The sequence below is a fragment of the Seriola lalandi genome, unplaced genomic scaffold (genome assembly GCF_002814215.2).
Source record: "Seriola lalandi dorsalis isolate HSWRI2012SDOR001 ecotype SW California unplaced genomic scaffold, Sedor1 jcf7180002054284, whole genome shotgun sequence".
Lineage (NCBI taxonomy): Eukaryota > Metazoa > Chordata > Actinopteri > Carangiformes > Carangidae > Seriola > Seriola lalandi.
In genome coordinates, this window is record NW_019524837.1 from 142,844 (window position 1) to 214,932 (window position 72,089).

Sequence of the window (72,089 nt, forward strand, 5' to 3'; positions counted from 1 at the left end):
GGAGACAATAAGGGAGCAATGAGTTTCCTACATAGTTGAATGATTTAACTGAAACGCAATCAACAAAGGCAGCAGGAAACAGAGTAATGTATTCCTCATTACAGGTTTACAATTACCAGCAGCACACTCATCAGTCCTCCCAGTCAACCCCCCCACCCCCACCCCATCCAAAAAAAAACGTTAATTCAGTTAGTAATGATATCCGACTTTTTAAACCTCAATCTCAACCTCAGTAGTATATATTATAGATCACTTACTGTAAAATCAAAGGAAAGCTGTTTTACAACAAAGATCATATACACAATAAACAGGATCCAAAAACTAATATAAACTAATACAAATAGCATTTTAAAGGGTTTGTTTTGAGAGACTTGTTTTTCTTCTGTGTAATATCAGCTAAAAATGTTAAAAATGAATGTTCTTAAAGGAATTAAATTTAAAGTTCTGAAAATACACCATTTCAGAATAACGGACATGAGCTCAATAGGTTGTCCCAGAATAATCTTCTAAATGTCTTATTGAAGCAAAGAAAGCAGTAAGGATCTTGTAAGAAATTAAATTGAATTAATTAAGTAGTATTTAATTCATAGTTTGAAAGACTTTAACAATGTTATATCATAATTTATATGGTTTTATTTTCTTAAAAATTTCCAGAGGCTCATTTCAAGTTGTACAATTAAAAAAAAACTTGATATGCAGTATTATTGTAGGTTTTGATTCAGTTGTTTGATATTCAAGTTGCTCATATTCAATTTGTAATTTTCAGATCTAAAATTTAAGGAAAAAAAAATTAGGGTGCTCAAATTGGATTGGGTGAATTCAGACACCATGCTCAAGATAAACATTTTAAACTTCAGAACATTCAGACTATAATGGATAATCAATCAAGCTTGAACTAATCAATCAGACCTTTTTCAGGTCATCAGGTTGCATTATGACAGTCACATGATCCCTGAAGATGTTTAGAAAGGAGACTTGACACTTTAATACCTGAATGTTCAATATGCCCAATGTGTGAATTTGTCAACTTGGAAAAAAAGAGCAAAATTTCTTGGAAATTACAAGACTGCAAGAGGAAATGAAAAAATAGTAAAATATAAAAACATTTTTTAAAAAAAGGAAGAATGCTATAAATTCAATGTCATTTAAATTTCAACTGAAAAGTATTCAGTAGTGACTGAGTTTCACAATTAGTTATTCAGTTACTTGAATTATTATGGCTGTTCCTTGCTTCCATAATTCTTCCTCTTTAGTTTGCAGCATTTCATCCTTCAGTGCAAAGCCTCCACTCAGCCAATTACTGTCTAACTTTAAAGCTGTTAGGGCTTAAAAGTGATTCAGTTGGCATTTAAACTAAACTGCATGTATCACATTTACATCTTGGGGAGCTGTATATTTGAAACAAACATACACATGTGGACGAACGCGCATGTCCTGAACTCACCTCTGGACTCGATCTCTCGTATGCACATGTCCACCACCATGGGTCGCGCTGTATTATAAGCTTTCACCAGGGTCGTGAGGTCACAGCTGTAGACTTTACGGATGTGTCTCAGGTCTGGTTTGCAGTCGTTGGGTACCAGAGATTGGCACTGTTTGTGGACGTTCAGACCGCAGTCTACAAAGAGAGATGCAGCAGGTTTAGTTCATGAGTTTCTGCAGCATATAAAAAAAAAACAAAACAAAAAAAAAACGGTACACTGTAGAGTTAATTTTACTATAAAATTTGTCAAACAGCAAACAAAGTCAACTAAATGATTTCTCATGGTTCAGTCGTTTTATCTCTGAAGTGATGACTATTATGTAAATTCACATTCAACATCAGGTTAATTTCAGGCTGGTTGGATGGTTTTGTGTGTGTTTTGGCTTGCACTGGAGTGTTAATTCCCTTGATCAATATTTGTCACCTAAATGTCATGAGGCCACTGGAGAGCTCCTTTCTCTCTACCACACATGGCATTGGAGTCACCTTGAGCACCAAAGTCACCTCCAGAGCGCTATTTGTTTATCACAAACATGAAAAATATTAAATTAAAACAATAATGAACCAGAAGACAGGACGTTAATCTTATTTATTTATTTTTTTTGTTAAATCATTTCTTATTTAAATATACTTTAAATATTATTAGATAAATGTGAAGAAATCCCATTTTTGACATTTTTTCTTCACTACAACATATTTTCAGAGATTAAATTCATGTCTTTCGGTGTTTAAATAGCACATTAGTCATGGTGTCAGTGAAAGTATCCCACATCGTGTTTTGTCTTCAGACACAGTGGACGGGGCCTGAGGCACAGCTGTTTCAGGGCAGGATTCACCTTGTCGGGAAAAGAGGAGCCCGTGGAGAGCAGAATCACACAGAGAGAGAGAGAGAGAGAGAGACTGCAGCTCTGATGTAAGAGAGATGCATGGAGGGAATTAGAGGAACACTGAAAACGCTGTGGCCTGGAGGAGGGACGATCAGCGCCGCTGCTGCACTCTATTCTTTTCCATATCCAAGCTCACACACAATGGCTGTGGAAGCAGCAATTGAGGCGCTGCGGGCTACACTAGACCTAGTTTCCCAGACTAAAATGGGGCAGCTCTTCAAGCCCTTTAGTTCTTTTGAGCTGTCTCCAAGTTCTGAAAGGGTTTTTTTTTTGACAAATGCCATGTGCTTTTTGATTCCTACAACATAAAAAGTACTGTTTTGATTCCTCAGAAGATTTACTAGTTTTTAATAAAAAAAAAAAAATCTCTTTCTTAAAGCCAAGAATCTAAGCCTCTGCAGGACCTCAGACAATATTTTGATTAATATGGGTCCCTTGAGAAATTCACTCGGTCTGCATTTATATGCATTGATGCAGAAATGTAATTACCTTAAGAGATGATTCTCTTAAGGATATGAGACAGGCAGTATAATCGAGGAGGCCCTGTCATCAGACACAGGTCTGCTGAGCTCCTGGTGTCCACGTGAACACACTGATGGCCCTGGGTCCCAGGTGGGGTGGGTGAGGGTGAGGCATAGGCCCAAGGGACACCAGGAGACAGGGGATGCTGCTTTACTGCACCGTCAGCTCTGTCTGTGTTGCTATGGAGAAGAGGCTACAGCTCGGTTTTGGCTAAAGGGCTCTGAGAAGAGGTTTACTGGTGGCTGGCTGCTAATTTCTAATCAGCACATTATCACCGTGTCTAACCCACCGAGTTACCAGTTGAAACCAGTCTCTCTCTGACCGGATCGGAAAACAAAAAGCACCACTCGTACTTGTTAGATGTTTTGGTTTTTCTACCAAGTGTTTAAGTTAAATAGGGGTTGAGCTGCGTGACCTAGCTCTTTAGTTGAAGCTGCTGAATTTTAATGTGTGTGGAAACAGAGCTCCTTCCCCACGCTCCGAGCTCTGCTCCTCATTAAAGAGACATGCCAGCTTTGTTTTCCTTCATGGGCATGATGGGATGAGGCTGGGGGGCGTACTCTGATGAGGAAATGTGGCACAACAAGCACAAGCAGAGGCTGGCTTTCTGGCACTCGGCCAAAAACAGTTCACACATACAAAAAGAAAAAGGGGGTGGAAGAACATTTTTTGGTATGCAAATTTGAGCATCATGTGAGACTTCGCTGCCCTAGATTCTGCTAGCTAGTGTTCGAGTCTGAAGGAATGGTGATACATATGAGTCGATAAAGACTGGCTCCGATCATATGTGCCTTTATTTCAATTGCTACGAGCTTTCAAAATCAAAACATAAATAATTAATATCAGAGCTCCCACAGATTTCTTTGACACACTTTGTTTTATCAATAAAACATCAAAGACACACATCAAACTGTATTATAGCACTATTCTGGGATGGGAAAGGAGTTCTAGAAACAGCCACAGTGAACTAGAAATCTCATCAGAGTATCTGACAAGCAAACGGGTGAATATAACAACCATTTCCCCAACAGTGACAGGACTGAATGCCTGTATGTTAAATCTATCACACACAGTAAAGACATATTTAGAAAAGACTGAACATCCTCACAGAGTTGCTGTGAATTATTCTTCTTCTTTTTTTTTTTTTTTTAAATGTGTAGCTCATATTGACATAATGCATTCATCAGAGTACAGAGAACTGAGATTAAAAAGACACATATTTTCATGTGCATGAGAATGTAATAGCCGTCTGTTGTTTGTGTGTTTTCTGGTTTTTAATGCAGCTGATGTTTAACCATTAAAATCGTGGATGTATACTGTATAGCCCTTGTTAATGTAATAATGACATGATGATGTGAGGAACTGCCCAACCATGTGCTGAAAAAAATCAAAATCAAATCTAAATACTTTGCGTAAAGAATGATCTTTTAGATTGTTGAAATAATCTGTCAGCACAGATAGAACCGCATTCAAAAACCCCCTGAAGAAAAATGTAGGTCAAAAATAAGACCTCAACATCGTGTAACATACGTACCTGTTACATCATAGCTATAGAGCCATAATGTCACTCTGTTATACAACCCATAATCCACAAACTACTGTTGGGACTTTAGATTAAAACTGAATAATCCAGCTCCAGATGCACTAAAAACCAAGTAACCCATATACAGTAACGGTCACTATGTACGCCTTGAATGTAATCAGAGAGTGCTGTGATGGGATCAAGCAGTTTATATAACACTGTGTTAATGTAGCATGAGAACAAGATGTACCTGCACATTTGACCCCCTGGGCCATCAGTCCCCACATGAAGCTGGCACAGTGTTCACACCAGTGAGGCCCTCGAAAGGTATGGACCTGCAACAGAGAGGAGGACAGTGACAGATATTAGTGATGAAGAGCAGTGACAAAACAGAGGGAGAGCAGCGAGTGGCAGCGGACATTTACTCCATAGATAGCCCATCCTCTTCCTCAGCAGGCCAGAACACCCATAGGTGCTGCCATCTTAAATGAGGCAGCGGAGGAGGAGGATTGTCTGTGGGTGGAGGAGGGTTGTTGTTCAAACAGACCCTCAATCTGACAAAACTGAGGCGGGTGCAGCGGTGACTGCAGCCAGGGGAGGCTTTGCCATCATGCCACAGTTAGGATTTGACACTTCACCGGAGTGAAGGTGAAAGTCGTCAGGGAAATTCGCTATGGAAACAGTAGAGGGCCACCACGCTCGTGTGGGAAAGGGAACCCCCAACTTTTCACCAGGCAACAATAGCTCAGCCAATCAGGGAGGCCTCTGGGAACCAGAGCAAGAGCAAGCCACAACTCCCCCTGCTCCTGACCACCTGGAGTGATGTCAGGTGCCATTTCTTTTCATGTTTACAGAATCGAAGGATTACAATTTAACACACATCTCATTAGTTTGTGCTCACTCACTGCTTAATGCATTGACTTAGAGTAATTATTTTAAGAAGCCGGGATGTGAAAATGTCAAACTGAAGTGCTGGTTTAACTGGTGTACAGAACCTGTAGTCCCAAGCAAATCATGTAAAAGAATTCAAACGAGAAGAAGATAAACTTAAAGATAAAACTGAGTGCTTAATTTGCAAAACAGATCTATTTCAGCTCCAAGATGTTACTGTAATGTATTATCTGTTTGGTACATTAATGCATTAAAACACTCTCTTAATAAGTCACACAAATGTTACACTCCTGCTTGGTTGTGGAGGCTTTAAACAGTGGCTCTTAAAATGTTGAAATGCAACATTCAGCAATTCAAGGGAACAAAGCAGCAGAAATAGACCAGTGAGCATCAGCAGTTTGAAAGCCTTGAAGGCAATATTTCACCCCCTGCTCTCCATCCCATTAACCAGCCAAACTAGGAGAGAGAGCCTGAGCCAAACAGGGATACACTCCTCCACTGTTTCCCCTCTCCACTGGCCTAATCTGTCCATCTGGTGCTCAAACCAACAGCAGTGGTCCACAGACCACCCAACAGATTTTCTTTTGATAAAAGCTCACTGGACAGTCCAAAACAGCTCTGTTTTTCATCCTCTCTCCCACTCAGTAACAACCCCCCCCCCCCCCCCCCCCCCCCCCCCCGCCGGCTTCCATCTTCCACAAGGGAAGCACAGGAAGCAGCCCTCTGGCCACACATGATGAAATTAAAAGAAACATTTTACAGATGCAACAGCTGACAAGACTTCCTAAAGTTGATTCAGTCTCACCTTGAAGTTGTGGACTTTCTCAGATTTGGGTGTCCGGTCGCTCTCCTTCAGCGTGGCTCTGCGTACCAGTGAGGTGAGCTGTGAATAGGCGAATAGTTTAAGTGGCTGCCAGAAAGTGGCTGGAGGTTTCTGTGGCCCCATGCTCATCCCCAGAGCAGCCACCAGAATATCCTCCTGATTGGCCTCTCGCTTGGCCTTTTGCACCAGGGACTTCTCTTCCTTGTGAACCTCATAGGACTCTCTAGATGGCATTCTGGTGCTGCTGTTTCCCAAACCAGGTGAAGGAACAAACCCAGTAGAAAAGTACAAAAAGAATTAGGGTAAAACTCCTTGATGCTCAGAGCAAGTCTGTATCAAACAATATTACTTGCATTGTCCCAGTTGAACAGAGACATCACAGACAACAAATTTAAAATCTAGAAATCATTTAAAAGAGTCTAAAAGAAAAAAATACAGTGGTCCTTATTAAATCCTCTCACAGCAGTGACAGTAGATCAAGTGGCGCCTCTGTGATAGGAGTGCCAGGTTTTATACAAAAGAGGTGCAGCCCCTCGGTGCTCATGTGGTTCTCTGGGAACGTGTATGCAGATGAGCTGTGTGGCTGCGCTAATCCTCTCCTCCCTGTGCAGAGCTGATATTCTCCCTGGAACAGAGACAGCACAGTGTTGTGTATGGATGCTGTCAGGGCGGTCGGAGTGAGGGGGAGGAGTACAGGGGCGGACCCTGTAGCAGTCACAGCAGATTAAATGGATCCCACCAGCCAATCGCAGCATGGATACACCGGCTTTATAGTAGCCACTACCCCGCCCCCACACAACCATCTCTATCAGATATCCAAGCAGGGGAGCCTGGGTAGTATGAAATGAGAGTGGGATGATAATGAGCAATGAATGAGTCATGCATCAAGAGTGGGCTGCAGGCTGCAGCAACTTGCGACAGCAGTGGGCCGTTAGAGAGGGGAGCTATTTTCAAAATCATGTTGCCACAGAAACTGGTCATGACTGGGACCACAAAGAGCAAGAGCACAAAAGCACGTAAGCAATATATGACATCACTGATGCAGAGTGATGCTCCAGCTTTCATTCAGATAAAAGAAATTTCATATTCAGCAGCGTTTGGATGAAAAAGTAAGAAAAACTAAACATGAAATGAATAAAGAAACAGAAACATAAAGGGACTCTTGAAAAAAAGTAAGAGCTTTGTTGATTAAAAGGGCACATTGTTTTTAATCAGACCATTGATGATGAAACAGCTTTGAAATTTCCACTGTGACACAGATTAAAATCCCAGTGCTCTGCTTGAGAAGAACTATTTTGTGTGTGTGTGTTTTTTTTAATGCCCTTTAATGCTAGATTTTTCTGGATTAAATGAAACACTTTGAATTGCCTTTGTATATGAAACATGCTTTACGCCTTAGCGATAAACAATATAAACATCATCCGAAAAGAATCATAAAATGCATTCTAAATTTCATATAGCAACATTCAGTTTAATAATTTGTTTTATAAATCAATATTCCCTGTCACCAGCAATTTATTCCATCTTTTTTTACATCATGATAAAATATACAATGAAGAATTTAACAACATATGTCTGTAGCAGGCGTGTGATCTGGAAGCAGGGAGCTCTTTTCTGTCTTCGCAGTCTTTGTCTGAAGGTTCATTTCCTTCAGGTTTATACTGATGTTGTGTTGTGTGTATGCAAATGAAGTATCAAATATAGCATCGCAACAGTGATGCGGGAGAAAGGATCCGCTACCTGCTCCTGCAATTCACACTGCACGACAAATGTGATTATGCTCCCACGTCTCAGAGCCTGTAATTCAGACTCAGCTGTTAAAGTGCGATGTTCTCACCTTTATGGAAGGCTGCTGGAGAGAGGAAGTGACTGCACACACTCTCCTTCCGAAATCAATGAGGACCGCCGTAGCTTCTGCTGCCCCAACCTCAGCAGAGGGGTATAAAAATGAGAGTATGAACAGTGGCAGGGAGCAGAAAACGGCCTTTGAAGATCAGTGTACTTATGTAGAATGGCATCCCAAACTGTGGTGTCTGACAGGAACATGAAAGACGTGAAACAGAGGGCTTCCAGTGCAGCGCTCTCGCTCTCATGCTCAGTGATAGTCTCTGCTCAGGAGGGTACCTGAGAGTGGTATAGATAAAAGACAGTAAGAGCCCTTTATATGCACCACTTCATCCTCTCAGACCCTGAGCACTTTAGAGGGTTTTTGCCGTGTAATTGTGTTGCCTGCTGTTAAGTGCAGAATGAGCGTCTGACTCCCAGGATGTGGTTTACTTTGAACCCAACTCTAATTGACACTGATTGATTTGCTTGTTTCCCAAACATGTCCAGAGACGGGACTCTTGGAGACGGATGTATACAGTGCAGTATCTTTTCCATCTCTGTAATGTCCATCTGCGTACAGCCTGGAAATCTGAGCTTTATCTGAGTCTCTGGATCCTGCCACATGTAGGATTTATGCAGTAATTTACTCATGTTATTCAACAATTTGATTCTGCTTTGACCCAGAAACCAGCACGATCACAAACTTTCACATTTGTTGTTTAAACTTTATTTCCTCACTCCCCTCCCACTCTCTTTTAAGCCACTAAGCAGCTGAAGACTGCTGACTATTTCTGTGGGGTAGGAAGGTTGTTATGTTATGAAATGTTCTTCTAATGCACAGCTGACCCCGCACAGACATAAGAGCCATTAAGAGGACATCCTGAACTCTCAGGGCTATGCTTTCTATCACATAGTCTCTCACATAACACACTTTACTTGAGTTAAATAAATAACGTGATGATCCAATTCACAATTCACAGCAGAAGCAAACAACAAAGCGACAACATGCTGCTTTAGTGATGCACAACACTAAAAGGCTTCGAACTAATGCCAAGCGCTCCTCATCCACCAAATTCATCCTTCAGCAAAGCTGCAAATCACGTAGTTACATAATGTTACATAAGCGGAAAGTACAGCACGATGATGAGAGTGAGAGCCAGGAATTTACGATAAAATCCAAGAATATAGAGGACTGATGTCAGCGAGTGGGAGGCCTGCGCACTGATAGCTTTCAGGAGAGCTACATGCCATTAAATGTGTGAAATGACCACAACAAATTTGAATCTTGTCATGTACTGGTGGGTGCTGTGACAGCAGCAGTGTTACTTTTACATTTTGTAACTATTTGAAATGCAGCATATAATACCTAAACACACATTCATTACACAGTCATTCAATAAGAGACTGGGAGGGAAGAGCTGAGTACAAAGTGAATGGGAGATACAGAAAGGCTCCATATGGTTGAACCACCACTGCCAGGAAATACCACATAGGGAGAAGATGCAGTGCAAATTGTTGCCGTTTTGCTTGGCTTGCAAGAAACACGGAACAAATTACACCACAGTTACTTGGACGGTTAGATTACCTGGATGTGGCTAGAACATCCTGTGCTTTGACAGTGATGTATGGTAGGTTGCTATCAGTGTTTGCTATTCAAGCAGCAAGGTCAGAGCATGCGTAGGACACACTCTTTACAATGCATAGTGTGACGGTTCATCCTAGCCTGTCCTTTTTCCTCTTGAGGAATTAAAAAAACCTGCACAAACACATTGCAGTGGTTAAATCAGTGCCACTCGTCCGCTCCTAAAAATCCATCTAAATAGAGGAATATTTCATCACTGAACCATTTCTGATGGATGCATGGTTTTTGCCTATAGCAGGAACAGCGTAGTCTGAAAATGTCAGATACACAGAGGCTGAATGTAGCAGTGACTCAGTGCTTCAATGACACGGAAGCAAATCAGCGATCACATTACTGCTGTCAGACTCCACACTCACAATAAACAACATGACTTTGACAGAAAGCTTTTAGACTTCTATGGAATCGTGCTGCTGGTAGAAAGAAAAAAATTAAAGTTACACAAATTCCCCACTGCACCCGTACGTCCTGGAGATGAAATACTTAAATATAAGTATAGATATATATACTTTTAATCACAAATTAGCGGTGGACCCACAACCAAACCTAACCTCACAGCTAAAGACAGTCAAGTGTAAAGACTGCCATTAATCCTATCTTGAGAAACTATTCAGTTACCACACAGCACAATCTACCTGGGTATCACCTGCTTTTATGAAGAACGACTGGGTATAACATGGAATGACAAATGCTTGTGAAGAATAATTAAAAGGCTTGAGTGGTCCTTTATCTCTGTGTGAGTCTGTGGAGGCGGTCCCTTTGAGCTTGATGAATGACTCATTGTGCGTCGGCTATTTTGGCAACAGGGTGATGATAACAGGATAGAATGATTTAGTTAATGCCTGAAATATTTCACATATATTCTTAAAGGATTAGTGCGACATTTTGGGTAACTAGTTTCTTTCTTTCCGAGACTGATATGAGTAAATCTATATCAGCCTCATGTTTGTGCACCATGCTGTGTTCCCATATTCTGGCACGGATGGTAGCCATGGGAAAGATTCCTGTGTTTACAACATATTGTCAGACAACTCAAGATGTCTGTATAATTAGTTTTACAGTTTGTTGTTTGAGGGTTTAAAATATTGTGCACAGGCAATACAAAAGTACATCCATTAAATCTAGGTATAATTACCTTGAACAACAGACGTTGGTTGATATGAAGCATCAGTTTGGTTTTCAGGCACTTCTCTATTATTACAGGCTGAATATACATCCAAACTTTCAGAGTTTTACCGTTGTAATTATGATTTTGATGTTGAGCTAGCAAACCTGTAATCAAGGTAACTCACAAGGTAAGATATAAATGCAGTGAATAATATGTTGATGGTATTTTTGCCTTTATGTAATATTAAGGGAAAGTCAGGAGTGATGACATTTAACAAACTGTATTTCAAATGAAAAAAAATGCCTTTAAGACTGTGAAAATCTTTATGTTTAACATTATAAGAAATACTATCATTAGCTGTTGGAAGGTGTTTTTTTCCTACGTTTTGGGCTGAGGCAGGCAAGCTGTGCTAAGCTATGCTAACCACATGCTGGCTCCAGCTCTGTACAGATATATTTATATCAAAGAAACTGAAGTATATTTCTCAGAGTGTTGAACTATTCTTTTCAAGTCTCTTTCTATTCCCCTGAAACTTTCTGGGTTCAAACGTCACCACACCTGACTTTCCCTACATTTATTTGGGCGGCATAATCTTTTCAGATTTTCTTTTTTGTATTCATTACCAGTAAATAGAGATATAATTTTTTTTTTAAAAACACAAATTATTCACTACTTCATATTCTGTTGCGAAAAAGTTAAAGCATGATATGTGCAGGCACTTCTGTGAAGGTGTACTGATGCTTTATATATTCATGAAAAGCTCCCTGTGTGAGCGTCCACAGTGGGAATATCTGAGTGCAGAAACATCACACGCTGTTCTCATAATCAGTGATGGCTAGAGAAGCTCCAGTATATATTTTTTTCCACTCTTATGTAACTGTACGTTACTCCTCTGCAGCCCTGGAGAGACGAAGGCTGGTCCCTGCAGCTTCTTAGAGGACAGAGAGGTTTCATGATCAGCTCTTACACAACCGGCTTTGGTCTTATCAATAACAGACACCAGGTCAAAGGTCCTCCCTCCGTTCTCATCAAACAGGAATCATAAGACTTTGGAAAAAAGTGATGCACAACAGGACATTTACTCTTTCTGAAAGATGTCGAGATTAAGCAGCTGGGTGCGCAGCTGGGCCTGGACCCAGAGGACCCACAGATTACAGAAATCCTGAAAGCAATCTGAGCTATACCAATTACATTACTTTTAGTCATATCATGGGTCATGTTAGTTGTAATAAATACAATATGGTGCACTCTGAGAAGACCCTGCCACCAGATTAAAAGATTTCAACATATAGTTCAAATGTATAAAATAGAAGTAGATTCACTAAGTACATGGACACTCTATTCCAGAGAGAAAGAATTATGCAATTTGGCTCTAATGATAGATGCTATAGAACTGATGTTCAACACATTCAATAAACTTAATTGCAAAGTTCGTAACCAAAATATTTTTTAGTCGGCTCACAGGTCAGTCGAATTTGTCCAAGGCTGGTGCATAATTCAGCAAATGTGAAGAATTAAGCTTCAAATAATAAATGAAAGATTGATAACAGGCTATTGGCTTGTCTTTCAGTGTCTTTCAATGAAATTCTTCTGGAAATCATCAGCTGTTTCTAAACTAAATAACAGCCTCCGGCCTCTATCTTCCCTCCATTATCAAATTACGCAAGTTTATCCAGGAAACTACCTACTACCATCAGAAGAACATAACCAACCTGTATGTTATACTTTGAAGGTGGTTGGCAGTGGAAGTGGAAAGGAGCGACCAGCAGCAGGAGTTGATGTTCAAAAAACCCTATTTAATTCAGACCAGCCGCACAAAAGAATGACAAAAAACATACAGTAGATCGGAGCTGTGATCTGCTGCAGGAGAAAAAAAAACTAAAATTAAATTGTGGAGAAGTCTTCTGTCCACACCGCACTGATCCTCCTCCATTGTCCTGGAGAAGGAAAACACACACGTTTTGTCCCCTGTCACCTGCTCTCTGTGGCCCAATCAGGGAGGCCTCTGTAATGATGGCCAATTCCACACAGGTGGCAACAATCAGTCAGTAGGTGCTCCTGATGTACCTCAGCAAAAATACATATTAATCAAAATATCAAATCAAGACATATTGTTAACAGTTTGGGAAAGATCCTTCCAAAGCAAGGTCTTTAAAGAATAGTTTTGTGAACTTGATTTTAAGCGATTTTAAGACGGCTGAAGAGAGCCCTGACCTCAGCCCCTTTATTCTGTGCCACGCCTTATCACCAATATAAGAACCCAAATACAATAATTCTGCAAATTCCCACAACCAGGGTCACACATGAGTGGAGGCTGTTGTAGCAATACATTAACACACCACTTTTGACTTTAGTGAACATTGGCAGTGTGGGATGCAAAGTGCAATCCTTGTACTTCTGGTGAGCACGACATACATTTCAACAGTAGTATAAACATAACACAGAAATGAGAAAGAGGTGTGTGTGTGTATGAATATGAATATGTGCTTGTTACAGTTCATAGATAATGGAAAAATGTATGTTTCAGTATAAAAACGCACTGTAATACTCCTGTAGCTCTGTTTTTCAGTGTTCGTGGACAGGTGGCCACGAGTCGCATCTCAGCAGCAGGGCTCGACTTTCTGATCAGTAATCTGTTCACTGTCCACTCCGGCACAAACCTGTGGATTACTGACCATATTGTGTTTCACTCACTGTAGAAGAACAGCATCTGTTTAGAGTGCCACGTTCCCATGAGAACAATGTTTCTGAGCCGCTGGACTTCTTTTATACACCACCGGTTATCTTATTGGCTGAAATAATCTGAGTAGTCCCAGGAGGAGGCAGTGTTAATAGATATTTTAGAGGCGCTGATGTATGAATAATTTGATTAGTGCGCTTTAAACTGAAAACATGTTGCTTTCTGAGGAACACAGTGCAGCTGTATGCTTAAAGAAATGGATGTCAAAATGCATCTCACTCTCATTTGTAAGTGATGCGGGGAGGAGACAGAATGAAAATCATGACTAGTAGAAAAAATGAGACATAATTATGTAACGTTGCAGCACAGAGCTCTCCAAAACTGTGGCAAAGTAGCCTGCAGCCCTAATCATCCCTGAAAACGTTCTGGGCTCAGCTCATTAAAATGCCTGACAGATTTATAAACAGCAGTGTGAACACTTCTGTGGTGAATGACAGAAAAGCTTAAGGATACACTCTCTATTCTCATCATACAAAGACATCAGCATGCTGACATGCCAGGCATAATCTGCAGGCATAAAGTAAGTTTTTAACATCTACGCTGTTATGTTCATACATCAGATCAGTCACATTCAGTAGTTTCTTTCCTATAATCAGCTATAAATTGAAGCCTGTATGTTTGATCCTTATTATCATTTATCAGTTTCTGCTCTTCACACCTCACAAACAAGTGGAGACTGGAGAAGTTGTGAAAATCATTTAATTAAAGGATTTTCTTTCGTAGCAAATCTCACATACAGAGACTTAGAGTTTCTGAGCTTGATTGTGTGCTGGATGTTCAAACTCTGAACTATAAAACGAAGGAAATCAGATTTGCTGAGATCCTGGAAAAAAAACAAAACAAATTTTATATATATATATATATATATATATATTTACGTCAATGCTCTGTTTTCAATAGACTCTCACATGGAATGATGCACAAACTAGAAAGGGCACGCGCTCTGACACACATGATGACATGACGTCATTGAAGTGAAGTGCAAATGTCACTTTTTTTCACACATGGTTTTCTGATCTCTTATGTTTCTTTCCCCATTGGACTTTTTATTGTTGCCGTTATTCATCATTATTATCATTATTGTTGTTGGACATTTTAACAATGTTGCCCCCAACTCTCAGCAGTTAACTCTGACAGTACGTTTTCATAATCCATAGAGACATATCAAAATAAGCCTCAATTTGTAATTACCTGGAATTTTCCTTTAGTTGCAGTTAACAGTGCTACACATGTCAAACTAAGAGTATTCCTTGTACTGCGGTTTTGTGTTATCATAGCAGGTGGCAAAGACAAAATGATTGACACTGATTGCTGCATAAACAAGCCGGCAGATTGAAATGTATATGAATTTATGTTTGTTCAAAACAAGGCATTTGGCTCGAGGCAGTTTTCAAATCAGCAGGCCATGAATATCAAATCATTCAAAATTACACAGAGCAGAACGACTGGTGGACATCTGGTCAACCGGTGTCTGCGGATGATACTCTCCCCATGCTGCCTGCTCCTTAGCATATCAAAGACAGAAATGTATTTCTCAGACAGCAAGAGAAAAGAGAACCGATTTGAAAGGAAAGACTGAAAAACAGAAACAGGGAAAAAATATCATTTTGTTTGGATGGTTTATTCCATAGAGAAACACCTTTAATTTACATAATATCCAGAATAAGACGTTACACAAGCAGTGGGCTAATGAGTGTAATCTGCCAGGATTTTCAGACAGAGTTGCTCTTTGTTTTTAACCGCTGAGGTTGAACACCCCCACACCCCCGGCCACTGTTATCCAACCTTGTTTATGAGCTCCCTGCACAGTGAGAACACAGCACACACTGCAGAAAAAAGGGAAAGTGTGCTGCAGACATAATTCAGCAGCAAAGATCGCCCTGTACCAATCTTCCTTCCCTGAATACAGTTCAAAGCGATGTGAAATTGTCAAATACGTCATCTCCTCCTGCGCTGTTAAGCAAAGACAATCTCGCTCATTGTCGACACGCTGTCTCACTTGACTCTGGCTGGTTGTCTGTTTTCAGAGGCCTGTCTCTCTGGAGTCAGAGTTCATTTACCGTCCTTTGTATCCATCAGATGAGTAACTCATGATGGAGCTGTGTTTAAGTTCAATGAAAATAAGCAAAGGTCTAACTTGCCCATAATTAAATTAACGAGTTTGACCCCAGCTATTTGTAACATCAGAGAATCTGTACAATGCAATACAATCAGGTGGGTTAATGATACCCTGCTGCCACTGTTACATCATTTCCAAAAATAGTTTGAATTATGCTTCAAGAGCACTTCTGCAGTTTAACTTTCTAATTGCAGTCACACTTTACAAACCCAATGTTACCACATGGTCCATTAGGTAGCTGTTCTGGAGCTTTCCATTACATCACATGATCTTCATTAGCAGATGGATCTTGTCCATTTGTCATAGACTTGTGGATGTTCGTATTTTCGTAAAACAAAATAAAGTTACTTTCTGGAGAAGAGATAACACATTGTTGCTCTAACAAATAGTTGTTGTAATATGAGCAATGGTGGCTAATGTTAGCTAAATATTTTTATATAATGCACATTACTGAGTCCGCTCTCTTAATGACACTTCCTCACCTGTGCTACCGCTATAGTAGCATAGCATTTTGGCTAAATGCTAAAAACAAGTTCAGCTAAACAGTAGTATAGCATTAGTGTTATTGACCCTTGCAGCAACAGCGGCCACTGATCAACAGAAGTCGAGTCATTCTTGTTTGCTTGAAAGCTGAGGTTCATTCTTGACCATGGAAACAGCATCTGATGATGAGAATCCTATAATATAACCCAAAGCTCCAGATGGATCTTGTGTTGAGATTCTTTTCTGTTTCCAAGGTCAAGAATGAGCTTTCAGTCTCAACTGGAATTAATCTTTTAAAAAAAAAATTAATTAAAAAAATTTTTAAAAAAAATCACATTTTTTTCTTACTTTTCTATCATGTGAACTAAATGAATATATGGATATGGACTTGGAAGCACTGATGTGGAAACCGTTTTTCATTTTGATTATAGAGGCCTCCTCTTTCTGATTATTCACTCGAGCTTCTCCTCATGATGAGCAGAACGGAGTGCCACTGATCTCACACTGATTATTTACCAAGCAGCCAGTCAGAGGCTCAGGAGCTGAACTGATTATAAATGGATCAAATTAATAATACTGAGATACAGTGAATAAAAAAAGAGCTATTTTTTTGCATGCAAAATAAAGACACTGTATTTTCCTTTTCCTTGAGCATTTCCGTGTTGTTCTGTGTTCTCTTTAGACCATATTCCACCATGTAACAGCAGAGAGAGCTGTGGCATACAGTGCACAGTTCACTGAGCAGGCTGGCAGTCTTTACAAGACGAGGCTTATGAGGTGGACAGAATGATTGTGGTTAAAGTCGCCCTAATTCCCCATTATTGCTTTACTGACCAGGGAATAGTGGAGAACTGCAATTTTAGATTTGCCACAATGTGGAAAGGCATTAGGTGTGTTTGCACTGAGACATAAATGTAATGAAAGGGTGAAAATATCAACGCATGTCTGGAATGATCGATATCTGTCATGGCTTACATGTACCAGAGCTGCATGTTTACACTGGGCAGTCCAGACTGTGTTAGGACAACAGGAGCAGTCACTCACATAAATTTATTACAACTAGAAATGTAACAGTTTTATCAAAAAAAAAAAAATAAAAATAACATTGCAAATTTTGTCATAATCGCTCACAATTAAAGATACCAAATGTGGCTGTTGAATGAGCAATATTATATAGTGAATCATCTCTTTTTCAGAAAAAATAAAACTAAACAGTTACATCTACCGATACATTTCCACTGTCATCTCATGGCCATTAAATCTCTTGAAAGAAAATTCAATTTTACATGTTTACCAATTGTTTAAAATCTCACTTTAATGACAAAAAAAACATATTTCTTCAATTATCCCTGGTTGTGTATCCCACTGCAGATAGTAGTGATTTGATTTGCCCTCGTTTGGAGATAATCCGTCTATGAGATTTCTTCCTCCACACAAATACAATGGCAGTGAATGGAATTTAGTTTAGGGTGCACATGAAAATTAACACTGTGAAAGATTACATTCTAAAAAATGTACAATAGTTTGTTTTTCCTGGTTACTCTGGATAATGATAAAATGCACTATTAACAGTAGTTAACAGGAAAGGAAAGGAAAGGAAAATTTTATATTCTGAGCAGTCTTGGTACAAACAATGTCCTGTTGAGACTAAAGTTCATTCCTGATCTTTGAAACCGTAGCTCACAAAACAGTCCATTTACCACATGGTCCATTTAGTGGTTTCAGTTTTCAGTAGCTCTGTTTGCTAATGAAGAAATCGTTTTTTTTATACCGACTCACAATCCGTTCCGTGGATTATACAGAGTAAAGAGATCATTGTTTCTGGTAAGAGACTTGAATGCTGAACAGAATGCTGTTACTGGCACAAAACAAATTCTCCTCCTATGGGTTGCATTGGAGACATAAAACTCAGACATGACAAAACCTGGACAAACACAAGCAAAACTATTTGTGTGTCTGACATCATTACAGCTAAGTGGAGAAATGTGTTTTTTTTGGGGGGGTTTTTTGGAATTCGTGTAGCTTACCCTTTAAAATATCAAATGTTCTGACATAATGTAAATATGTTGTTTTGTTAATGTACATATCACATACATAGATTAAATTAAATTTGAGGATTGTGTATCTCTGTGCACATAAACGGAAAAAGCCCTGATACCATCAGTGTAAGGTTAGAATAAGAGAGCTTTTAGAAATCAGAGATGATATTTGACTTCAAAGCAATTTAAAAATTCCTGAAAGCCTGTCTTAAAGCACAAACAGTAATTAGCCATCACTTCATTTAATGGGCGAATGTTAAAACAGTGATTAGCTTGTCTTTGTTGTCTTGATTAATTCATTCAGTGGTGTGAAAGCAAGCAGCTGCAAGTCTGCTAATCAGTGGCAGCAATCATCACAACACGGCAATCTCCATGACTGTCTGGTGTGAGGAAAAGATATTATAGTGCACACAACTATCCACCAAGACTTCAGGACGATCATATCCAAAATCCATTGTTAAAGGATCAATTATAGGAAATACCACCGATATATTTTTCCATGTCAGTAATGGTGATCATGTCTTTGTTGCTTACAAATTTTAATTATAGGCTTCATGCCAGGTATTGTACTGTTTTTTCATACATTTACATGTTACACACAGACAGATAATAGGTCAAATTAACACGCAATTCAACATTAAATTGTACGTGAAAGAAGGGAATGAAAATGGAAAATGTGAAAGAAGTAAAAATTAGGAACACATGAGAATAAACTGATTCCTAGAGCCAAATCTGACTACTCTTTTAAAAATCACCAGGAAAGATTTCAAAGGTTTACATGACAGCTGTGTTTGTGACAGGTTAAAGAGATGACGTCTTTTGCTGTCATTTAAAAACACAGGAGCTTCTCATTTCACAGGTTTGGGAACGATCTGAGGCTTGTATCTGTTGAGTTTCTGTGACTGCAGCGTCTAAAGAGACATTTTCAGTTATTACGTATAAACCGTTTCTTCTTAGTTAGTACGTGAAATGTTCTTTGTAAACAGCTGTAAATTGTGCATGACCACCAGTTTAACAAGGTCTGTTTCCTCTTTACAGTGGGTGATCTAATTAGCATCATCAGCATGACAGTGATGTTACAGTGAAGGCAACCTCCATATTCCCCTTGTCCAGATTTAAAATGAAGCAAATCCCTACAAGATTAACCAGACACCCAAGGCCATAAATGTTTATCTAAATAAATTAAACTGAATGAATTATTAAAATCATTTTAAAACATCAACAGACAGACAGATAATTGCAGGAAAAGCAGAGGTGTGACTAAAAACATTGATAATGGTTTCTCTGCTACAGACCTTTCTCACAGCAGACAGGTGTGGTTTTGCATTCAGGCGAGCTGGAGTCCGGTTACAGCGCACGCTGGCTCACTCTCACCACTTCCTGGCACATTTGATGCAGAACTGAGCCATCATTAACAAAATTAGCTTCACCTGTACTTCTCCTGCTGCTGACAACGTGCTGTGGCTCACCATGGCACTTCAACTGAACAAAGCTACTGCTAATGCTATTAGCTACACAACGTCCCAGGTACTTCGGCGTATTTCACAGACCTCACAGTGCAGAACACAGCTCACAGTTAAAATAGAAAAGAAAACTCGAGCCATTGTTATGGTTTAATAGGGTTAGTTAAGGTATCAATATCAAGCACTAACAATACTGACCCTTATCTTTGTGATGACATAAACTGTGCTTGGCAGAATTAAGGTGCCTCAATGCTAAATATTAAGTTATTTAAAATTATTTGCACTAAATAAGGCTGGGAAAAGGCTGCGAGTATTCAACCTTTTCCTTGTTGTCAAAAATCCCACGAGGAGACTGAGACCATTGATATTAATCCAGATCTCAGTGTTACTAAGAACCATTTCTTCAGGCTGAAGATGTAAATCTTTAAGAACTGGTCGCAAATATTTGGTTTTATTATTTTAAAAATTGTCGGTAAAATTAATTTATGGTTGGTTTTATACTTTTGGGATTATGGGATTTCTTGAAAAAAGTTAGAATGTAGAAAGTCACCTGACTTATCCTTTAAAATAACTGATTATGTAAACAGTGGATACTTGTCATATGTTAACTGAAGACAATATATCTCCTGACGTCATGTCCCTCTCACAGCCAAGTGTTTGGCTCCACAGCTTTGTCAACAGCTGGCACGGCCGAGCTGAGGAGTTTATTTAGTCTCTGTAGGCCTGTCAGACAGGCCCGATCCTCGTTTCACCTCGATAACACAGTTTATGAGCATTAGAAGCATAAGACAGACTTTAATACCGCCAATAAAAGCGGTGACCTCACAGTCCCTGGTGTCATCTGATAAACCACAGTAATCACGCTCCCCTTCATGTGTGCCCTCATTAGCTCGGCGCTGCTCTTAAACATTTGATAGTTAAATCCTGGGTTAGCAGTCTCATCTGTAATCCCATTAACTTCATCAAGCTCAGCCCCGATTTAACTGTTGGAGAAAATGTGTGTGAGACCATGTGGGACCTCGCTGAGACAGAACTAATTCTGTCAAATTGTGTGCATCTTGAACATATTTTTAAAGTCCACATAAAGATTTCTGAAATCCACCCCAGACCCATTTAGTAGATTTATGGAAATCCCATTAAAGGGTGACTGACTTGAGTTAGTGCTGTAGAAATTGGAAAATACAGCTGTTGCGACAAAAATGGACTTAGCTCATCTTTCATGTCGCATAATGAATATAAAGTAGCACTGTGAAGTAAGAATGCATAGAGAGATGCCTGTTCATTACACCCATTATGTTTATTGATGGAAAGAAAAAGATTTATTAACCTCATAGAAAACAATTCAATGGAAAATAAAACCGTATAGAGGGTCTTGATTGATATAATTGTAAGTGACAGTAGAAAATGGTCACTTTGCATACTGTATTATTTTGATTCACATGTGAAATTCTCACCTAGCCTTTATCCCCACAAGGTCATTTCAGTGGAGCTGCATCCTCCAAGCATGACGGTGAGTCAAACCTGAGACAACTGCTTCATACATTCAGAGGCAGTGGAGTCAACCGCCTTTTAGAAGTCAATGAGTTTCCAATAAATCCGTATTTTTATTGAAACCTGCAAAGCAGAGAAGACAACAGTTTGTCCAATTTACAGGAATGTGCGATCTTGCATGTAACCTTGAATTTGTCGCACATTGTGTTGTTACTTTGATGAATGAATAAATGAATAGAACAGCAGCAGATACAGACGTTTTTAAAGCTGCTTATTTTGTTCATCACATTAAATTAAAAACTAAAACCTTCCGTCACTCCATGTCCCAAACGATTAGTAGAATGCAGGATTTATTGAACACTTCCTGACGTAGTCTGATGGGTCTGTTAAGTGGGTTAGTAGAGTCAACACAAAGAACAAAACAAAAACATGTAAGATATGATAAATATATTGATCATACACAGGGAAATTAAAATGCCAGCAGAAGCAGAACAAGACTAAGCCATGCTGGCAGCTCTGTGAGGTTGTACTTGAGATAAATGCTAACATCTGCATGTCAACATGCTACAATAATAACGCTAGCATGTCCATGTATAGCAGGTATAATGCTGACCATGCTCACCATCTTGGCTTTGTGTGTGTTAATACTAATATTTGCTGACTAGCACTAAACACAGAGTGATAATAAAGTATTGGACAAAATGAAATTTGGATCAGATGATGGCACTATGTGAACGATGAAGGGGTCAAAGTTATTACAGTTCATCCTGTGAGGACCATGAATGTGTGATCCATATTTCACAGCAATCCATCCATTAGTTGTTGACCTATTTTAATAAAAAAAAACAAAATGTAAACCTCATGGTGACACAAGAGGAAGTTTCAGGTAATCAGGATGTGTCACCAAAATAAAGTCAATGAGATTCATCCTCTGGAGACCACGAATGTCTGAGCAAAATTTCATGACACTGCATCTAGAGACTAGTTCAGACTAGTTCAGCCTGGACCAAAGTGGTGGGCTCACCAAGCGACCAACCACGCGGCTAGCATGTCTAAAAACAAATGCGTGGTATACATCCAGTAAGTAACTTAAAAAGATAGAATACAGTTCACATCATGAAAAACTACTTTATATAAAATGAATCATAAAAATACTTAATATCACATACACCAATCACCAACAGCAACTATTAAGTGTCCTCAGACAAAAATAGCCTCAATCAAATGAGGTGAGGAGAGAAGGAAGAGTAACATGTCTTGTTTCTACAGAAAACAGTGTTAGCATCACTTAGCAGTGACTGTGAGGATTTTGTACCTTTCTGTGGTTTATATAATTGTAAAACTGAATCTTGAGTTTTTGACTGATGATCAGACAAAAGAAGACATTCTAAGACGTCACCTCGGGCTTTAGGAAATTGTGATGGAGATTTTTCACTACTTCTAATGTTTTATAGATTAAATGATTAATGGAAATAATCGGTTAACAGTTAAATAGTGTGACTGACTTATAGTCCAGTTGTTGTTTTGGTTTGATTTATCCAGAATCTGATCTTTTACATTATCCTCACCAAGAGAAAAACTTTCTTTTTCATGTAAACAGAGGAAAAGCTTGAGCTTTTTGACAACAAATTAAATAGAACCTGAAGATCAAATGTGAGACAATAAGGAATCTATCACAATAACCACCGACCACAAGAATGTGCTCAGAGCCAGCTCAATAAAACTGAGTACAATCTGTACAATATGGCCCACCGTGAAATGATCGACGGCGTAATGAAGGAGCTAATGAGGGGGATCAAGATCGCTGCAGAGCCAATAAATCAACACAACTGTGCCTGCAATGATACAGGAGCAATCAGTAACACTGGTCAGTGCACAGTGAGCAGGAGGGGGGTGGGGGGACTGAAGAGGGGGGAGGGGCAACGGAGACAGGGGTCTACAATGTGAAGCAAGTCAATGTCAAGAGCACATTGATGATGTTTTATGGCTTTAAAAAAAAAAGAGCACAGCTTCGTTTTGTGTGCAAAATATGAAATTAAGTCTTTTCCATAAGCATGATCATGAAATAATTAAACACATAGCTTCATGATGAATATGGTATGGTAATTCTTGCAATTAATAAGAATTCCTGTTGACACCTCTCTGGATAAAATCAATCCTCAGATTCCCGCTGAAGTGTCTGCCGATCAATACGGCTTTGCACTGATCAGCAGTTAGTGAAGAAGATTCCCTCGCGTGAGCATGTTGAAGCGAAAGGTCAATCAACACTTCAGTTAAGAGACACCTTAGGAGGCTCCCTGACAGCAACTTTAGAAATCATTTAAAAATAAATCGTCCTCACGGTGAGATCAGAAGACAATTCCACTGCTGTTGTCATCAGTGAATCAATATTTATGAATTATGAATCAGAAACAAACATCAAGACAGTTTTGCCTTCAAAATTCTGTCATGAACAAAGAAAGTGAGATGCCAGTGGAGAAGACAGCAGCTTTTGTCTGTCATCTTGAACAAAAGAATAGGAACAAAAGCAGAGAACATGTGAGTAGTTTAGGTTTAAGTAAGGCTGGCATTTTTCGACACCTTTCTTACAGTCATCAAATCCCATGAAAAGACCAAAACCTACAATGTGTCCATCCATCTCTCTGTACTGTCTGATTATCCTTCTCTGTCTGTGGCTCTCAGCCCAAAGCATATTTGTTCCTCCTGAAGATGTAAGTCAGGTCAAAACATCAAGTATAACTGTTTTAAAAGACTTAACAACTTGCTAAAAGAGGTGAACCGTATTGTTCTCTGGAAAACGTTCTTCAAACTGTAGTAAATTGTGTATCAATCAAATAGATCAGGAGATGATTTTTGGGGTATAGGGCATTTTCACAAGACACAAAATTACATTCGTTTCTAATCTATTTATTTCTAAGATTATTTTCAAACACTTTTTTGGTCTGATTTTCTGCCCTTCTCTTATGAATACTGTTTATCTTAACCAACTTTAACTCCTTAATTCAACTGCTCACAGCTAATAAACATGTAAATAAGAGTTTGCAGGCAGCCATTGCTTCATGTTAGAGGTTATAGGTAGAAAAGGTTAGGAGTATTTGCAGCAGCGGGACAGTGTATGAGGCACTGACTCAAAATTAACGACAGCACATATCATGGTAATAAAGGAACAACTGGTTTGTGGTTGATCAATGTGTTTTTAATGTGTTGTGGAATAACCAATATCAACCCTTGGATATAATGATTGATACATCAATCACATTTAAAGTCGGTTACCCAGAGGTCGGTGTCAGGTGGTAGGAACGGACTGGCAGGATGTCTTTTTTTAAGTTATAAAGGTTAAAACCCAGGGAGCATTTTGCTCAACAAGGTCCAGACAATATACTGTACATTTACAAAGGGCGGCCCAGGCAAAAACGTGAGGGAAAGTTTGTTATAGAAGCTTAAAAAGAAAAGAGGGTAGGCTGACTCAACAGCTGGTGGCAGGTGGAGCTGATCCCAGTTGAACTTAGGTAAGAAGCAGGGTGGGAAAACCCTGGACAGGTCGCCAGTCTATCACAGGGCTGACAGACAGAGACAAACAACTATCTACTGCTATTGGAGAGAAATAAAGAGCGATCAGTTATTTATAGGTACTTTGTCATACTTCAGTAAAAATATGAATGCATAATTAAAGGAGGAGTAAAGGAATATTTCTACATTGTAGTTTTGCTGCATTTACTTGAGAAAAGGATCTGAATACCTTTTTCAGCAAACAGTAAATCCCAGCCTGACAAGAAGTCTGCCAACAGTCCTGCCTGGTTTTACCAGCATGTGCAGCCTTGTGTCATCGGCACAGTGTGAGTGGAGGGACCGTCATAAAATATTGATAACAAAATAAGCACATTCATATGGGAAGCAGTATTGAGTAATGGAGTAGGACCCACACATACAGTAATAGGTAAACCGTAGACCTTCATGCATACTAATGTCAGCAGAGAATAATGGGGGAGACATCCTGGAGCCTCCAGACGCACGGAGGAGGCCCAGTGCCCAGGGGAAAGACTGGCAGAGTCGGGCTCACTCGATGCACGTGCACATGCCCACTGGGGATTTGCCTCCACCCATGCACTTGGTGATAGCTGATACACCCCTATAATGCTATTAAATAGATGCACAACCCTGGTGGCAAAGCCAGATGCCGTGCACAATCGCCCTCCAAACAAGAGCAAAAGCAAACAGACTTAGTATGATAGTATGTGGAGGTTGCCAACTGAAAATAATGAGCAGTTATCAGTATTTGTGGGAAGAACATATTATATCTCATCAGGAGTTCAATTAAAAGCAGAGACCATGTATAAAAGAAATATCTTATTCCTTAAATTTGAATAACAATAGAGGCCATCTTTGCTCGGTGCTGCAGGCAGCTTGCATTGTGTCCCATGTTTGGTTTGGGACACAACCAGTGTATTTACATAATCTGAATTAAATGTAAATCAAGCTGTTTCATCTCCGTCTCCCTGGATTTGAGGGGTTAAAGCGTGTGCTCAAAAGCAGCACCCCTCAGCAGGGGGAAAGAGTCTTCATTGTTGAGAAATCTGGAGTGCAAGGCCTGGAGCACCGTCTTTTCAGCAAACCTCTGCGTTTTTCATATTTACCCCTGATGCCCCCTGAAGGAAAGAGGGTAGCCACTTTGTATTTATGATACAATTCACGTAAATGAGGCTGTTTGGCCTTAATCTTTGGCTAATTAAGTGCCGGTCTGCTGAGGCAGACTGCTAAGGGCCAAAACGTAATACCTGTCGAATTATGGGAACAGCTGGAGCAGCCTGTCTGTCAGCAGATCAGCTCCACATTATTATCCTGCTCATTTATGGAGAGGCTAAAACAGGGAGACTCCCAGCTATTGTGGTATGTTGGCCATTTTTATTCCTGTTGCCATTCTCTCCCAATTAGGCTCTGCCGTATGTGATGGCTCCATGTGTGTGGCTCGTCATTTTGTGAAATATGGAATCTGCTGATGGGAAAACAGCAAATTCATAAACAATGCTTTTTCATTTCATAAAGCAGTGTGTGGATCATGTTCAGCACCAAGACAGTCTGTTTGAAAGCTTCTCTTTCCTGCTGCATTAGCCAGAAAATGGGGAAACCTCTAAACGCTCTGCATTCATTAATGAAAACCTCATGAAATTAACATTAAAATCATTATGGAATGAATAATGAATAACACAGAGCTGTTTGCCAGGGGGAATTCAATTAATCCAACAATTAAAATGAATAGCCTGCATGTGGAGGTGAAAACCAATGAAAAATAGCACTGACACTCCGCTCCCCCTCCCCTTTGATTTAACTTCAAAGATGCAGACCCGTACTGTAGCATCACTGGGTTCCAGCTTTGTAAATACGTTGCATCAAGCCAAAAAGTGTTGTTATTCACCAACACTGTGACCTACATAGCAACATTTATAATTCTCCCCTCTGTGATCAGCAGCTAATCAAGGCTGCCCCAGTTAGGCACTGCTAGGGAGCCTCAGTCTGTTGGCGGGGAAGAATTTCTGTAAGATGAAAAACACACAACTGACTCAGAGAAAGCGTATCACTCCAATGATAACATGTTATCAGACGTTTTGTCTCACATTGAAATGATACAAGTGGAATAAGTGAAGAACTGATCTTATCTTAGTCTTAGTTTTGAGTAGATCTCTAATTGAATTTGTTTCCCTCAGTTAACCTGAAGGGATCATTCTACGTGATTCCTTTAAATTCTTCATTCATTTGAACTGTGTTACTATAAATAACAGAAGCAGCAAGTCAGTGACTTCAATATGAGGCTTATGTTTGGATGTAGCGCCACCTGTTGGAAATTCAAAGCTGGTGCTGGAGGATTAATGGGAGAAAGGTTCAGCTAAGAGTTAAGCAAATTAAATATTTTGCTCAGGTTTTCTGTTTATAATGTTATGTATAATATAATGTCATTCTATCATACAGTATTCACATTGTATGCTGTATTGTTCTGCTGGGTGTGCAAACATCTGTGTAAATGCCAGGCTGGTGTGGTCTTGGAGCGGTTTATCTGTTGGCCAAAAATTATTTTTCTTATTTATTCTGCCTGGGAATGATCATACATTTGCATAAACAGCTGCTATGTTTAAGGATTCTTGTATGTCCTGTGTGATAATAATCCATCTAAACAAGCATCATGTGTTTTATCATGATGTACAGTCGAGCCAGAGTTACAAAAACTGCTGTAAAATTAAATATTATATACTAAAGTTTATAGGATTTTAATCCAAAGGGGATTTGGAAGCAGGTCCCAGCTTTCACATTCAAGTCAGTCAGTATGAATGAAAGCACATGGGCCTGTACCCTGAGAATAATGTACTCAGGCATGTGCAGAGTCAAGTGAAGTCAGTGCAGGCCAGCACATTTCGATCAATGGCTGTAAAAGGCAACTACTGGTGACAGTGGCAGTGGCTGACTAACAAATAAAAGGCACAGCTACGTCTGAAATGTCATCATCAGGCACACACGTCACATTTTCAGGTCATAACAGTGATCATCTTGTCTACCCCCACATCATCCCCTCTGAGTACCTGTTAACAATCCATGACGATTCCAAGACCATGTATTGTGTATTTGCCTCCAGTCGGTTTATTGCTGCAGTGAAGAGGCAGTTTTACATCCTGGCTACTTCATCAGCATCAGCAGAGCTGCTCTGCTTCAGCTGTGCATGCTGCATGGCCAAGTAGACAATGCAATGCGAGTCTATTTGTATGGTGCCTTTTAGCAATGATTTAATTAAAACTGCTTTGGACATAAAGACAGAAAAAGGCAATAAGACAAGATTTAAAAGATACATAAGACCCCAGCCCTCTGCCCCACCCCCACCTCAGGATAGTGAGAAACTTGATTAAACAATGTATCACATATATCTGCATCTATCAGCCTCTCTGAATAAAGATATACAGTATGACTATAACGATATGACTGTTATACAGTAGACGCACTGGTGCAGTATCAGTTACCAAATATATTGCTTTTTAAAGTTTGGATTTAAAACTAAACTAAAGCCACAATTTAACGAGATAAGATATTTATAATTAAAATATCCAGCAGTATGTAAAGGAGTTAAGAGTATTTTTATATTATGATAGTTTTACTTAAGTACATATTCCTACACTGTCATCAAAGAGTGAGAATACGGCACAACAGTATGACTTTTCCAAGGGCCCTACAATCAGTAGATCCTCCCCTGGGGAGAAGTTCACTGAAGCTGTTGTAAAATAAGTTCAGTATTATTTTTAGAGAATTATGATAAAGAACAAAAAAAGTCATTACCTCTAGTTGTCTACAGCTGGATGAAATCTGGTCACATGTAGATCTTCCACAAGGTGGCAGAATACACCGCAAGAAATATTTTTGTCACCAGCAACAAGTTTGATCTCTTTCGTTTTAACAGTGACTCTTCAGCTGCTCTGCTCTTGTCAGTACACGGTGGTTTCATGTGAAGGGAAAATGCTGTGATACCTTGTGGTGAGGACTGGACTTAATCCATTAATGACATCATCTTTTTTTAAAAGAAATGTAAGTTAGTAAAATGTCGCCACTATTATTTGTTTTTTTACTTAAAACATTCACACATTTCATTCGACGTGTAGTTAATAAGAGAGTAAATCAGCCTGGAGAATTAAATGGAAGCAGACGTGGATTTTAAAGAGATATTAAAAGGTTTATTACAACAACATATCAATTCAAATTTTATACAGAACTTTCACAAGTTACAAGTACACTTTCCACACAGTATCACACCCCTTTTTTTTAGCAGTTAAGCCAAGGTAAAACAAATAACCAAAGTTTTCATAATCTTAGAGCCACAACTCAAGTTGAAACAACTTGTTTAATGATATTTATCTGACTGAGACATTATTGAACAAACAGTTAAATTCTCGCAGAGAATTATTAACTCATGCAGATAGCACATAACAGTAAAATAAAAAAACAAACAAACATACTTTAAGAAAACAATGTGTTAGCTTCTCGTAAAACTACACAGTAGTAAGCCGGTACAGACTAAGAGAAAAGGCAAATTGACTTCATGGTGCGATTTGCTTCCTACAATTATTTCAATGATGAAACGCTCACAATTCTTACAAAGCAGTAGTAGTGTTACTCTAATATACATGATGTGATTCCAGTTCACATCTGAATGCTTTCATTTTACATGGCAACATTATTGAGTCAGGGAGAGGACTATCCTATTGATTGGAAGATTTTAAAGGTCAGTTTTTAACTGCTAACCTAGTTCATGTGATCAACAGAGCTCAGCTACTGAATCCAGACTATCCTATAAAAAAACAAAAAAAAAAAACAGAGTACATAACACCTCAAAAGATCACGTACAATGTATCATTGATGTTATTTACAATGTTGTCTAAAAACATCATCTAGAATTGCAATCATGAAAACAGCATAATGTCCTTAAGTGTTCTGCGTTAGACACTGGAGCCATAAACAGTCACTCATAAAGCAAAGACAGTATATAAAAGCAATACATCTCCTCTACTGAGCAAGTATGTTCATGAGACCCTTAATATGAAAGACCGGCAATGAACTTAAGCTAATCTGCATTAAAAAGGTACAGAAGTAATTTATACAAAAACATTAATGGCACTGAATGAAGTCAACATCACCATGATTGAGTAATGGAAAATGTACTGCAATCCTACAATCACTGCTTCAGGAACAATCCGACTACAGATGGAATGTCAATGAAATAACAAACATTTCTAACCAACCCACCCCTTAAGACTATTTTACAAGCAGAGGTGAGCTCAAACATTCAAACTGCACAATGTGACTACAGCTGATCTCACTCACAGAAAAGTTGTCAAATTTAAAATCTGATTCTGGCATTTACATTTGTGTAATGTGACAGTATTCAAATCTACTTCTAAAAAGCTGCCAGTACTTAACGTGTGGACTGTCAAACTCCAAAAAGGTAAACCCGCCATCTCTCAAAATGTGCAAAATGGAAAAAGCAAATTGTAACAAAAAGTGACTGCTCTTTATGCAACTGTATCATAAAGATAGTGCTTATAAAAGTCATGAAAACAAACAAACAAATTACAAATGAGCCACAACACACTTTGGTAAGGTCTCTAACAATTCACTGATCAACCGTTCAGGCTGATCGCCTTCAAATAAAAAAATATATAAGATTAATAAATAAATCACACAAATACAAAAACATTTTAGAACCACGTATTTTACATCTTACACCTAAAGTGCCTGTTCTTTTGTCTTCATCAATTCCAGAGAAAACATTGCATTTTCAAAAAGCATTGCCTATGGAGGACAAAATGGACCAAACATGAAACAAACCAATCAAGAATAAATTAAAAACAGAACGGTCCAAACTGAAGCTGAGAGAGAATCGCTTTCCTCTGTTTGTCACAGAGATACAAGAGGCAACGGAGCTCCAGTGATGACGCTCGGGCAGAGTTTGGGATGATCAACTCCCTGAAGGCTGAGACTGGGCGGCTCCCTGCCGCGACTGGCTCTCCTCTGTGCTCTGGTTTGATGTGATGGCGGCGGCGGCGCTGGACGGGGCGGAGACGGTCGGGGTCGTGGAGGAGGAGCTGACCCCGTTGGAGGTGCTGATGGAGCTGTGCTGGATGGCCTCGTTCTGCGGGCTGCTAGGGACGGACATCTCCTCGCAGCTCTCGTCTTTGTCAGAGACTGCAAAGAAAACACAGAAAATCACCGCTGGGCAGCTGATACATCGCGATAATGTATTTTCCTACACTGCTGCTTCATGCTGTTTTAATTAACAGCATTTACCTGATACAATCCAGAAAAGCTCAGGAAATCTTTGTCATGTAGGCCTAACCAGATGTAAAAGAGCTATTTGCATGTGGTGTATGCCAACCATTTCATTAATCCCCATAATGCTACTTCTGTATCCCTTCCTTTAATTAAAACTCCAATGTCAATTTAAACCCACATCATAAGGGTGCATTACATTCTGGGGCATGTGGCAGTGTTTCCCATCCCTAACTGCATTCTCATTTGTTTTTTGTTACTTTGCCAACTACTGCAGCGACAGATGATTACAGCACCTGATTTTAATGATGCTCACACTGGAGAGTAGGGAAGACTTGGAGTTGAAATGCCACCAGCTGTTAGGCAGTTGCATTGAATTAATTGGATCCGGATGGAAAGAAAAAAAAAAAGAAAAGAGACTCTACTCTCATGCTCTGTTTCATAAAGGAATAAGGAGCACAATGATAATTAATATTGCTAATGATATGAAGTCACTTGTTATGGCACTTTGTAATTAATGACTGGGACTCGTATTTGAGATTGTTAAATACAGATTCCATAGCAAGAGGACGCAATTAAAGTGCAATACAAATGTCTTTACATTAGGAGCTTCATTCGCCCTCTTGACTGGACTTTGACCATGTGATTTAGTGCAAGTGAATGTCAAAGCGCTATAAACTCCCTTGCTGTTTTATTATGCAGAAGGTCAACCTCAGAATAAATCAGCGTTGTGGTTTTGTTCCATGTTCAAGTGAGCATTATTACTCCTAATGACATTAAGAGCTGGCTGGCTGATGTATAATAATACTCAGAAATTCTGGTTCCCTGGGCAGCCGGAGCTTCTTTCTGCTCTCTTGGTTTCTGAAGTAGGGTTCGCTCTAAGCAGATGGACAGCTTGGTGTGCCAACTGAAAGCATGTCCTGGCTTGTTTGTGGGGCAGTCTGGGTAATTTCCTCCCACCTGCCATGGTTACGCCTGGTCAGGACGATGAAGGGTATTACTGGGTCTGGGGGGCAGTGTAGCCTTATGGGATGTGTAACTCTCGGAAAACGGAGCGCTTGATGAGGCCTTTACATGACTGAGAGCCATGGATCAGTCAGAATTAAATAATGTGTTTTACTAATTAGTGAGATCGATTATTTCATTGATTCCCAACCAGGGGCACTTGTACTCGAGGGGGTACTTCTACAGCTGAGAGGGGGTTAAGTGCAAAGATTCTGGAGTAGTTCCAGTAATTTGAAAAAATAGAGAATATATTTGATTTAAGAAATATATATGTATATATACACATGTTGAATCAGTCATAAACACCTCGACTTTGAGTGTTCTGACTGCAAAAATGACCACACCGATCTAAACAGTTCAACTGTAATGTAGATATTGTAATATCTACTTTTGTACATGAATAATAATGTTAAATAACATCCTGTTTAAGATCTATTTACAATGATAGGTGGAGTTGATGAAGGGATTTTGAGCTCATCTGATAGAGCTGTGCCAGTCAGACAGACGAAGAAGCCTGGGAACCACTGGTTTGTTTCATTCTTTCTACCAGACTTTTGTTTCACTCCGTCTTTCCTTCTTGGTTGTCATAATGAACCAAACTGATGAACTGTGGTATATCGATGAGGTTATGTTTTCCCCAAACTATACAAAAAGCGCTCCAAACGTCATCCTTCACAAAAGGTCTAGAAACACAGGACAGACGTCCTCAGCAAACACATGAGAGCGATGACCCAATTCATCTGCGGATCCCGATAAAAACAATCCAGACGACACTAAATGAGACCTGGCTCTGACAGCCCACTCTAGCCTGTAAACCATCAGTCCCATAATGCACATGACGTGTGTCAGTGGGATGGTTAGCAGTAAGGGATGCATAATGAACAGCCAAGCTTGGTGGACATCCCACAACGAGTATGCTCTGCAGTCTTGTCAAGCTTGCTGCTTTAATGGACTCATTTCAGAGGCAATCATTGTCAATACAAGTCGGCGGAGGTGTTTAGAGCACAGTGGAGAAGTGGCTCACAGCGCACTTGTTCTTGTTGCATACTGGCTTATGTGTGTGTGTGTGTGTGTGTGTGTGGGGTGGGGGGGGTTAGTTATGACCAGAAAATCAGAATGACAGAACCCCAGTCTTGGGAAACGAAGAAATATAGGCGATATATTTCTAAATGAGACCATGTGACGCGACTGCACAGCGCAGGCTGACAACAGAAAATTTAAATGAAGAGGATGTAAATGGCAGAATCTTCTTGTACATTCAAGTATTTAGAAACATGATCATGGAGATGTAAAAGGTACATTTCAACTACCTTATGTGGGTGCTACATGCTTTTGTATTCATTCGCAGCAGATATTTAGTTCCATCTGACAAATGTTTATTTTGGTGTCAAATGAGGAGACAACAACTGCGTTCTTGTGGTTACCACCTGTGGCCTCGAGAAAGGACTCCAGTAACAATCTGTCTCATACAACATTGTCCAAATATATCTCAACTTTTGCAAAGTTTTTTTTTTTTTTTTAAAAAGGGATTTAATATGTCAATAGCTCTTTCCATTGGGCCATAAGTAAGACGTGTCCTTCTTGTGGTTATCTGGAGCTCATTTTAGAAGCGTTTCACTGGAAGCCTCGGGCTGAGAATAATGGAGCATTACTCACTGTGATAGCCAGATTTCTTCTGCATGGCGGTTACAGGGCAATCTTTATGAGCCAGGAGAAGCTGCTTCAGCTGAGCCACTTCGTTTCTCAGCAGGGTGACTTCATTCTTTGGGAGAGAGGAGACACACAACAGCACTCAATAAAATGGTCACTCTGGAGCGTACAGTATGTCAGATTTTTAAAAAAATGAAGACAAACAGATGACATGTGCAGTTCAACTTTTCCAAAACATTTTTACCAAATTAGATGGAGGTCAGATTTCAGATTTCAACCACTCAAATATGAATCAGAACCTTTTCCCAGACAATTAAAAGGTTTTAACCTTTTCTTTGAAGTAGAGCCTGACTAATACTTGACTTTTGTGACCAATAGTGATATTGATATTTGAGAGTTACAAATATCCAGTAATGTATCAGTTGGTATTAATTTTAACTCATAAGATACAGTGCAAGTTAGTGCATTTGTTTTTTTAAAAGGCCGCGATGAGCTGTATGTATGTGAGTGGAACCTTTAACTTTAACAACAAATGTGTCAGTGCTCTCTGGTGGACAAACTATGTAATGATGGCACTCATTCCACCCATACATCTGAAATGTATGTTTAGCTTTTCTGTGCTGTTCTTGTTTTTGACCAAACCGTTAAGCTGATACTGATATATCTGGAAAACGAATTTGTAAGTAAACCTGTCTGCCCGCGTGACTTAACGGCCTAGTTCTAGTAAAATAGACAGCTAGATTAAGACTTAAGTCTGAACAGGATTCCTGCAAGACCCTGCACAGCATACAAGCTACATCACAGCCTGAATGTGGCTCGGTGCCCTGCATGAATAGCTGTATCTTTTATCTAATGCCAATTATTAATGGGATCACAGGGTCAAATATTCAAGACCTCCTCTGTACAGTAAGCGCACATGACCACTACATTACTGCAGATACACTCATACTTTGTCCAACAAGGAAGAGCAAACACAGGGGAAGGTAACAGCACAGTGTATGAATTCAGAATAAAGTATGATGTACTTCTTCATTTATGTTTTTCCTACACAATAATTATGGGCCTTCACTGGCTACCGACCAGCACATTTGTCAGAGGTGAGCTGTTCGGATTGTCAGTGCAACTTTGTAGATGCTGCTGAGATTTACACTCTTGTGTCGTTACAGCTCCCAAGGGAACTGAGGATTTCTGCATGTCGTAAAAGAGAGCCACATTACGCTGAAGGTGACTTTAACTGGATTTAGAGCGGCCAGGGGCCCGGAGAACACCCAATGGCAGATTTAAGCTCCTTCTCTTCTCCTTTAAAGGACTATGGGCAGCTTAATCTATTAGTCTAAAAGCAGCCAATTTATTTGATTCCATCTGTTTAGTCTTGCTGGTGTTGGCAGGACTGAGTTATTGTGAGACAGATTTAAACACAGCTGGAAAGAGCGTATGTATCACATGTAGCCAATGCCATATTCACTGTGCCTCCACCATGACTGCTGCAATATACAGCCAATTTAAACACCGGCGTTCCTTTCTGCTCTCCCTCCGACTCACTTATTAGAAGCATACAAAATATACATGTAAATAAAAGTCACAAAATGCTGTTATATTATGCGATTAGCAGCGAAAATACAGTATTTAGTCGACTTACAAATGTGTTTATAAAATCATTGACTTGTAAGGTGAAGTCAAACCCATGACAGAAGCTCTGCCACTGATGCTACAGCTACAGTAACATCAAACTGCATCATACAGGGAATGTAAATCCTGACTAAGATGGACTTCTGAGAATTTAACTTGTTTCTAACTTTGTGAATTAAATCAAAATTGAGCAAATGGGCCTTGGGTAATGCTGGGAGCCCTGTGAGCTGCCTGGTCTGACACCTCATTAAAAAGCCAGTTAAGGATGATGTTAAAATAATTGTGCATCATTAGAGGCAGTTTCACTGATCAGCTGGGCCATGTCAGCATGGGGGTTTTTACAAAAACTGAACTGCTGATTAATGCCTTCATATAAAACGCCCTTTTATTCTCTGCCACATGTTGTTCCCCTCTTTGTAGTTAACAGCAGTGCTCTTACTGTTTATAACAGCATTTACTCACCTATCCTTCCCCTTTCATCTACCTACATTTATGGAAATTCTCAGCTAGTGCACCCATGACAAGTGGTGATAACTTGTTTTGTGAACCAGATATTAATGACATGAACCCATTTCTTTTCCACTGCTGCCTGTCCCCTCCTCCACCTTCCACATCTTACTCTGCTTTCATGGAAAAATAAGACAGTGAGCAAATAAACACCACATCGCATTTAATTGTCTGGAACACCGATGTGCTGCACCCCCGGCTCACACTTATCAACAGAGACAGCAGATACATGAACTGTTTCGAACTTGTCAGCATCAGATCCTAATTGCTTCCAGCGAAATGAAGGTTCAAAAAGACACCTTTCCCTAGGAGATTTTTGAGGCCATTCAGTAAACTGCTGAGACAGAAGCGAAGACACGCTTGTGTGCAGCTGACATCTGGAGGATACATCTTTATTGACAGGGACATATCGATGTAAAGGGCTCACACACTGCTGCTGTCACATGACAGCTCTTCTTAATCGGCTTTAATGACTTCATCACCGCAGAAGGGAAAAGTCTGTGTACACACGCTTACGCCAGCAGCAGACGATGATAAACAGACATGTGCATGAATACATACATTAAGTGACATGCAGCAGGTGAGAGTCAGAGGTAAAGCGCACCTGTAGTTGTCCGTTCATGGAGCTGAGGTCCTCAGCCTTCTTCTCCAGAGACTGGACCCACACTTTCCTCTTCTGCCTACAGCGAGAAGCGGCAGCCCTGTTACGCTCCAGGAACTTGCGCCGCTTCTCATCAGGGTCTTCACTTGTGGTTCTGCGCCGCCGACCCCCTGTGCTTGGTGGGTTTTGCGCAGGGGGCGCCGGGGAAGCCTGGACAATAACAAGAATAATGATATAGAACAACAACTATCACAGCAAAATCACCACCACATCTGTTGTGTATGCACTGCTGACGTCACTGTGCACCTGTAACTGGACTGTGGCTACACACACAAAATCATAACTCCACTGTTACTAATCACATTCAGTACTCAGTTTAATTGTCTTCATATGATCATGTCATGTCAGTTTATACACACAAAGATGTGACATAATCAGATCCAGTTTTGAGTCAAACTGACATCTTGTTAAAACAGCTGTTGTGCTTACAAAAGGCTTTAATGCAGGCCAGCAGTGCATGTCCACATACCCACAGATAAAAGAAATAAAACAGTCTCTTCTATGGGACACTGATGCAACACTGTAATGAGAGGATAATCATCCGTATACAGTGTAGTTGTGAATACTCACAGGTGTCTCTGTGGTGGAGGTGGCTGGCTGTTGCAGGGAATGGGGAGAAGGTTCCTCAGTTGTGGGCAGGTGAGGAGCTGGAGTGGGTGTGAGGACTGCGGTCGGGGTCGGGGTCGGGGTCACGGTCGGGGCGGGAGAAGCAGGAGCGGCAGTGTGAGTTACAGCGCTGCTCTGAACTTCAACACCATCTCCATTGGTTACCTGAGGAAGCTGCTGGCTTAATGTGGCTTTCAGTTTCTGTGAAGAGGATTCAGCACAAAGAAAACAGTCATAAACTGAGAGAGGAAAATTATATACAAGTAAATATGGTAAGTAGATAGAAGTCATGCTGCCAGCAGATGATTCTTGCTATTTTATCGTTCAATATATATTTTTTTAAAAATAGACCTTTTAAGGTAAAACTTTTGGAGTAGATTATAAAAGTTTATTCTCACTGGCTGTTAAGGCATGTTACTCTATAAAACTATGATTTTCACCTCGTTAGCAATTAACCTTGTTGTAACAGAAAAATTATTATTATCATTATTATTATTATTATTGGTAGAAAAAATCAAATTCTAACCGAAATACACTTTAACTACACTAAAATTAACGTATGCATAAGCATGATGGCTCAATGTTTTCAATATCTGAAAATTGAAAAATGCCAGGTTCAGCAGCACAGAAGTAAATCCACATTTTAGACTGTGGACCTGTGCCACTGAATAACAAATGAAAGCAGTGTGAGGGATTATTTTGAATACAAAACATTGAGTCAAGTGCTTAGTGTCTCTTGATAGCTGCATTTGAGAACTTGCAAACAAAAATGTTCGCTTTAAAAAGTTAAGGAAGGAGGTTCCAAAAGATGAACAACACCAGACAGTTAGCAGTTAGTGAACAGACTGTAACATCTTGCTCCAATGAAGCTACTGAGTTTAGAGCAGTCAGCAGAGAACAAGTTGTTACTATATGAACAAGTTATATGACATATACTGCTACAACTACTGTGGCATTCAGTTTCCCCTCAAAATGAAGGTATACTGTAGGATTTTAAGTAGAAAAATGAAATCATATAAATCGAGAATAAAAGGAAGCTAAAAGTAATCCTGAAACAGTAAAGGTAGTTAAAAAGGAGAATTCAAATAACCTTGCAACGAAAAAAGAACTGATGCAAGCATGTAACACACTCCTAACACTCATCTGGATACAAAAGGTGAAGCACATCCATGGCACATAATGTCACCTGAACTACAAAATTTACTTTAGAATATTGACTGCATGGGACACACACAGAAACGCAGCCCATTCACAGAAACTATTTCTCCACAGATTGGTGCCCATGATTCACAGGCCAATTCCTCCAGCATCAAACACTCAGCAAACAAGGTGAAAGTGAATGAGCCTTTCGAAGCAATAACAAAGTGAGAGTGAATACATTTACATGAGAAAACAGAGGACCACATTATTCTAACAACTACCTTTGCCAGAGCAATCTATCTACCAAATTAGTTTATCGTGTAATACCCTTCCAGAAGCTCTTCTGGCAGAAACAAGATATTATTCTCTTGGAATGGCCCATAGAAAGAGGGAAAAGCCAGTCAGATTCATATTTCATCTCTGCCATGGAAACCTCATCAGTGTAATAACCCTCCATCTCATGGGTGTTATTCAACCATCTGCTACTATATTACTTATCTTTATTTTGCAACTAATTAACAGCATAATCTTCTAAATTCAGCAAGTTAATTATCATTATTGTGGTCTTTGCAGCATCATCAGTCCTTGTAAAGTGCCGTCTCCACGCCCCCTGAGAGCCAGGTGGGGGCGGGGAGCAGGCAGGTTGAGCGGGGGTCTGTTTTCTTGACGCGGGCTCATTAGGTGTTTGCTGATGAGCTGAGTGCGGTGGGAGGCGCCGGGAGTAAGAGGGGGGATGCAGGTCAGGCAGGATTCTGCTGAACAAAAGGTTCCATGCAGGGTGAGGCCGACTTAATGTGCCTCGCTGAGCATGTGCCAGGATGCCCCCCAGCTGGCTTTCGCTGGTAGCCCCCCTCCGGTTGGCCCCGATGACGGCGTGCTGAGCACAACGCTGTCTCCGCGTTTGTCATCTCCGTACCCCATGATCCCCGACAACCCCCACCCCCTCCCATCCCTCCTTCTCGCCAGTCAGGATCAATCCTTCCTTCCTTCCCTCCCAACACACACACACACGCGCACACACACACGCACACCTCCTCTCAATAGTTTATCTGTTAATTTCCACAGGCGGAGCATGCTGCGAACACTTACAGGTTCTGTGATCCGTGCTTCATCACATTGCCACTGATCTCTCTCACAACGCTTCATATCCCTGCCCTTCAACTATCACTTTTATACAGGAGGACTTAAGTTACAAGACTGCTGTGACTGTCTTCTCCCCACAGAGAAACAGCTGGAGTATTTCTGTTTTCTGTTTCGTGACTATCTGCTCAATTAATCGATTAAGCATTTTATCCAGAAAATGTTAGAAAATAGTGAGAAATGCCTGTTATCATTTCCCAGAGTCCAGGGTGACCAAGGCCAGAGATATTCACTTTGTTATCATGTTCGACAAACAAGAGCAGCAATTCTCACAGCTGGGTTTACTGGTATTTTTTTTATTAACATTTTACTGTATTGTTATCAAATGTTTTATTTATTATTATTGTAAATAGTTACCAATTCCTTTTTCTGTTGATTAATTGACTAATCGTTGCAGCGTCATGAGATGGTAAAATCAATTTTTGAAGAAATATCAGATAGTAGAAATCCAGTTGGACAGTTCATTCATAAAGGGTGATTATAATTAAAAATGTTTTGGATAGTGCTCACCCAGGTTTACTCTAGCGCCCTCATTAGGTCAAACATAGCAACTGTTTCCTTATCATCAAACTCTCTCATTACTTTGGTTGTCATTATCTCTCTCAGACAGGAAATAACAGATGCAACATGGATATTATATTTGATGTGAAAGAAGAGATAATAAATACCAGTTTTGCTTCTGATTGGGCGGGCTGTGCCTGTGGCTGTGCCTGTGGCTGTGGCGAGGGAGGTCCTGGGATCCCGGGGACGTTAGGCACTACGGTGACAGGTCTGACAAGCTGACAGCAGAGACACAGATCAGCACAGAGAAAATTAGTCTTCGGCAGTAAAAAGGCAGGCGGCGCTGCCCCACAACACAAACACACAAGCAGTCGCGGCAGGCTCTCAGAGTTTCCTCATATCTCAGCCTCATTAGGTTGCATGGCCTGTTATTTTGTGGAGGCAGCGCCACATGGAGATGCAGTGTGCACGCTAATGAACCTCTGCCTGCCTGCGTGAGAGCATATGGACAGGGAAACTGAAGAGAGGATGGAGAGACACGAGTCGGAAGGGCAGAGCCAGGCCTCCTCTCACAGCCGCTGACAATGAGACAGAGGGAGGTGGGGAGAGCTGGAGAGGGAAAGAAAGAAGAGGGGGGAGGAGATGATCGAGTGAAAGGGAGGCCCACTGGTGGCTCATGTTCTCCATTTACTTTTGCCCTCCTTTGCTTGTCAACGGCTTTCCCAATCCCCACAGACTGGGAAGATACAGGTTTTTTCCCTGCTGTGCCGCTATCAGGAGATAATCATCTGCTGCTCAGTGTTCCACACAGACAATCAGGACTACAGTGAACAACAGGACAAGCTTCCACATGAGGGAGTTAAAAAAAAATACCAACAAGACCTTCATTTACAACAAATTTCCTATATGAGACACTGTCATGGGTTGCTGTTATAATTGGTTTTGCAAAATGCATTAGTAGCATCATCTATCTGCTCTGCCAGAAATCAAGAGCGTTGATTCTAATTGTACAAGGACAAATAGTGAAGTATCCTGGACTGGCGCCTGCTGTGCCTCAGCCAATTCCTGTGTCTTTGCCACAGTGACGCACAGTTGTACTCTAAAGTCCATTATTTCACTCAACCTCAATTGCTTTGAATTGAATGCCAAATCTGAGGTGCCAAAGTTGTAAATACTCCCTCTGTCCAAGTAGAGCAAAGGAGGTATGTGGTATTAATGCCTCGCCACAGTGCAAGTCTAATTTGAATGTCACCTGAGAAGGACTTCGGTTTTGCTGATGTAAACAACTGCCTGTGCACACTCTCCAATTTAAAATGTGAGTAATAAACAGTAGTAATTTTATTCCGCTGTGATTGATGTGTTTTATGTTAAATCTCCTGGATGCACAAAGGCAACATTTCACAAGCAAAGTTATGCCCAGCAAAGCGTGTTATTCGACACAGTCCAGTGATTTTGTTAGTCTACACACTGGACTACAATAATAATCCAAAGTTACGTGGCTGGAGAAAACAAATGCTTTAGTTCATTAGTTTGTTCATTCTAGTCTCTGGAAAACAGCCATCAACAAAACAATCTCATCTATAAAAGCATTTGGCATTAGTTCTGGAGCTTTGTGATATGATCGAAAGCTAAAGAATACTACTAAATGGACGCTGAGGTGAGAGTGTTTCAACAATGACTGTTGTCCAAAGACAAGATTGAACTGTGAAGCTCAAGCTAACGTGGACAAGAAGTCCTTAAAGTGCTCATAAAATATAACAAAATGAAGCATAAACATTTACAATTCTATAACAACTGGGCTAACTCTGTGTCTGCAGATGAAGATCATGCGATATGATCAAAGGCTCCAGAACAGTTACTTAATGGACCCTGAGGTGAAAATGTTTTGTCAACAAATGCTTTGTTTCCTTGTTAGTGATAAATATCAGAAAAGGGAAAAGGCTCCTTTATAATTTCACAGTGGACTAAAATTCAGTTTTAAACACACACTGAAACACAATATTAACATAATATAACCAGCAGAACACTCACAGGGATTGTAGTTGGAATATGTACACTTGAGTTTGTAATAGACGCAGGTATAGCAACTGGCATGGTCTGTCCGTTAGGCAGCTGTAAGAGCACAGGGAAGGTGCCAGACACCGGGCTGAAGGAGGAGAGAAAAGAAATCCCAGTGAGGAAAACAACTTTGTGCTTAACACACAACAAACAAATTAAACATCAGAGTGGCTACTAACATAAAGTCATATTCAGGCAACAACTGATGGGAAAAAAATGGAACCCAAGACAAAATCCAACTCAAAAAAGACTTAAAATGAATAAGACACCTGTCGCATAACAGAGTCAAGCAATATTATTAAAAGAACAGGTTTTTACTGCCACATTAGATCCAGTAAGTAACATCAGTTCTGCCCATATATGGACTTCTGGTTCCAAATAAATTTTGCTGTTCTTAAAACACTGGGGATTTTCAATCAAATCATCTGTGTCAGGCTGAAACATTAATACACCTGTGACAGTGATGATTTTGTGAAAACCTCGTTCATTTTTTTTTTTTCCACCAGTCACAAATTGAATTAAGCAGTATGTCTATATCTGAGCAACACTGATGAAGACGGGACCTTATGTGGTCTACAGCCAAAAAATAAACATTCCTGCGGAGTGCAGATAAATCAAAAACAAACAAGCACATGCCTCATGAAATATGAGCTCACCAAGACAAAACTGCACAAAAATTATTTTAAAAAAGGAAAGGATGAAGTAATAAAAACTATGATTTTTAAAAATTGACATTTCAAGTTACTTACACTATAGGCCTATTAGTGGATGGGACTTGGGTAATAACAGAGCTAGATGTTGGCGATGGGAGAGCTTGCTGTATTACAACATTAGCCTCTGAGGTTGCTAGAAGTACATTGGGAACTTGGAGGGATGCAGGATGGACTATAGTGGATGTTGGCAGTGAGGCTGGCTGCAAAGATAAATCCTGGAAACATCATACAACACCTTAGCTGCAGGAAGTGTTTAATGAAAACCAGATTTAATTAGCTCCTAGTATATGATTCTGATATTTTAGGAAATAAAAAAATAAATATGAGGAATATAATTAGACCTAATTGTTCAAATCCACCTAATAATAATAAAATAATAATAATAATAATAATTTTATGAATAATATTATGTGCAGCACTGTATTTTTCAGTGTTTACACAACAGTATAAGACATAGGTATTACTTCAGTCAATTCAAAGTCAGATTAAAATGACCAAAAAAATCCAAATACTTATTATATTAATATTCATACCAGTAGATCTGCAAAATCCAGAGTAAATTACTGATCACAGAACCAGGAGAAAAACCTTTATGACAGTTTTGTAAACTCTCTGTGATTAGCACACATACCAGAGGCATCTTATTGAACGCCTTTACCTTGTCATCACTTGTTGTAGATTCGGGGTGAGGCAGAGGGCTATCTCGATGTGCCTCCATTGCTGTGGGTTCCTCGATTTTATTGCGTATAATAGGCGTCGCAAGAGGAGACAAATCCAGTGGTAACTGCAGAACAGTGAGAGGCACATAAGAACAGGTCAGCCACGGAGAGAGCAGAGATGGAAATACTAACAATGGAACAGACGCGAGTCTGGTAACCTGCTGACAAGTTTCATGAGAACAACCTTTTTAATGTCATCTTCAGTGGCTTTTTTGAAGTCATGGTCAAACGGACTTGCAAGCTCATTGAAGAGCCCGACCTCCTCGCAGTTCTTCAAGAAGCGGGTAGGTGTAGGGGTTTGATCTGCAGTGGAGGACAATCTTAAGTGCACTGGTTTAAAGTATCAATTTAAATCAAAATATATGCACTTCAAGTGCACCCACCAGCAATGATGACACTGTCATTCCTTGCTGGGCCAAACTTCAGGGTCATCTCATGTTTGTGTTTGTGGACAGCCAAGTGGTCTTCATTTGTAAATCTCTATTGAAAGGTTGAAAAAGAAAACAGACAGGATGATGAGACATGATGTACAAGGATAAAATCTGGAGCAAACGACCTTCATTCTCCATGTTGTGAAAATGTATCTTTATCACCGCACAGTTAAAAAACAGTACAATACAGATTGATAATTGACAATATGAGAGAAGAGATAACTTACCTGTCCACACCCAGGAGCAGTACATTGGAAAGGTTTATCATCACTCATATTAAGGAATTCCTGTTATGTCAGCCTGAAATAAAACAGGAAAAAGCACAGATGGAGTTAGATATCAGACCCAAAGATGAGCGTTAATGTGTGTTACTGATAAGGTTTTTGCATCCTTCAACGTGTCAAGTAAACGTTGTGGTTGTAGTTAATATTAATTTCAGCAGATGCACAGAGCTGAGATCGGATTATGCGTGACTAACGGAGGGTTTGAGTAGCACTGTAAAGGTGAAGGTCCTGTGAATTACGGACAAAGCATGTCGATGAAGGGCGGCTGCTGTGGTTGTTTACACCCTCAGTGTCACCACAAAAGACGCTAAATTCTCGGTCCATTTATTTTGGGACGAGTATACAACTGAGAAGGACACCATGAACCACTCGTGCGTTTTTTTGTGTTGAACACTTGATGAAAAGACATCACACATAAATCCTGTAATATTATAACAGAGGGAGCGATCATCTGTTTCAGTCGCTTCCATGAAATAGCCTGAGCCCTGCGTTAACATACAACCGTCGCCATGTTTGGACCTAAATACCACTGTAAACACAGGACCTATCAGCGTTTGTTTCGAGGCCGTTTCATTGTATCGGAGCACAAGTCCCGCACAGTGCCAGAAATTAAGTCTTTAACAGCAGCTTTGTGACTAGTCGCTGTCAGTTTCTGTGGTCACTTACCCTCAGCCACAACCCTCGACTTCCAAAATCCCACGTCTGTATCAAAATATCGCGAGATGTGCTTGGTCTTTTTCCGTAAACGTCACACAAAGCGGTTCTGCATCTATTTCGTCACGACTGACCCTTGTCATAGTTTTTTCATTTACTACTGGAATTTATTCTAAACAAAATTAATCATTCTGTAGCAATTGTGTAGAAAAACACGACTACATTGAAATGAAACCCTGACTCTCTCCGCATTACTGTAAATCTCATAATGCATATTCATAATGCACAAATTTTACATGCGAGTTTTGCCCCAAATAAAAATGACTGAACTTGGTAGAACTTGTGACTAATGACGAACAAACGGGCATAAATGCACAAATAAATTATGACTAGTTGTTGGTGAATTTGCTAATTGTATACTTTCCTTTATACTAATAGCTTTTTTTAAATTTTATTTTCTTATAAAATTACATTCATATAAACAATTGTTTGAAAAATAATGAATCATGCATTTGTTATTGCTGGAAAATGTATGCTCATATTATTCAATAAATGTAGAAATTCTGATTGAACATTTGGTTATTTCACCTTGAAGCTGCTGAATATGTTATGTTGTTATATGTTATATATTTTGTGTAGAGATTCGCATTGCAGTAATTTGTTAACTTTAAATACTAGCTTACTTGGTTCAGGGTGATTTATTAACAACTATTACTGATACAAGCAGGTAATAAGAGGATTTTGTATTTTATATTTCCAAAAGGCTACCATGCAGAACCATTCAAATGAAGCAGTGCACATATTGGCTTTCAAGTCTGAATTCTCACCCAAAAACTTTCATTGAGTGTGCAAATTATCAGCTATCACATTTTTCTTTCATATGGCATGTATCCATTATATAATCTGTTTTAATCACCAAATTTAGGGCCACAACTACTAATTTTCATCTGCAGTAATGGCTTCATCTAATAGACATCTAACGACCGTCAGCATAAAAGATGGTACAAAAAGATGGGAAAACTAAAAGACTTTGGAGAAGTTGGAACCATAAAATTCTAGGGTTTTTAGTGCTTGATAAATGACCCAAACAATAATACAGGACTAAAACTGACATTTTTAAATTGATTGACTGTTTCAGGTTGTAACAAAGTTCAGTCCTATTAGCCTAAATTACAGACTATCAGTTTTTGAAACAACCTAGCAAGTACTTTCATTCATGACATTAAAAAAAGTCAAAACCCGTTATTTAACTTAACTGTCTAGATTTATTCAATGCCATTTACAAAAGCAAGCACTCACTTGCTGCCTAATTACATAACTATTTAACTTCAGCTGAACCAAGTACTCATTAAGGTGGACCCCAAAAGCTTGCATGTGATGCTCTGAGAAAAACAAGGCTGATGCATGGCAAGTCTAAGCTGCTTCAAAGATGACATTCATGAAAGCAGACCACGTTCTGTTGTGCTAGCATGATATTCCAGGCATAAAAGTTACTGCCATTGTTAAATAGTCAAAAACATGTATTTTAATCACGTAATTCCTTACATTCGTACGATACATGTTTTGCTTATTTTGACAGTGTCTGAAAGACTTGAAAATGTACATTTCCATGACACCAACACGGAACAATTTTGGTAGCCACAATAAAATATGTAGTCACATCTGTAATGAAAGTGTCGTATGACAGCAGATCTTTTTACATAGCAAACAGGATAAGGAAAGCAACCATCAAACAGAACAGTCCCATAGCTTCAGACAGGGCAAATCCCAGGATGGCATATGAGAACAGCTGCTGCTTCAGAGATGGGTTCCTGTGAACAAGAACAAACTGTCAGTGAATCTATAAAAAAAAAAACAAAGCATGCACCAGAATTCTATTAATCCAAGTGAATTTTAATATTCTATGGATATTTTCAGATATTGTGGCAAAACTGAAACAAACCTAGCATAGCCGATGATGAGACTGCCAAACACTGTCCCAATTCCTGCACCGGATCCAGCTACTCCGACTGTGGCAGCTCCAGCTCCGATAAACTTGGCAGCAGTGTCAATGTCCCTGCTGACGGCACTGGTCTGGAAGCCCCTCAGTGAGACCTGGGTGAGGGGGCTCTGTGGCATCACAGCAACACTGCTCTGGAGCAAGAAAAGTCAAAAACCGTAAACTTTTACCTCTGAAGCCAATGCCATAAGATATGAAAAGTGGACATACAAAACAGTGCTTCAAACAAACAGTCTTACTGACAGAATTAACTGAATTAAATGAAAACTAAGTTCCAGTATTCAAGATCCCTTTCTAATAATTGTCAAGTACCTGGTCATGTTAAACATCCAGAATGCAAATAGTTTGATGCTTTTCTTCATTTCAAAAGGAAACACTAACTGTGCTGTGAAAAGCTAGTAAGAGGACAGTAAGTATTGATTTTTTTGTAATTTTGATATTCGAGGTCTGGAGTTTTTTGGCTGTTGGTCAGACTAGCTTCAAGCTGTCATGTTAGGGTATAATCATTTCTGACATTTTATAGAGTTAAAAAAAAAAAACTAGAATCAACTAAAAAATATTATAAATACCCAAGCAGCTATCTAAGTGTTACAAGGACAGTTGCAGTCTCAATGGAAAACCTGCATATCTTCTTACCTCTGATTTGGTCTCAGGCCTGGACAGCACAGAGGCAGACAGGGGTCTGTAAAGAGCCCGGGAACCAGCACGGACCTGCAGCAGCAACAAAACAGAGACAAAAGCAGTACAGGTTTAGTTAACACAACACACATGTACACTCAAAAGACAAAACACATTGTTGGTATCATTGCCAAGCAGATGGAAGGCACCTTGAGTGTCACTTTGTAAGTGTCATTGTCATTCACTGCAGCACACACACTGTAAGACCTGTGGCATTTGAAGATTTTCAAGTGTAGTATTTTGCTGTCTGTCACTTGTGGTTAATGTAAATGTGATTCTATGAATCTATGGTGCTGGCAAACTACTACAAATCCTGCAGAGCAACCTGGCCATCAAACAGACCTATTGTAATTTAAACTGGTTAGCCAGTTGAAGCTACTAGAAACAGAAATATGACCTTGGAGAACGACCAACAGCCCAGGCTACACCTGTTTAGAGCGTACAATGTCCAAATGGACAAGATGAACATTTGTGCATCAATTGCACCGGGTTGTGTATGACTTTTCAGATATACTCCACACTAAACTCGGCTAACAGAGGCTTATAATGACCTTAGCTTACGGCCATGACTGAAGATGTCCGCCAAGAGCTACATCAGTAGAACAGTCAGTTTAATAAAGGTAACTCACATGCACATTGGTCATAAAGATCATTGTCATAATGCCGCCGGTATTAAATGTCTGTGTCGGTCAGTGCTTTAGCTTTAGCTGACTAGCCGGCCTAGTCTGCAGATACCCTTGCCAGCTAGCTACAGTCAAGTTCATCCGGAGGCCCAACCGGATTTAACGGTGACATTAAAGACAGCGGGACTCACATTCACAGCACGGAGACACACCAAGGGAAGCAAACTCACCAATGCCGGCGTGGAGACGAACTTTGCACAGGCGTACATTTTCTATTTTGGGTTGTTTTAACCGGTTCCGTCAAATCTGGTTGAAGCCCGGGTCTCTCTGTGGAGGGAAGACCGGAGAGAAGTAAGGTCAAATGGGTGTAAAAACGCTCCACAGACAAAATAAACACATTCATATGCACATTCACATCCGTTCTCAATAATGTCCTCACTTTTGCGCTGCAATGCTAAGTTTAGAGAGAGGATGAAAAGGGATTTCTTACAGATTACTTTCTCATTCAAACTGCCATCACACTTACCGACTGCAGAGGTCGAACCACAGTGGAAGAGTGCGCATGCGCGATGTGAAGTATGTAGAGACCCGGATGATGACAATGGAAGGTCATTTCACAGAAACTTTATTCAACATGAGCACAGCAGCAATGTTTATGACAAAGCCAGTTTGTTGAACAATGATAAAAATGTATACTTATATTGACATAAATCGACAGTTTGTGCTAGTAATGATGATTTTATTATACTTTAATGTAAAGATAAGGTGGGTGGAGGAGCTAAGGATGAACCAGCTAGTATGAAAGAATTTTATTGAATCTTTACTCAATCAGGCAGACTCATTGAGACAGATCTCTTTTTCAAGAGAGACCTGCGAACCAGAAAAACATTCAAATCAGGCAAACCACAATTGGCAAACAGAAATAACACAGTTTAGACACATCAAATGAAAACAGTTACAAGATGCCAGGATTAGTGGGTCCATAAGAAATAACTAGGTTTAGATAGTTGCTGAATTATGTGCTGTACTTATAATATTTAAGTGTTGAAATGTGAGGTAGTTTGCAAACTTTAACAGCAAAGCTTTATAAAAGTTAATATCATGAGATGATTATTTCTTTAAATTTGTGATTATTGATAAAGCGTAAAACACTATGATAAACAGGATTTAGCTGCTGAAGTAATGATACAGCACCATGACAATACAGAACACTTCCATAATCAAGTACAGACATTAAAGTTGACATTTATCAAATATTTTTCTTTTATTAAGAAAATGGACCAAGCAGATTTTGACACACATAGTGATACAGTAATAATACAGGACCCACCTTAAAGGATAATTCTGGGAATATTTTCTTATTGTCAACAAATTACATGAAAAGCACAAAATCAACAATCAGTGCATCCTAACAAGTACTGCCTTGTAGCCAAAGCCTGACAAAATGATTCCTCTGTAAGTCTATAGACATTTATTACCCAAAAAACGATTTAAAATATTTTAACAGAAACTTAAAGTCAATCCCACAAATACCATCCTGCTGCCATAAATTACTTGCTAGAGCTGAAAATAGTCCCAATCAAATACAGTACACTATTTACTCAAGTTGGAGTAACGTTTGCTAAAAAAACAAAAAAGAAAACAGGGCCCAACAGTTTTAGGAAATCATTATTTTTAAATAACAGTATACATTTGTGTCCCATTTTTAAAGGTTCACAAACAAATATGCTTAAAAGTGTTGACAGGTAAACAACACATTGTTTTTAGTGTTTTAGCTTTTTCATGAAATTTGTTGGCGATAATAAAAATATAGAAAAACTCCAGCCTTAGGCTTTAAGGCCACAATCATTTCATTTGATATTGTGCTTTCATGGTGTGTATTTCTAAACGAAGACACAGTGAATGTGGAACCTCTTGGGTCTGTGAATGTCTGGGGCAATGGGGCAGTTGCTCAGTTCGCCTGAGGTGTATTCCAGAAATCAGGTTTCATTTGTTAACACTGTGCTGAAGGAATCTGAAGGAGTTTTCAGTTCCAGAGACAAAAATCACTGAAACTCTGAGTCAGTTACTTTAGTAACTTGCACTGTGAACCTAACCTGCTTACTGGCAGGTTCTCTTAGAGAAACCCAAGAGTTTCTGTCTGTCTCCTCCTGGCGAGCCTGAAGGAGCTGTCTGACATGACACTCATTTCCTCATTTATACAGTGGATGTCAAACCACATATCGCATTGCAGTTTGCATCGGGAGAAGAAGATCCCGGTTGTACATTAGTTTCTTTGCCCAAGGACTATCTTTTACTAATGGCACTGCTTTTATGACCAATCAGTCATCAATGGAAGGATAGAGACAGCAATGTCTGTCCTTACAATCCAGAATAAAATCTGTAGTGTCTGTCTTTATAACACTGTGACTCTGTGGACATTAAACACTGAAACATTTACTGCACATTACTGTAGTTATCACTGTAAGTGATAATAAAAAAAAGACACTGATCGATTAACAATAATTTATCATTCCGTTACTGGTTGCACTGATGGCACATTCCTGTCATAGTTATCATTTCATATTGGAGATTATTTGAATATTTCTTTCTGACTAAACTGGACTGAAAGTAATAAAAACATTAAGTTTTTCAATATAGGTCTATATAGTCTTAACTTGTTTAAAAAGCATTTGAGTTGCTGTTTAAATTTACTACATGTTGAAATATAGTCATTAAATGCAGCAAGATTTTCAAATGCAAAATATGCATTATAAACGTACAATCAATCAACTTTTTATCAACTGCAAGTCACCAAATCAGAGTGTTACTGGGTCAGACTATGAGGTTAAAGTCATACGTCTATGAATAAACATAACTGTTTGATTTCATCTTCTGCTGCCAGCAGCACTTTGTCCCCATCAGGTTACAGCTGAATAAAAATATTTAAAATTTTAATCTAACAAACAGTAGGATTCCAGCTTTATCATCCACTAAAGAATTCAAGTCGGCTAAATAATGAATGTGTGAGCTATGCTGAATAAAGTGTAAATGTGTTAACTTACTGACTCTTCAGGCTCTTTCACTGCTGCTGTGTTTTAAATAAATGTGCATTGTCACACATGAATATTTCTGGCTTCACTGTATTAAAATGTGGGAGGCTCTAATCATTATTTACCCATTGCCATGATGAATCATAGTAATAATCACAGTGATGACGGCTCACAGTGAATATACTCAGAAGTGACTGAACTTACTCTGCCCATCTCAGGTTTAGTCGACTCAGAGTTCAGGGTTAAACCTGCTTTCTGGAACAGGTTGTTCAATTTAGTTGGCGATCCCACAGTTTCCAAATATACCAGACAGGACAATTTATTAGACAGTGTAGAATATTTCCATTTGATGGAATGGTGCAGTTATAAAAACATGTAGTCTTGGGTTTGAATATATAACTAGTGTAAACATGAAGAACATGTGGCTGCAATGGATAGTTGGAACAACATGATGCAAAAATGTGCAGTGTAGAACAAAATGATTTCTCCAACTTATGGAGAATTTTATTTGATTTCTTTAGAGCTGCATTCAGCATAACAAGTAAATATGACCAAGCACTCAGTTTTAAGTATGAATATGTCATTCTTTATATTTATATATTTATATTTTGACCTTGGCTTAACTGTGGGAACAAGAGTCTGTTCCAAGGCTGGAAATTTTTGACTGTGGCATTCCTGTGGGCCACATCAAACCAGGAAATGACAATTTAGATGAAATGAGCCTGGTTCTCACTGGAAGACCATGCGCTTTCCTTTTCCTGTATATTTGCTTATGAAGACAGGGAGCACAGTGATACAATTTTCATTGGGATGGATTAACAACTGGATCATCAATCTAGCTGGAAAAAGAGGAAGTTCAAGTGTATTCTAAATTATAATCTGACATGATGGCACTGCTTTTTAAACATACATTTCCATATTCAGGGGAATAAGGACATCACACCCTATTTTTGACTAATTATCAACATCTTATGGCTGCAGGTCCAGAGGAGGCAGAATTCAACTAGTATTCCAGCATTAGTTCTTCTCTCAAAACAAAACCTGCCTGCCGCTGTCCACTACTATCACCTGTTGTGGTGTGAATGTAACACTCTGTCCAGAGGGACTGATGGCTCGGGGCCCTGTCTGTGCATCTCATAGGCTGATGGTGGAGCTGTAGGCTACCAACACCGGGTGGATTTGTAATCGTGATGAATGACTCCACAGCAGCTGGTCTGTGATGGAAAGGTAATGAGCACAGGGAGTCTGCCTTTGCTGAATGCTGGCTTTAAGGGAGGAATGTCCCAGTGGCTCCTCAGGTATGATCTTTTCAGTTTTACAGCGAAGCCACAGATTCCTGACCTCATGAGCACTGAGTAGAAACAGTCCGCAGATCATTTGTGTACCAGAAATACTGAGACAGTGAACTATCTCATGCATTAAAAAAGCACAGAACAGCTGGATGCATTCTACTCTATTCTGATTTATTCTAATCTATACTATTTTATTCAGCTCTACCCTGTTCCATTCTATTCTGATTTGTTCTATTCTACTCCTCTCTGCTATATTCCTCTATTCTTTTCTATTCTAGACTATTATGTTCATTTTTATTCTGTTTTACAACAAAAGAGATTGGAATTAAATAGCATACACTATTCTTCTCTATTCTGATTTATTCTATCTATTCTTTAATTTTCCATTTTGTTCTATTTCATTATTTACTATTCTATTTTATTCAGCTCTGTTCTGGCATATTTTTATTTTGAGCTTGTTGACTTGGTCAGGATTCCAGTTAGTTCCTTCTCAAGGGATATTTTGAATGATTGCATTTATCATCGTGTAAACAATATATATGCTTTGATCAAACCAAATGTTTGTGTCAAAATTCCATAAAAAAAACAAACAAACTATAATCTGGTTAAACTGTTTGTCGTGTCCAGTAATTTTCATTAAGTCACAAAACTGTTACTGCACCATTACATGCCATGTACGGCCTGAGCCTGAGGAGCTGGAACATGGCAAACCAAAAACAAGGTCATTCTTATCAAGTCCAGCAGAGGGTGCAATAGGGTCTAGTGTGATCATAGCCTTTGTTGCGGGGGTCATGGTAACTACACAAAAGGGAAGAGAAACAGATTTTGCATTTCAACAGTTATAAAATCAATGATGAATTAATCCGAACAGAATATTTTTATGTTCTTGATATACACCTAAATAACCCAATGTCCCAAAGATAAAATCATTGTATCACATATTTGATACTGTAGCAGGTTTGGCCGAAACCTCTTCATCTTCCTGGTAATTATGAAAGAGCAGCGAGAGAGAGACCTTTCAAAGCAAAATAATTACATGACAGATCTTTAATTATATACTGTTGATATTGTATTTCTGTTAATGCAAATGTAAAATGTAAGAAAGTATTGTAAGGCCGAGTGTAATGGAGTCACTTATAGGTCGGAGCAAACCCTATGATAAAACATGAAGATTTACAATATATTAATTGCAAGACAGCACATATCAAAGTGGCCGTTAACTACCTGAGGTCAATGTCATACTGTCTAATTAACCGGGCAGCGGCTGTGTGGTCCTACATGGCTGTGGAAGGTGGAGAGAGCAGCCGATCTCACGCACCCCCGCACCCCCACCACCACCCTTTACCCACCTTTTACTTCCTCCCATTCAGAGGCACGCACGCACTCGCTGTCTGAGTTCTTGCATAGAACACTCTGAGACATTCCATTTGCATGCCCGCCCCATCAAGCTGGATGCACTCAGACTGGTAATAAAAGGCATTGACCCCCTTAACCTTTATGAATTACAATTTGTGCCTGCAGCACGTCCTGTCAGAGGCCTCAGAAAAGCAGGCACCTCAGCCGGGGTGTGTGCGTGTTGTTTTGCAGTTGTTAAGGAGAGGGGAAAAGGTTTTTACAGCTCCTCGTCGGAGCTCCTGACAAGCAGGGAGGAGGCGGTCTGACAGCAGAAGCAGGGTAGGGAGGGACTGCAGCGCTGCTGATGGCTCCATGCTAATCTCCATCTCTGGATGGCGCACAAAACTATTGAGGCTCCTTTCTTTGTCAAGACCAAGGATACACAGCCTGTGCGGCTACAGTTCACCTGTGTTGTATGTCTGATTTCTTACTCTCACGTACATCAACTGAGGCTGTTTATTCTCTTAGAAGTAACTAACTAGACCCAGTAACAGATTAAACCAGATTGCCTCTTATGGAAACATCTGTCTTGGATTTAATCCCATTGTCGGTATTAAAGTCAAAAAGCTATTCAAAACTTGCTAAATCTCTTTGTGGGGACAAACTAATGTAATGGTAATATAAATGATATAAAGGACTGAGCTACATGAAATTATAGTCGTCCACATTAATATTTCACCACAACATTTTGTGTCTGCACTCAAGATTTGAGTTTTATTCACTCAGGCTTATCAAGTTTATCTGAGATCAAAATCCTTTAAGGAGAGACCTGAGGACAAACCACATTTCAAAACTGTCCAAAGAAAACCATGTATCTCCAAATTTTGATGATTAAGTGATTAAGTGTTCCTTTTTGCCCAGAAGTGATTAAGTGTTCCTTTTTGTTCAATATTACTTATTGAGCAAGAGAAACCATTTTAAAAACAATTTTGAGATGGAAAAAAAACAAAAAACAGTCATAAAGCAGGAAAGAGGAATATATTTCTCAGCTCGTTGAGGTTTTGGTGTTATTCATCCCAGTGCTGAGGTGCACAAAGCTGGAAGCCAGTCGTCACCAGTTCACAAAAGTAAAACCATTTGTTTGAACTTGGCATTATTTTCTGTAACTCCAGTGATTCCAATGACATTTTGTTTCATGAATGGTCAACACATAACTTTGCCTTCCTAGGAGGACATTTCTGTTGTACTGGTGGTAGTTCACACACCTGAGGAGTTAAAGGTTTGAGCACCAACACTGAAAAATACCACAGCAGAGTCAGAGGGTAGCTAACGGTACACTCTGCAGGGTTTGGTGCTTAGATGCTTGAACAGGTACTCTGCCGTTTAATGCAAGAAATGTATTGCAGGCTCAAGACTCAGAAACCTGTTGGTGTAATTTGGATTCCTTTATTATATGGCATGAAGACTACACCCCTAGAAGAGTTTCCAAGTTTAGTCTTTACAGTATGAAAGGAACTTGTTTTCTTTTCTGCTATCGATTAAAATGTTACGTATTCTGCTTTTATATCATTGGATCAATTTAAGATTTTCAGACACTCAGAGGCAGCATGAAACAAGCCAGTTATGGAACATGTGGCAGGAGTAGGAGATTCAGTTTAGGTGATAATTAAATGATCACAAGGAAGCTTTTCTAAATAGTCAGTGAAGCTTTGAAAATACAGTATGATGGTGCCATTTCTCCTGGGTGGCACAGTTGATAATTACAACAGTGATGATCATACACCATGATAACGCTTGTAGTTTTATTCCCAGAGCAAACAGGAGAACACGTGGAAAATCAGGTGGAAACTGAATCCAGGTCACATGTTTTAAAGCCCCACACAAAAAAACACAGTTCTACAAAGTGTCAGCTTTTTTTTCTTCTTTTTTAAAAAAAGAAAAAAAGAAAAACAAGATTGTTTAACCTGTGTAGGTCACACAGAGAACCTGAGAACTCTTTTCACTGAGAGTGTAGACAGCCTTCAAGCAGCTGGTCCAATAATCCACAGTCAGAGTACATGGGCAAATCTCTGATACTGCTGGAAATCATCCTACAGAAATGCACTCTTCATCTCTGAAAGATTTAAAGGACATTAGCATTTGCAAAATTGATTTTTCAACGAATCCATAATAACACTGATCTTTGTGCAGCTGGTGAGCAGAGCAGTTGGAAGTGGTGTAAGAAATGCTGAGACTTGCAGTATCCGTCTTTATCCTGACTGAAGTCTGTAACACCTCTATATCCACTGGATGCCCTATGCTTAGGAGTGTTCAACTGAACAAAGCGATTTTATTAAATAATTCCCTAACAGAAATACTATAATGCCAATATAGGCTGGATTTAAAATAAAGTTTAAACTGACATTGGGTTCTCACAAATGCTAGCGTGAACTGAGCTTTATTCCTTCCTCTGTTTAACATCAGGAAATTCAGGCAGTGACTGTGTGAACAGGAGCGTGGCTGACAGGGGCAGCCGTGCGATGATTGGTTTACGGATCTGTGCTTTCTCTAGTGACTTCAAGGTCACTAAGATTTACAATCAAATGGCTTATGACACTTTAGTAAAAGCGACCTACGGCTGATGACAGGAAAAGAAAAGGAGTCGGCCACTTTAGGGGGATCTGCTTGACCTCATGCTGTGGTCCATTACTGGGATGTGCTGTTGTCTGTTTTTATTACAACACCTAACAAAGATATGCACGTTAGTTTTTGCAGACAGAAGGTTGTTAAGGATGGCATATGGAGAATGGATTTGATAGACAGACAGTATATGGTGCACACAGTATAGTAGATTAGAAGAATGGTGCGTTTCAAGCTCCAGTCAAACTGCAGTTACAGTCTACTACACAAAAGAGCAATTAAATATGATTTAAAGGCCAATCTGTAATGGCAGTGTGCTGCCCCCTATTGAAATATTATTGCCCTACTACTTACTGTTTTAGATGGTGATTTAGTGTGGTGTTCTGTCTAGTTTAGTTTATTTCAGTCGTCGCGCTGAAATTTAATGGCTGAGTTTTGATTTAAAGACTATTTAACTGCTAAATACGTGTATGCCTGAATATGGAGACTGTCAAAGCTTTGTTCTCTTGTTAAACAGAACAAATGTATATTTTAAAATAATGATGGGAACATAATCTTCAACCTCTAAACTTATTTACCATCAACACGTCACCCTTTAACTAATGTGAATATCCCCAAAAAGGACCACATAAACAAAGAATGAATGCAGGTGAACAAAATTACATTACCAGCACTGGATATGAGACTTGTTACACATAAGCTGATATTAAAGGCATGTTTACTTAGCACTCATATGGAACACTGTTGATTTTTATGGGACGCATATGGCTGCATTTTATTGTGCTCAATTAAATTGCTTTAAACTAGGATTAACTTTTTGGAGCGGCAATCAATTATATCACTTTTCCTTACTTAGAGCCGCTCTCTGTGCGGCTGCTGCAAACATGTCCTAAGCGCTGCTCACAGAGTGGGGTGTCAAATATGAGGCTGTCACAACGTTTAGTGAAAGAGCCCTTCCTGCTTTTAATGGCCTGACCTACATCCCAGTTCAGAGAGGCAGTCTGGTGTAGGTCCTGGAGCTGCACAATGTCACTCACAGATGCCCAACTCAGCAAGATCCGGAATGCTCAATTAGTTGCTTTTATAGGCCCCATTAATATGCATTAACTCTCTTTCCAATGCACGAGCACAGACAAACAGTCGCTGCTGCAGACACATCAGCCAGGTAACACTGATTTTTTTTTTTTTAACCCTTTGTAGAACGTTAATCATTTTGGCATCATAATAACCAATGTTAGAAATAAGAAAGAAGCTGAAACTGAAATACAAGTACATTTAAAAAATACAGTGGTGGAATGTAAATAAGTACATAGAATCAAGTACTGAGATATCTGAGATTCTTGTGCTTAAGTATTTCTATTTCATCGTACTTTATACTTCTACTCCTTAATAACAGATCAACAATTTCTGATTTTGTATGTCATATATTACAACAGACTTATTTGATGGTTTAGGACTTTTGGGCAGATAAAACAACACACTTCAATATGATTACTTAGGTTTTGGGCTTTTTTTTCTCTTTTGACATTTCATAGAACAAAAGATCAATAAATTAATTGAGAAAATTACCAGCAGATTAATCATAAACAAAAATGCACATGTGCACTTATTTGTCAGCTATACAAAGGGTTAGGGTTATACAAAATATGTAATAGTAACAGTAACAGTAATAATAGTCACAGATTGAACCACCTAATAGTCTATAAAACAGATAAAACTCGCTCCACCTCAAGTAGCTACAACAGTAAAATGTTACTTATACAGTGGTGCCTCGATAATAATAATCAGATGTGGTATTTGAAAGTATAACTCTCACAGGGGGCAATTTTCTGCATTGTAATCTGCTGAGTACTCTTAATTTTGATACTTAATACCTTAGAAAAAAGCGACCGGTTAGCCTAGCCACCAGGCTAAAAAGAAACCTAATCTAGGCTAGCAACAGTCCATGCAGTCTGCTAGACCATTTCCAGCTGAGAGCTAACTTAAAGTCACTTTTAATTTATGATCCTAAACTCAAATGACTGAAATCTTGTACCTTATTAAAACTAAATGTTGGTAAGAACAAGCAAAAGTGTGGCACAAAAAGTGACGCAAAAACTGGTCAAAATGGCAACTTTAACTGAGCTTGTTATGGAGCCCACCAAACTAACAGTGTTACGTTTGTATTACCTTTTACTCTATCAACGAGTAGTTAAAGGAGACTGTACAACTGGAATAATATGGGTTTTAAAATATAAAACAGTATTTAGACGAACAGAGGTAGTGGAAAAAAAAAAAAAAACGATACAAAAACATCACACACAGTACAACACAACAGTTATAGGAAGCCAGATCATTAACATTTACATGGGATCATTCCCCCCAGTCTCAGCTTCCCTCTAGAACCAAGACAACAGATAGTTCACCACAGAAACCTACACAATCTGGTACCACTCCTCCCACACAATAAACCGATCTGGCACACAGCAAGCCGAATCAATCATGGCACTTTATTATCCTGTCACTAGTCTGCTTCCTGCAAGTGTGTTTACCCTGTCCATGGCCCTGCGATTGTGGCTGTTCAGTGTACATTACGACAGACATAAGTGGGATTGTGGGCGGCCGAAAGTGCAGGGCTCAACCTGTTGTCGTTAATCTGTCATATTGTCGAGAGTCACAGCAGCAGTGACCCATAGGAGGCTCCACCTTGGAGGCACGGCTGATGGTGCTTTGTTGTTCATGGCAGAGGGCCTCACCTATTTTAAGTTTATGGGTTTGCCACCAACGGAGAACCCAAAGAAAGTGTGATCTATTGCCCAACCTCTGACTTCAATTTCTCTGCTCTGGTCCTAATCCATGTTAGGTACTCTATGATTAGGAGTGACTCTCTTAAAACTCATCACCTCTACATTACATTTTAGTATTCGTGATTTGAGTGATTAAGCATCAGACTAGGCTTCTTATTTCAAAGTGTTATGATGAAAAATAAGCTGAGAAGCTCAAAGGAGCGAACAAGTCATGCACAGCATAATGAAAGCTTAATACTGCTCTTTGTAATATACCAAATTATACAAGGAATCAATCTGAATTAATTGGTAACCCTTCAGATAGCAGCAGGCTCTCTTTAAATTAGATTACTGATGGTTGTGCTGAAAATTCGCTTTCACTTTGTATAAATTAAAGCTCTGGAAAAGCATTTACAAAATAACAAGATATAAATGAATGCAATCGTACTGTTGGAAAAGGTGCTTTTCACAATCACACAACATATTAGAAATAATAGCTAGATCTTGCCTCAGCGGCCTGTTATTAATTACCTGGCAAATAGGACCTGTCTGTTTTGAAACTGAGTTATAGTGGTGGCGAGAGATCACCAAAGAAAATTAAACAGCAATCAAAGTACATTTCTATCATCATAATTCTGATTGTCAGGATCACCTTCCTCAAGATGGCTCATAACAGCACAACAAATCCCAGTTTTTATTAAGTGGCTCAATTTGCTGCTCTTCATATTTCATATTTATGTTGTATTACAACGGCGTCATACATGTATTCCACATTCTTGTGATTTCTGGTTTGCACCATGATTTATTAGACATGGAAATATGAGAATTCTGCCATGAAGCCAAATTTAATTGATAGTTAGAGAAGACGTAGCTTCTAAAGAGTAATCTGTGGCATCCTCTGTGCAGAGCTGCATGATATGTTTACGCCACACCACCACAGAAACTGCAGCAATAACACTGAGCTCCTGGAACGTTTTCATCACATCATATATGTCCTTTTGTTCAGCCTTGATTTTGCACTGCAAAAATTCACAAAGCAATCACTTAAATCTCCAAGAGGATGTAAGTATCTGGCTCTGTGTCTTAAGAACGTGGATTCTTTTATAGCAAGGGGTTATATCAGCCTGGAGACCCATAAGTTATGAAATGTCAGAATCCTATGCATTCTAATTGAGTGTGGAACAGTTAATGGCTGTGGAAATTCAGCCGCTTGACGTCTTATTCCCCTGTGTGCCGTTTCACAGCCAAGCCCATGAGCCTCAATTAAATGACAAAATGGGCCCATTCTTGAAAATAACAACAATAAAAATACAAGCCTATACGGCAATAATATCAGGTCTCACCTTGAATCAACAATGGTCACAGCTCGCAAATGGCTAAACAGAGAGACTGTGATAAGAGCAGAGATAGCGGGGCCTGTGTGACATGTTTCTTTGCAGCTTGATACAGGTATATACTGTAGTAGGTCTGCAGCTACCTATTATTTTCATTATCAATTACTGTGGTGATTATTTTCTCAATAAATCAATTAATAATTTGGTCCATAAAAAATTCAGAAGATAGTCTGAAAAATGGCCATCACAATTTACAAAAGCCCGAATTGCCTGTTTTGTCTGACCAGCAGTCCAACACCCCAAAATATTCACTTCAGTATGATAGAAGACAAAGAAAATTATTGGCTTATTGCTCATCAAAATAGTTGCCTATAAATCAATCAACTAATCATTTCAGCCCTACACTGCATATACTGTATATGCAAACAATGATAAAATATGTTTTAAAAAGAATGAGAAAAGCATGTAATTACTTATAATTCAAACTGACGTGCAGCAGGTAAAACTGTCCGCTGTACCCACAGGAATAGCAGAAGTTGTTTTCAGACTCAGGCCTACTTTTTCTACCAAACTAGATCATGTCCCAAAATATATCATCCCCAAAACTTAAAGTTACCTATGTGTTACTGAGCAAAACTTTTCAAATCCAGAATCAATACCGCCTAAACCTAAGCCCATTTTCAGCAGATGTCTGCAATCTATAAATACACATGGAGCATGTCCTATTAAATCTGTGATATGGTGAGGGGCTAAATATTGACCCAATCCTGATTGGAGTAGATTTTTTTCACACCCTTGCTTATTGTTTTTATGACTCTTTGACTTTAACCCCTTTACTGCTTCACTGATTTCATGCAACAAACAATAGCTTTTCAATAATTCAATTTATAGCTCGCCATAAATGGAATTCAAAGGACAATGCTGTTGCAAATGAACACAGACGATGCTTTTGGCTCCAGCATCACCGTGTTTGCCAGAGGAAAGAGAGAATATTTATTTTACGGTTGCCTCACATTCCCATTAAAACGAGGAAGCTACATTTCCAAGCACGTGGTGTAAATGTAATATACAGAGTTAAAAGAGACAGATGGTAGAGTGAAAGTCTCATGTGGCAACACTGTGCAATGGTACCACTGCAGCCAGTGCCAAAGAAGAAATCCTCCCAACACCATCCAAGGCCAGATTAGATCTATTAATACGCGTTCATGTGCATCTATCACGTGCCTGTTCACATCCATGTTCATGTGAGCTGTCAGATCCTGATCTACGCGTGGCCACATCTCGTTCATCATTTATTGTTAACGACAAAACACTGTGAAGTTATATGTGGGAGAGGATCTAAGGCACAAGCACAGAATTACCATCCTATTTATTTATCCAGGCCTTTCTGTCAATCACAGCAATAATCAGAAGTAACTCATTCAAATTTTGAGAAAATGAAGGATGCATTCCCTCCAATTTTCAATTTGGAAGTGGCAACTATGGCCATGATGAATGTCTGAATAGTCCATCTTCTTCCTCTCATTTCTCCTAACCTTTCCTGACAGCTTAGATATTGCCTACCTGGTAATTTGCTCTACAATAATTGTTACTGTGAGATTTCCCCCAGCTTTTAACAAGGATTCTTAACACCCTCTGTAGGTGACAAAATGCAATTACAAACACAAGTGCCCCATCGTGACTGGTCATCAGCAGCTGCCACCTCCATTCCCCAGCCCCAACTGGCTCCATTAATGAAAAAAACAAAACAAAAGACTTGCAGACAGATTCGGCAAACATTTGCTGCGAATAAAACTTTAATTAAAAGATATGAAGCTGTTTTATTGATTAACAACATCAGTGATTAAAGTGTACGGCTGACATTTTTTTCCGGGCTTGCTGTTTTGTTCCCTCTCAGAGATCATTTATTGTTGCGCGGCCCTGTTTATTGATAAGTGTGTTTGATGAATGCAGATGCGGCTGTTTGGAGAGCGGGCTTGCTGATGGAGTGATCATATTGTGTGAAACACCAGGCTCAGGCAAGAACAGCTGTTGCGGCTCCGTCCACTGGGACGCCATGTTTCACCACCACCCTGAGTGCACATGCAGGCACGCTGCTGTAAAGCTGCAACCAACATTTTCACAGCGTCCTAACAACTCTATGAATTTTATGACACATCACCAGAGCTCTCTCATCTCTGTCCAGCACTAAAACCTTAATTATTGAACTAATTGCTATGGCTATATTCATCTCTCTGGTAATCCTTTGGTGATTACATTTTGTGTTCAATACTAGACTTATCCTTTAATTAAAAGGATTATTAACCTTTAAAATTGAGCCATGTGGGATTAAACCCATGAATGTTAGTGTCAAAAGCGTTTTTATCCTAAACAAGCTGAGAATGAGGTACATCATTTCAATCACAATCAGGAGACTGTCTGGTTGGTCAGATGGCTCATAGCTGTGTTATATGTTAGCTTTCATAAGGAGCTGACTTACATCAGCAATAAGCCATTATCCATATCTCCTTCCAATTAAAGTCTACAGAATGCTGACAAGTTATACCTGGCGGGATAACAATCAGTGCAAATAGATGGATAATGATACAGCTCTGACCAGAGAGAATCTAAATAGGGTGAGAACAAGGTGAAGGGGTGAGTGAGTCAATGGTAAAAAAAACTAATTATGATACAGAAAGCGAAATCGTTGCCATGGCAAGCCTTCAAGGCCTTTCACCTCTGGAGCAGGTGTGTTCAAAGTTCAAAGTCAGCCTAAGTGGAGTGTGATTGAAAATCATTGAAGATCTTGAAAAACAAGAGTGTGTTTCGGACAATGAAGGGGGTGTATTGGTGTGACCGGGGTTCAATGACACCTCATTGATCTACATAAGGCTGCGTCGCGTACACCTGTGTGAGAAACGGTAAAAAGGAACACACGCTCTGCTTAGTGCCTGAATACATGAATGTTAAAATGATACCGTCAAGTGTCACTGGCGCTGCTGTTGTCAACCGATGCAGCGTCATTTTGTCTGATCAATACCTGCACTCATCAATAGTGCAGCAGAATTATTTGGCACCAATGAGGCAAACATGAACCATGAGCAAGAGACCATGATGCTGAACCCCGCCTCAGCTGAGTCAAGCAGTTAGAATCAAGAGCTGTTTGCCCATGCCAAAGCCACGCTGCATTATCCAGAGCAAGTCTTCATTTGAATGTCCTAATTAGTTAATTAGTTGGTGGTTAAGGATGATATGAGCATCTCATCAATCTCTCTATCTCTAAAAATAAACACCCTGGGATGGCGGTGGTGAGTCATTAGAATACTGATGACTGTGGGAAGTGTCTGTGAGGATGAGAGGTCTGCTTGTGACACTCCATATTTCCACAAACCAGCCGGCACCATAAAGAAGACTAAAGAGCAATTGCTGTGAGCATTGTATGGATGACAAGCCAAGCATGACGTAATGAGTTTACAGAAAGTCTGAGGAGCTCAATTAATGTTTTTTCATGCGTAGCTTTTGGGATCCATTTACTTGTTTATCATTGATGGAGGGAAAATGAGAATTAGACATGAGAATGAAAGTTGTTTTGATACTCACAAATCATCCAAACAAGTTCATGCAAAGGAAGTTTGCATTGGGTTTGGATTTTTTTTAATTTCAAGGGGGGCTTTTTTTTAAAGTAACTGTTTTCACCCCACCAACCTCCTTAGATGCCATGTGGACTTAAAACAATTATTTTCGGGCAAAGTAGCAGCAGTGAGGACAGAGAGTCCTGTTCTTCATTTCTGCAGTGGAATATATGAAGGAAAAGAGGGGAGAAGAAGAGGAAGGAATAAGTTAAAAATAGTTAGTATATGGCAGCATATGATTGAGTTTCCAGGGCTCTGAAAATTCACTCTAATTATTCAATGGTATCCCTCTGTCATCCTTTCCTATATGCATTCCTTTGCATGGAAGTACAAGTGACTCCAACTAATATACATAATTCTGCTGCTTAATTGGCACGGATCGGGTGAAAGTGGGCTAGGAAAACTCCTTAGAGACTAATAGGGGCACATATCATTGGCTCCATCAGAACAGTAGTCCCATAGGTGATAGAAGTCAGCAAATATTTCATGAGCTGTACTATCAAAGTACCTCACCTCTGGAGTCCTGTGCACTATCCCGCGAACAACACTACTGAAACTGTTCTGCTGTCAGGTGTATTTATAGCAGGCGGGCCGATGACTGATGCTAATGCCACGGAAATTATGCAGTGCACTATTGCTGTCATAACAATATGTTAGACTTAAACAGGAAGGTTAACTAAACTAGTCATTTAAGTTATAAGTGGGCCACTGGCGTATGTCTGCGTCCACAGATATGGATGAAGCTTAGTGCTGCAGTAACTGTAGTTGGTTTTCATAGACATGGTCCTAGATTTAGCCTAGTGTTGATTTAAATAATTTGGTGTTCTGTGGACAGATATGCTCCATGGGGGATTAAGTTTAATCACCACTGAGGAAGAGTTAAAGGTTACCCCTGTGTAGAAGCTGGACAAAATAATTGAAATTGTCCATAAAACAAAAGAGCAAAGGAATTGGTCTCAGAAATCATGATATAATGTGTTAAATAACAGGTCACTGACAGTAACATTTCTGTGCATAAGCTGCTGTATAGATGAATATCGTCTGTTGAACTGCTACCGCTTTTCTGAAACGCAATCAAGTTAACAGAGAAAACCAAAAGATACACACACACATGGTGAGAGCAGCCATTTTGCAGGAGTCATCAGCACTGATAATACACTCTGTCTGGTTTCATAACAAATAGGGAATTTGAGGATATTTTGCAGGGTTAGTTGCACCCTAGGGTGTCAGCAGTGTAAACTCGAGTTGCTTCCGTATGTAATTACAAAATGTAAATGTCACGATACATGCTCAGAAACAAAAAGTACAAACAAATTCATGAATGGTTTCAAAACAACCTCAGTAGCTCACTGTACAGTTCAAGGACAACTGTTTATTAAGAGCTTGATATTCATATTCAATTAGGTGGTCCCACTATTCATCATTAGTCATGCAGTATTTAAGATTGTGATGGTTGTGTTGGTAAACGCAAAATCATTTCACAGAATCGACTGAAAAGCTTAGTGTGATTTGAGAGTTTGCTCAATTTTCTATTCAAAGAAACAATTTACTCATTGCAGCATTTGTGTCCTTTACTTTTGTTAGTTCAGAAGGGGACGGTTCATCTGTGGGCCTGAATGTTTAGATAACTCTGAATTACATTATTACACTTAAGATAGCACACAGGTGGAAATTAGCTTAGTAAAGCAATACACCACATTTTGGGGTTATAGGGTTAAATCTGACTTGTGTGAATGAAGAGAACAAAGACATCAGAACTGTCCACCTGCTCCATGCTAACGCTTGGCTCTGTTAAGGGCTCTCATATGGCTAGCACGACTGACTCTTACTAAACCAAGAGTTTAACTAAACTACTACTCAATAGCAGTTTGGTATTTAAAAAAATTGTTTTTTTAATTATATGATCAGGGGATTCATACGTTTTATAAACTTAATGCAATGAAGTCAAGAATGCTAATGCTGCTACTTTAGGAGAGTGTGTTCAGTAATTTTACAGCTGTACACAATGTTATATACTAATACAGCACATACATCTATGGAAAAATAGGTAATTTAATTCACTTTTTGCTGTACACTGTATGCAAAAACCTCCATAACAAGTCATTTAGTCTTTCACCTTTAAAATACTAAACAAGTGGAATAAATCTGCCAAGGGAGTGACATTGTCAAATAAACTTATTTCAAGGATTTTCCAGAACCCAGTATCATTTTTGTTTTAAAAAAAAAGAAAAAAAAAAAAGAAATGTGTCGGGACGAAGGACACAAAAAAAACAACAATTAATATTGCGGAAAAAAAAGAGACTTTATCTACCAGACTTGTCACATACACCAACATTTTTAACCTTAGGGCTGCATTTTGAGGATATGCTAGTCACCTTTACCTACCTCGGTGTATGCTAAGAAGCACATGAAGCACAAGAATGCATGGATTGTCTCATCAACCAACCAATCTGCCAACAAGCCATTGTATTCCTACAGGACAAGGCCATTTGACCTTTCTGAAATGAATGTAGACTGCCACAAAAATCAAAACATGATTGGTAACTTCCTCTTCTCTGGCTGCACATGGTAATCTGTGAAGTCAGCAGCTGTTTGGTTGAAACCAAAACCTGCTACAGAACCACTGCACTAAATGGTAGGATTGTACCATAATAAAAGGTTCACACTATATCAAAACAAATTGTGGCCGCTAAAGGAATCAATTTTTGACATTTCACCTCTATCTACAGAGTTCAGTGACCCTGGCTTTTAAATTTACAGCTCTGTAGCGCCTCAATCAAAGTGTTTGTCAGCAACGCTTTTTGTCGAAAGTTTTAGTGTAACACATTGCAGATCATGACATGTATGGATTTAATGGGCCCTTGAGCCACTCTTATATATCTCGTGCCGTTCACACAGGATAAATATCTTAGCTCTTGGTGTAATAACATGGAAGGAGATTTGTGGATGAGACCTCCATTTCTAATCTTAGATCTATTAAAGTGTTTCTGAATGAATCATCAAAGCTATTGATGTCACCGTGGGCTTGTTAGCTGGATCCTGGAGTCAATAACAATTTCTGATGGGGTTTGTAGGAATGGTCGCAAACACTAACTTTTTATGAACAATTGTAATATCATCTATTGAAAAATATATATAAAGTGAGCATATGCTATTTGTACTTACATTTTCCTTCTCAAAGATTAGGAAATATTTGATGTTTTAAGTTTTGTAGCATTGTAAAACTATAAAATGTGAAATGTTGGAGGTTCAGTTCAGTATCTTTTTGTGTTTTTGAAGAGTCGGGCAATTCATAGCACAAGGTTTATATGGCATGTCAGCAGTCAGGAAAGAGGTGAGATACCAGCAAAGAGGAAAACAGCAAATATAATCCCAAATCTTTCTTTTTTGCAGGAGCAAACACAACCCACTGGCCAGGTTTCTTTTGAGAAACCAAGAGAAGAGAACTACTCAAGCTGAGGATTCCCTCTAAGCAGCCGAGATGACTTTCTCCATCGCGGTGAGAGGCTGTTGGGTTAGCCCGGGGAGAGGGATCATGAGTACAATATTGACTTTAAATTACAGCAATAGCTGCTGCTCATGCTGTCTCAGGACCATGCTGCGGATCAAACACAAAGATCAGGCCAGGATTAGGAGAAAGCCACTGACAAGCGCCGAGCCGCCTCTCTGCTGCAGCAGCACACGCATTCACACAGCACCTCCCAAATCTCACACTAAGCTCTCCCCCGCCTCTCCACATGTAGCACACAGACCTTACAGTCATCTCATTTGGATTTCAAAGACAAAATTGATTACAAATTGAATCATTTAAACACAAGGGGTAAAGGCGGTTGGTCGTGTGTGTGTAGACTTTGTCAGGACAGACCTATTCTGAGGACTGGAGGATGGCAACATTTCCTCCCTGATGGTGAAGACTCTCACGTGTGCTTACAGGAAACAGCCGTGCTCTTGCAACGCCTTGTAACTGGGCTTTTATTTTTCTTTTCCTGGCAGTTAAACACAAATAACAGCATGGATGATGTGCTGGGATTCATTGTCTGTGCTCAGGGAGGAGTGCAGGATATGACTGGTGTGATAAATGATCACGCCTTGTGCCTGTCGTGACAAAGGAACTGCGGCACAATCTGCATGTGCTCCATCCTTTCGCCATCATTAGGTGTAATTGGGACTCATGGCGAGGCGTGTTCTTTTTCCGCCGCGGAAGTATCAGGGAATGAAGCTGCTACTCACAATAGGACGTTCTACAGAAGGGAGACACGTCCAGGCCACTGCTACAGCACTAAAACTATGTCCTAATATCACATCTCTGGCCTAAATGGAAGCTCAACAGATGTGCGCTTGTGTCAGATCTCCTAAACTCTCATGTCAGACCAACTCTATTGTCACATCAAACTACACTTTTTGATGTTGACCTTCGTCTCACTGAGGAAGTTGGAGCGTCCTCTTTCACTCTAAACACAGTATTATGCAAAAAACAAACAAAACACCCAGTCAGGAACTGATTACAGTGCTGCTCATTAGCTATAATGGGGATGCATGTGGAATTTACAGCGTTGTGTAACGAGGTTAAAAACAGACTCATGAATTCTAGCATTCATGCAACCTTTTTTCCTGCAGCACTATTATTCATCATTAAGACAAGAATATCCAAACACAGCTGAGTGTGTGCAGTACGTTGAGACTTAACAGGCAGTGTAATAATAAATGTGGAGGGGTAAATGAGCGTGCAAGTTGCCCCTGTTTGTCAGCAAAATACCCCCCAAAACCCCCACATGCACTCTTTAAATACAGTGGAGTGAATTCTAACAGCAGCAGAAACACAAAGTCTTTGTTTCATGACCTCAGTCTGTGTATCCTTTCCCCTCCTTTGAATCAAAGCCCCCACACCATCTTTAGCATTTAGAATTAATTGCACAGTTATCCTCAAATTAATTCCTAACTGTTTTACAACACACAGAGAGAAAAGGGCAAACCAATTATTATTCTGTTTTCACCTTACAGAGGGGGATATTATGCAAATGATCTTCTCTACATGAGAAGGAAAGGGGACTTTATTTTCCTCAGCAGATGCTGCCTAGACAGTCTAGCATTCTGTGGGGGACAGGAAGTGGGGATGCTGTGAAGATCTGATCGCTCCACCTGGCTTCCTACTGACTCCATATCCAAGCAATAATAGAAAACACACTGATTAATTATTTATTTCAAGGAATCATTTTTTTTCTATAGCTCATGCTGGACAACTAAGGTTAAAAGGAATGTTCCAAGTGCCGTCTGGAAGTATTTTACAACTTCTGCACTTACGAGCTTAGAGGTGTTTCTTGATGGAAGACAAAGTCCCTTGGCTGGGCAGACCTGCAAAATATTTTATTTGCTCCTTTCCCAGGAAGAGAATACATACTAAGACCGAGCAGTGAGCCTGTGAGCCAGACATCAAAATGTGGCTGACAGGATGGCAATGCTGGGTTTCAGAGAAGACAGGGGGCATCTCACCTCCCTCTGCTGCTCCGCACTTCTGACCACAGCGAGTGTTTATTAATCTGAGACCTTGAGACCTCGGAGAAGTTGCTAAATGAAAACTAAAACACAGGCGCAGTGCATCTCCAACTTCTTAACAGTCAAGAGCCATAATGCTTTGCAATGAGCTGATTTAAACCCAGCATCTTCTTCCAAGGTGGAACAAACAAAAGCTTTAATGAGCTGTAATGATGAGTTAAGGTCAAAGCACTTATCATCTTTACAAATCAGGAGAAGATGTGCTCATGGAAATAAGCTCCCATGAGTATCCATCATCACCTCAAAAAACTGCATGCAGCGGCGCAGCTCCAGGTGCTCGAGCAAATTGGGCTTTCGATGTGGAATGGATCAAACACTGGCTCAATATTCATTATTCTCTCTGACTGTGATCTGCTGCGGTTGTGCGAGTGGGTGAGGGTAATTGTGTACCTCATTGTGCGCGTGTTTGGACCAAACTTAATCATGATGTCAGGCTGTTAATAAAAGGTTATTAAAGGAACAAAGATCCAGGTTTTACATATGTTAGGCAGGGGAGGTCTTGGGAACTCCTGTCTCTGAGGTAAACAAGGGCCTTCATGACAAATGACGCTCATGCTGAGATCAGATAGTTAACAAGAGATCCCCTTATTAACTAGGTCTGCATAGATAATTGGCACTTGAGCCTCACATTTTGAATCTGGCCTGAGCAGTGTCATTTATCAAGGACCCGAGCATGCTGTCAGGTCTCCATAATAAGCTGCAGTAACTGATGAATCAAGATTAAGCAGATAAATTGAGAATGAAGGAGGAGAAAATGGGCCACCGCCATATTGCAGGGGGCTTAGCTTGATATTCATAACATTAAAGTGGTATTATTCCTTACAGGGAGGGGTCTATCCTGCATTAGGAGCTATGGTTGCAAAACAGCTCCAGCTCAACAGCACCAGGATGAGGAGTCTCACTGTAGATTACAACACTTTTCTCTAAATGTGCATCTGCCACAGCAGTTTGACCTGGAAGAGGAGAATTTGATGTTTTCATATATTTTCTGGAAGAATTGTGAAGAGTTTTTATTTACATGAAACTGCTGGTCGGTCACGCTACAGAAAATTAATCACCGACAAATCTGATTTGAATCAATTCATGCAAAACATTCTCTGGTTTTAGTCTTTCTAGTGTGAGGAATTGATTGAGTTTCTTTGTAATATCTGATGGCAAAATTAACATTTTTTTATTTTTTTTATTTTGGTGTGTTCGTCAGACAGAATGAGCAATTTGAGGATATCATCTTAGGCTCTGATAAACAAGATGGCTTCTACTGTTTTCAGCTTTTTCTTTAATTTTTTAGACAAAACTATTAGTCAAAAAAATCAAGAAAATCATTGTCACATTAATTGATAATGAATCATTAGCTGCAGCAATAAATCAACACCGCTTTCATTTGCCAAACATTCATATGATTCACATGAGACTAATAGATTTCATTGTTGCCTTGGGTTCAGAAATCACTGCTGAGATTGAGCAAATTGTTGTTGTTATACAATATAATTGGCATTAGCTAAACAAAGCAGAAGCTCATTATCTCTATTACTGCTTACAAGAATATCAATCAAAATAATAATAGCAGATACCACATCCTCATCAGGGTAACATAAGTAGGTGTGTTCATGCCAAACTCACTGGAAAATTGTTTTTTACGGGTTGGTCACTTGTCTGTTTTCACAGTATTTTAATGTAATTATAAATGTCTGGGTGCATGTGCGTGTGCGTGTGTGTGTGTGTGTGTGTGTGTGTGTGTGAGTGTGTGCGCACGCATATGTCCACCATCCCTCCTTTTATCTCACTGGTATGTAAGTGTAGATAATTACAGATGATGGGCCGGTGATCAGCTGCAGGTATGGGAGCCACCTCAGGCCTCACCCAGCCCTGCACCTCCAGCACTCCCCTGCTCTGTCAGGCATGTTTGGCAGCGTCTCCTTTCCCTAAGTCTCCAGCTGTCCAGTGGGGTGCGCCAAGTCACAGCAGGAGTGCCTGCCTCTCCATCTATGGCCCATCTCTTTCTAGGAGTGTGAGATGTGTGTTTGGGTGGTGGGGGTGGAGGGGGAGGGGGGTCGTCTCTGTACTCGCATTACTCACTAGCAGACGGAGCACGCTGCCAGCACCCAGCATGTCCGCCCACACGCCCCTGCCCTGCCGGTTAGACCTCACGGTTGGAGGAGATGATGGAGAGAATCTGGGATCCAAGAGGGGGGTGGATCCAGAGGAATCTGAGAGACAGAGAAAGACAGACAGAAGCCCAGAAGCTTACTTCCATCCCACAGGCCGATCCTCGGACAGCACGACCAGATATGGTAGTCTGAAGTCTCCTTGTTGGGGTTCTTTGGGGGGAGAAACAGGAGGGGGTGTTTCTGTGAAATGACAGCTAAATGATTTGTTTGCTATTGTATTATCACTTCCCCTTATTACTGTACTATCAATTCTACAGGCATCTTTTTAGCACAGCAGCTTTATGTTGATTTTGATGTTGACAGTGCAATTTCAATTCATTATTGTTTAAAATACCATTGAAGAATTTATATTTGGCAGTCCAACTGACTTTACAAGAGTAATTAATAGAATGTATTTAAAAAGAAAAACAGCAAAGAATTAGCGCCTTAAGAAAAAAATAAATGCTGGCCAAGTGCGATTGCAGAAAGTTTAAGGAGCACCACCCTGTGCGTGATGTCTGTTCAGAGTATAAGTATTTGCAGCAGTAGCCTAATAAGTGACTCTCAG

The 72,089-nt window shown here is 39.7% G+C and overlaps 3 protein-coding genes across 5 annotated transcripts in view; all 3 read right to left on the minus strand.

Moving 5' to 3' along the window:
• The window catches only part of chn1 (chimerin 1), a 10,260-nt gene extending 3,496 nt beyond the window's left edge, over nucleotides 1-6,764 (minus strand). Inside the window, exons 1-3 of the mRNA XM_023405716.2 lie at nucleotides 6,111-6,764; nucleotides 4,665-4,749; nucleotides 1,445-1,618 (exon numbers count right to left, since the gene is read on the minus strand). Coding sequence (XP_023261484.1) covers nucleotides 1,445-1,618; nucleotides 4,665-4,749; nucleotides 6,111-6,362 — 511 coding nt within the window. The 5' untranslated portion in view covers nucleotides 6,363-6,764. The remainder of the gene's footprint in view (nucleotides 1-1,444; nucleotides 1,619-4,664; nucleotides 4,750-6,110) is intronic.
• A 21,957-nt stretch (nucleotides 6,765-28,721) lies between these two features.
• Nucleotides 28,722-44,602, minus strand: atf2 (activating transcription factor 2). Of its 2 annotated transcripts, XM_023405707.2 has the most exons (12): nucleotides 44,546-44,602; nucleotides 43,823-43,895; nucleotides 43,548-43,644; nucleotides 43,349-43,467; nucleotides 43,104-43,229; nucleotides 42,482-42,660; nucleotides 41,706-41,820; nucleotides 39,842-39,952; nucleotides 36,858-37,094; nucleotides 36,231-36,437; nucleotides 33,497-33,602; nucleotides 28,722-30,751 (listed from the first exon to the last, which is right to left on the minus strand). In XM_023405707.2, the coding sequence occupies exons 2-12, from the start codon at nucleotides 43,868-43,870 to the stop codon at nucleotides 30,525-30,527; spliced, it is 1,572 nt and encodes a 523-aa protein (XP_023261475.1). In that variant the 5' UTR covers nucleotides 43,871-43,895; nucleotides 44,546-44,602; the 3' UTR covers nucleotides 28,722-30,524. The 2 variants fall into 2 exon arrangements, with proteins under 2 accessions (XP_023261475.1, XP_023261476.1); XM_023405708.2 differs by lacking the exon at nucleotides 44,546-44,602 and having other exon boundaries at nucleotides 43,823-44,539.
• Nucleotides 44,603-46,032: 1,430 nt separating this feature from the next.
• atp5mc3a (ATP synthase membrane subunit c locus 3a) lies at nucleotides 46,033-48,431 on the minus strand. Of its 2 annotated transcripts, none has more exons than XM_023405705.2 (5): nucleotides 48,360-48,431; nucleotides 48,064-48,160; nucleotides 47,169-47,243; nucleotides 46,476-46,666; nucleotides 46,033-46,344 (listed from the first exon to the last, which is right to left on the minus strand). In XM_023405705.2, exons 2-5 carry the CDS (start codon nucleotides 48,100-48,102, stop codon nucleotides 46,230-46,232), a joined length of 420 nt encoding a protein of 139 aa, XP_023261473.1. In that variant the 5' UTR covers nucleotides 48,103-48,160; nucleotides 48,360-48,431; the 3' UTR covers nucleotides 46,033-46,229. The 2 variants fall into 2 exon arrangements, with proteins under 2 accessions (XP_023261473.1, XP_023261474.1); XM_023405706.2 differs by lacking the exon at nucleotides 48,360-48,431 and adding an exon at nucleotides 48,273-48,296.
• Nucleotides 48,432-72,089: the final 23,658 nt, after the last annotated feature.

Coding starts and splice junctions, on each gene's coding strand:
- atf2 (XM_023405707.2), bottom strand. CDS start 43,870: ATGAGTGATGATAAACCTTTCCAATGTACTGCTCCTGGGTGTGGACAG. Junction 42,661..43,103: donor CTACAACAAGTGATGACAAG/GTAAAGGCGTTC, acceptor TGATGTTTCCAG/GATTTATCTTTGCAGCCAGC. Junction 41,821..42,481: donor TCCACTAATAGGCCTATAGT/GTAAGTAACTTG, acceptor CTCCTCCTTCAG/CCCGGTGTCTGGCACCTTCC.
- atp5mc3a (XM_023405705.2), bottom strand. CDS start 48,102: ATGTACGCCTGTGCAAAGTTCGTCTCCACGCCGGCATTG. Junction 46,667..47,168: donor GGCCTGAGACCAAATCAGAG/GTAAGAAGATAT, acceptor TTCTTGCTCCAG/AGCAGTGTTGCTGTGATGCC. Junction 46,345..46,475: donor CTCATCATCGGCTATGCTAG/GTTTGTTTCAGT, acceptor TCTTGTTCACAG/GAACCCATCTCTGAAGCAGC.